At 41.5% G+C, this 65,635-nt stretch overlaps 1 protein-coding gene across 1 annotated transcript; it reads left to right on the top strand.

Moving 5' to 3' along the window:
* Positions 1 to 6,078: 6,078 nt before the first annotated feature.
* On the top strand, positions 6,079 to 64,696 carry IGF2R (insulin like growth factor 2 receptor). The gene is made up of 48 exons (XM_064446955.1): positions 6,079 to 6,319; positions 14,120 to 14,253; positions 20,356 to 20,480; positions 22,161 to 22,259; positions 22,655 to 22,784; positions 23,902 to 24,022; positions 25,993 to 26,107; positions 27,635 to 27,797; positions 27,953 to 28,133; positions 28,809 to 28,912; positions 29,336 to 29,500; positions 29,816 to 29,956; positions 30,372 to 30,518; positions 31,419 to 31,550; positions 31,964 to 32,111; positions 33,294 to 33,471; positions 34,060 to 34,175; positions 34,594 to 34,756; positions 36,256 to 36,435; positions 37,241 to 37,342; positions 38,015 to 38,116; positions 38,772 to 38,946; positions 39,141 to 39,308; positions 39,913 to 40,056; positions 40,768 to 40,946; positions 41,308 to 41,395; positions 42,937 to 43,143; positions 43,521 to 43,651; positions 44,368 to 44,465; positions 45,305 to 45,441; positions 46,063 to 46,253; positions 46,908 to 47,034; positions 47,417 to 47,539; positions 48,574 to 48,836; positions 50,509 to 50,721; positions 51,656 to 51,805; positions 52,870 to 53,031; positions 53,611 to 53,818; positions 54,219 to 54,365; positions 54,811 to 55,045; positions 56,008 to 56,144; positions 57,156 to 57,270; positions 58,188 to 58,334; positions 59,773 to 59,957; positions 60,455 to 60,641; positions 61,724 to 61,888; positions 62,496 to 62,565; positions 63,009 to 64,696. The coding sequence occupies exons 1-48, from the start codon at positions 6,105 to 6,107 to the stop codon at positions 63,408 to 63,410; spliced, it is 7,515 nt and encodes a 2,504-aa protein (XP_064303025.1). The 5' UTR covers positions 6,079 to 6,104; the 3' UTR covers positions 63,411 to 64,696.
* The last annotated feature ends 939 nt before the right edge of the window (positions 64,697 to 65,635 follow it).

Here is a 65,635-nt window from a genome sequence, read left to right as displayed (position 1 = left end):
GTAATGGAAATAGAATGCATATCTAGAAGACATTTAATATTGACCTAAACATATTTATGAATGTGGCTATGAAAACAAATGTGTATACATGGGCAGAATATATAAATATATTCTAGCAAGACAGTGTGAAAGAAGAATCAACTGAATAATTTATACCACATATTTTAGTCCTCCATAAATAGCACATTATGCAAGAATTGTCTTGCATAGCTTCTGTCCCTGAGAGGAATATGAAGAAAGAAAATGTAGGCTGAGCCTTGATCCTTTAAACAAAACTGATTTGGTCATTGCTGTGCTTGAAGTTTGTTCATTTTTGAGTGTGATGCTGAGGAGGCCATTTTCATTTTAATGTCCTTCAGTTACAAGGGAAAGAAGTCACACTACACAGAGCCAGGAAAAATGAAGCAAACCAGAAATTTATCAGCGACCTTGTGACAATCAAGATGGAACAGATGACAAATTATTGCCCTACATAGTACTAATGAAGTAGGTGAAATAACTCCTGAATTATAAAACATAAAGTTGCTTATTGTCTCAGAACAAAAATACAACATGGTGGGGCAGTGAGTCTTCTGGATATAAGAAGTTTCATTTATTCACTTCAGGTCCACAAGAGATACCTGTAGGTTTTTGCCATGGCAAGTGGTCTTTATGTATCTTGTACTAGCTTGCACTTCCCACAGCAGAGGAACCACAGCTGTTTTCAGCTACATTAGGTGAGGGAGCAGGAGGTTATCTTTTCCCATCACCACATCCTTCCATGCTGAGTTGCAACTTACATTGAGATAATTATGTTACAGATGAGGTCCCAGATGCAGGAAAGAGAAACATTTCATCTCCAGAAGTTAAAAAGTGATTGGAAAAACCAAGTTATGCAGAGTAAAACATGACAGATCATCATATTTGAAAGAGATGGTGGTATTTTTGGAGTACATGGTTAATGACAACAGGTAATAGCCTGACAAATATAAGTTAGGAGGGGGATAGAGGGAACTGTCAGAAAGTAATTCTGAAATAACAAATACCTTTGGGGACACTTTCATTTCCAAAGCCTGCCTTGCAAAGTGGGGTTTGTGTTTGCTACCACCACACTTACATCTGCTCACCTAACAGAATGCTCTCTGGAAACACAGCGAGGTCAGCAAGAACAGGTTTGTGTTGCATGCCCGTCCGGTATCGGCATAGGCCACAGAACCAAAGGACGGTGGCTAGCTCAGAGATGGCTGTCAGCAAGAGAACATGGACACGAAGGCTCCTGGGAGAAGAACAAACCAAAGTGCGAAGAATGACGCTGAAGTAAAAGCGCCCAGGACTGGGTAACAAGGTTTAAAGCCCTGAAGCGTCTTTCACTCTACATTTACTGCCTTTGTAATGTGCTTTGAGGTTAAATTGTTTGTGACAGATTTCTGGTAGGTACTTCAAATGAAACAGGATTAGCTGAGAAATCAAATCATATTCCGCTGACATAAAAACTTGTGCTAGTGAAATTGCATTGGCTGCCAATGAAAGTACCACTGGTTTACTCTGGTGAAGTGGTTTGTATTTTATGGTTCTTGCTCTACTCAGTGCAAGTCCACCAAGTAACCTAGGCCCTCGCTGGTGAATCAGATCCTTCATTATTACAAAATATTGAGTTCTGACCCAAGCATAAATAGCCAAGAGTCATATTCCTTGAAAGCTAGACCAGAGGTGTGAAAAGAGATGGAGGAATACAGAAAAGCTGCTATAGACTTGCTCAGGCAATGACTCAACAACGGCCTTGACTAGGGCTGTCTTCTAATCTCCTAAGCCACAGCACAAAACAGTGCCCTTTTCAGAGTACAGCATGTAAGGACTTTCCCAACAAGACAAAGATTTCAACTAAAGTCAGTGTGTTTAGAAACAGTTGATACTCTTTCACAGTTTCATTGAACAATATCAGCTAGATCAGGAAATGTCATTAGTTATGTCTCTAACCGTATGGGGAAGCCTAAACCTAAGTCTGCGAACCAAGGTCGTCAGGCACTGTCTTCCTCAACAGTCTTATTTTAAGTTGTTATAAAACCAGATAACTCATTGGAACAAATCAGGAGGTAACTCTTACCAAGAGCTTGCCTTTGAAAAATGCTAGAAAGAAACAGGGAAGAGTAGAAGTGGAACAGAAAAGGAAGGAAAGGGAGTAGAAAGAATTAGAGAAACGGTGAAAAGACTGAACGAGCAGCAAAAAGAACAAGGAGCATTCAGAAGTAATAGCAATGGGTGTAAGATTAGGAAGACTAAAGTTTAGGTGTAGCAAGAAAAAGGGAAAGAAGTGGGAACAGCCGCGTAAGTGGTGCCTCTCTGCTTTCTGAAGAACAGCCGGCTCCATGGAAAAGCCTTACAAAATCTTCACAAAGTATAAAAATAATTATTTTGTTATAGTCTAGCTTACAGACAGCTAGAAATAAACTGTCCAAACCTCTCTGGAGAAAATTTCCCACAATCAAATGTAAAACCAGCTCTGGATTCTGAAAGAGTTTTTGTTCCTATTTATTGAGAAGACAGAGATCAGATATGAGTGTTAACGGGAACTGAGCCAGTAACAGTAGAAACGAGCTGCCTCTCAGTCAGCCGTACTGCACAGCTGATACTGGCCACATGAGCAACACTGTGAATCAGAAGAACATGAAACGATGTGACATTTGACACCTGGCAAGCTGCAAGGAAGAATCCTAGAGGACCCACGTATTCATCACCTATTCATGACACCCTGCCTACTGAAAACCATCCGTAACTTGGGAATTTCAGCATCAGTTTCAGGTATACTGGGATTTACTGCAACGTAACTAGCAGTCATAGTGCTGAGCGTCTCCCGAGGAAAAGGAAAAGGTAAGATTATGAGATTGCATTTCAGAATATTTTAACACTGTCCCACGGTATCCAGTTAGCTGAGATGCCGATATCATTAAACATGGGGGGTAAATATTTAATTATTGATGAACGATATTTAGAATGAAACATTCCTGCCCATTTGCAAAACATAGGTTAGGACACAAAAATGACTGACACACGGCTCCTGCCAATTTTTATGTGTGTACTTAGCTTTAAACATGGGAGAAATTCCATGGATCTTGGAAGAACCACCAGATCCCCCACATTATAAAAGTTAAGGAAAATATATAGGAAATGGAAACGGTCACAGGATTGTTATCTGCAAAGTTTTACTTTATAATTTTATTTTAAAGCTATTTGTATTTACAAGGACTATTTCTGCATTTAAGCAGCTCCATAGCTATCCTTGCTGTGTTGCAACTTTGATTCATTGTTAGGTTGATGCATATGTATTAGTACTGCAGATCAAAGTAGAATTTCTGGTTTTTTACTTTCTAACTGGGGCTTTTTTTCTGATGTTTCAACTTCTCTCCTTGTTAGGAAGGTGTTCATGTACTTTTCCCTGTATGCAAAGAAACTTCTCTGAAGTCTCTGAGCCTTGTGCAAATACAGGGGCCTACGCATACAAAGCAGGACGCTGAATGAAGAATGAACAACTTCATTCTTTTGTCAGTTAAACAACTTTGAATTAGCTCTTATCAGATAACTGAAATTAACTGTTTATACACTGCCAGGCCCCGACCACTGCAGATCTTTCTATGCATTCTTTGTATTAGCAAGGTGAGCAGTCACATTGTCTTCAGCGGAGTCATTCACATGCTTAAACGTACAGAGATAATTTCAGGAATAAAGCTCTATTTGCAGAAACTCAGGCAGCTAGCAAGATCAGAAGCTACAGTATGTCTGCCTGCACTGCCGTCTGCAGTGAATTACCTGGTCAATGCATTTTCAACTCAACTTGGTAAGCGGAGACAGAATTTACCAGTAACTCATGTATTTGCCCTGCTCTGTCTAGAGTGAGTGATGCCAGTACTGCTGGTAGAGGAGGAGAGTTTAAAGCAAACACAACCACAGAAATAATAAACTTGGTACTCCTTTAGTCCGCTCTTTTATCTTCTTCTGAGCCTCTGAGTTCATGCCATCGTGCTTGTTTTTAAACTATACAGGCTAGAGTGTTAAAAGCAGACAACTGGGATTCTTGGGTAATCAGATTTGGAGCATTAAGGAATCCACTGAAGGCTGAAACAAAAGAGCTAGAGTTGCCAATAATCTATCACATAGTAATAGAAAACTGCCAAGGATAACAGCATTTACCCAGTCCTTTTCATTAATTTTCCTTCTTAGGTTCTGAGAAAAGTTAGATTGATTACTGTTTCATGTCACAACTCTCTTTCCAGAATAAAGATTGAAGGTCTTCCTCTCTTCATCAGCTGAGGGCATTGTTAAGGTTAGCCTGTGATAACTCTAAAAGCTAAGATGCCACCACAGCTGAGGACATGAACCGATGCAGTCCTCTTTCTGCTTTACCCCTTCCTCTTGCTCCTCTGCCCTCATACCAGGATCCATCACCTCACTAAGCTGCTACTGCTCCTGAGCCAGCAGAACACTGTTCCTTTTTTTCAGCAGGTGACTTTTTTCTGTTGGACTAATGAGTTGAATTGAGTGCCTTTACACAAGTACCAGCACATCGTGTGCAAGCAGAGAGGCAGAGGGGGCCAGGGGCTGAGGCCACGTGTGACAGTGGGGAGACATCGGCTTGACTTGAGCTGTTAACTTCTGGCTTCTCTGGCTGGGTGAAATTTCACAGCAATTAAAGCTGATCTTACCCAGGGCCTCCTCCCACATAGCACCAGCTACGCTTTCCTGCCCCCCCTTCTCGAGACGGTGTCAGTGTTTGTGCAGATAGGCAGTGAGCCAAGTTAGTCAGGCAACTCATACAGCTGAAAACCTACCTAGAGCAATCAAAACAGCATGTCAGTTTTCAGCCAGACCAGCGTCTATAACTGGCTGACTGCCCCACCGCAGAAGAACTAACGCTACTTTAAAGGGGGGAAGTGGAATATGTAACCAAGAGAGAGAAGGAATAAAGCAGTAGATCACAGCAGCCTTGAATCAGGTTAAACTGCCATAGAGGCAGGTCTTCAGTGCTGTCCCATTCCTTTGGATGTCAGGGAACGGGGTAGGAAAACCAAACTATTTCAGTGGTAGGATTTTTGCATTTCTGTGTGCAAATTACTTTTGGAAAGCATTCATAATTAGTGAACAGAATTTCTTCACACCTGTAAGACAGCTGTCTGTTTAATGAGTGCAATTTTTCTTTCACTCTCCCCACCCTCAAAGGCGCTTTGCTTCTTAACCGCAGTTTCATAAAAGTTAAATGCCAAGCCCATCTTTTGAATCTTAAGCACCCCAGTTAAAAATCGCTAAATCATGGAAATATCTACTGTACAAGCCCTGGGCCAGCTGGCTCTTCTCAGCAGTCTGGGAGGCGGAGGTGGTAGGAGAGTCTCTTCCACTCCTCTCCGGCGAGGGTGCCGCTTTGGGCAAGCCTCCTCTCCTGCCCGCCGCTTCAAGCTTCAAACGGGGGAGAATTTCCATACCACGCCAGCTTCGCCTGCTGTAGCAGCAATTCTTGCTATACAACCACGCAGGCTCCTGCCGTTGCCTCCTCCGTCTCCATCCCTAACGGGTTTGGTTTTCTCGTCTCTCCCAAGGCTTCACCGCACATTCTGAGTAACTTGTTTAAAGCCCCGTTTAACTTTTTCCCAGCTGCCTCTCTCCTACGCGGCCACCGTGCGTTGCACGGGGCGAGCTTCTGCGCACCTGAGCCCGCCCAAAGCCCGGCCAGCGGCCGGCACAGCGCACGGCCGCCGTCCTCCCTCCCGGCCGCCGGGCGGGCGGGGGCAGGCCGCCCCACGCGGCAGGCCCGCCCGGCGCCCCACGTACCGGCCCGGGGGACGCGGGGGCCGCCAGTCCCGGCCGCGCGTTTCCCGTGGGCGGGCAGCGTGTACGAGACCGACCGGCCAGCGAGGCCGCGCCTCAGCCCTGAAGCCGCCCAACGGCCAGCCCGCCCCCCGCGCGCCCGGGCGGGGTGGTGGCACGCGGTCTCAATGCCCTCAGGGCCGGGAGGCGGGCGCGGCGGGAGGCCCCACCCACCCACGGCGCAGCAGAAGGGGCGCATCACGTGAGCTCCGCGCCCGCACATGACGGCCGTCACATGACCGGGGAATGGGCGGACGGGGGGGGGGTGTCACATGACGTGCTGGTCGCCGGCGCCGCCTGACCTCGCCTCCCGGGGCACCCACGGCACGGCGCCCCCCGCGCCCCACGGCACCCGCATGGCGCCGCCCCAGCCCCGCACTGCCGCGCTCGCCCCGCTCCTCCTCGTCCTCCTGTCGCTGCCTCTCGGGCCGGAGCGGGGTGGCGGGGCCGCCGCGGCCCTGAGCGACGCCTATCGGGACCTGTGCAGGTGGGTGGGGGGCGTCCCGCCGCGAAGTGCTGTGGCGCGGGGGGCCTCCCGCCGCCCGTGCTTGCTCCGGCTCTCCGCCGGGCCGGCTGTGAGCGAGCGGGAGGTGCGGGGGCTCGGCGGGGCGTGCAGGTGTTCTCGGGCACAACCGGGGCGAGACCGGTGGGTAGCGGGGGCGCCGGGAGGTTTAGGAAGCGGCAGGAGTCTCTGCAGAGGGCGGGCTGTGGGGCGTCAGGTGGCTGGCGGCGTGGGGCAGCCCCCGTGGGAGCTCCCCCGGTGGCTTTCTGCGGCTAGAGGAAGCTCGCAGGTGAGAAGGTGGGGAGGCTTGCTCTGTGCAAGTCGCCCGTGGCCAGGACTGCTAGTTTATGTCACTGTATCCGTTCTAGTCTGAAAAAAACCCAGAGTGACTTGGAAGCGGTGTCGGTTGGTCGTCTTTTTACTAAGGGTAGTGACAGTTTCCATTAAGTTACTCACAGGGGAGCTGAGTTAAAGCTTTGAGGAGTGAGAACTGCTATGTAGTAATGGCACTGTTCTTCATGTTTTGGTATGTTCGTACCCCGAATTCAGCCATGAATTCAGTCTGGCAACGATATCTTGCTAGTCTTCCACTTTTTCATCACCTGCCAGCATACACAGTGGTACTCACAGGAATATGTGGCCTCAGTGAATGGCACTGGGCAGGCACCGATGTAACACAGAATGTAGCACTGAGGGCAGAGGTTGGTCGCTGGAGGGAATGGGCTCTCCTACTGGTGGAGGCTGGGGTATGATACTGTTAAATGATGAAAAAGGGGAAAAATTAGGCTTGCTTGCAAGATTAACCCATGAGGGTTGCAAGAAATGGTTTGACAGATGAGCACCCTAATTGTAGAATTGAGACAGAAATGAGAAACTATTGTGTGGCTTCTTGAGGAAATTTAACTCCTCTGACTCGAATGATTTTTAAAAAAAGAACAAACCCTACCCTAAATGGCTTGATTCTCAAGCAGTTCCTATTCTGAGAATAGTGTTAAGTCCTGTCAATGTCTGTGTTGATTCTGTTGCATGTCTGTAACTAGAGGAACACTTGGGAGTGCCATTGAGAGACGTGCAGTCTCTTTTTTCGATGCAAATTACTTAAGCTAGTTTCCTTTTGTTGCTGGCAAGTGAGAAATAAATTGTGAATAGATAGCATAATCGACAGTTTTCCCTGCTTCAAAAACGTGCCCTTGCTGTTGTGCCATGGTGGGAGAAACTGCTTTGACAGACTTGGGCGTAGTAATCTAGAGTGGGTAAAGGAAGAAGCAAGAACTTGCAGCCCGTCGGGTGGGAAGACCTGGTGGAGAGTGGTGGTGAAGTGTCATCTCAGGCACAGTTACCGAAAATCTACCAAGTAAGGGTTAATGCAGTCAGGTGTCGCAAATGTGCATGCTACTACTGGCTGACGTCTAAGCCAAAAGATACAACATGGGTGTGCAGGATGAGTCCCGACCAACCTATTTTTGCACTGCCTTAAGACAAGGTTTCGATTTGTTTTACTACCGTTGAGAAAAGAGCGTCCTGACTTTTATGTGGCGTAATGGGGCTGGTGAAGCTGTACCAGCCTCTGTCTTGGTGTGTGAATGTCAAAAGGTGGCCAAGGAATGTGAATGTTGGGTATTAGAAGAGGCAGCGATTCTGCTTTAAATAGGAGTAAAGTGATAACTGGGTTAGGAAGGCTGTCTTGCAGGGAGGAGGAGGGGTGTCAAATCTGTTCTGTACAAGAACTACTTAAACTTGAGTTAGTGGTTTTCTGTGCTTGCTTTGTGTATCCTTGCTGCTGGTGTGCTTGGACAGTCTGGGGAAAGAAGAAAAGCTTTCATTCTCTGAAACTTTGTCAAAAGTCATGGCTTGTAGTCACTGGTTTTGCCATGCTTCCTTCTTTGTTCTTGTGTGCTCTGACAGCTGACTGCTGTCATGTGACTTGCGGTTGGAATTATCTTTTTATCTTCCAAGTAGAGGTGTCTCTAGGATTGCTGCAGTATGAGCACCTGGGAAAGAAGACAGGGAACTGGTTGGATGTAGGTAGTTACTAGCCAGTTTGGTCTCTTTCCCTGTTTTTCCTTCTTCCCCTTCCATCTTTCATGTGACAACACAGGAGAAAAAAAATTCTGGAGGTAGAGTTAATTTTGTGAACTGTTCTTTAAGTCCATCTACTTTAAAAACAAAAGAAAGATTGACGGTTTGGGTTCACCTTCTGTGTAACATTGGGGAAGTTACTGTAAAACTTTCCTTCCCCTCTAAAAAATTGCAGGAAACGTTTCAAGTGCGATGGCAGAGTGGCAAATACAAACTGCCTCCTCTGCCCGCTGTTTTGCGTGATGATCTACCCCAGATGAGAGATCATTTGATGACAGGTGATGTTTTTCTCTGCTGTGCAAGGATAGGAGTTGATGCATAACTTCTGTAACTTTTTAGACTCCTGTGTGGAAGGAAAACTGCTGTACATCACAGGGTTGCTATTATGCAGAATTTCCAATTTTGGGGTTGTAAGGCAAGTCTTCTTTACATTTAATATTGTAGTTTTTAATAAGACAACTCCTACAGTTGACTGTACATACCATTTTTTTTCATTCCAACAAGGTCTTTTCAGCCTTTGTCGTGAAACCACAACTGTGCCCTTGTGTGCTGCTGGAAACCCTGGGTTTAGTGTTCAGTTTAACCTCAGTGAAGAAGCATGTGCTGAGTACAGAGAGGTGACCTTTAGGTGAACTTGTTCAGCTCTATTAAGTGCTTTGACATATTTAAGTGGGAGATGTCATAAATAAGTCACTACTGGACTTATTTGCATATGTGCATAGTTGCTTCACATGCCTGGGAAGCTGCCATTATAATGGCTTAAAAGTGATTTCTCAGCACATGAGCTTCCTATAGGTCTTGCATACTTGAACTTCAAATTGCTATTCCTTTTCTCATGTGTTCTGTAAGATGATGTAGTAGATGTGGTTTACAGTGTAGTGTGAAAGACCAAGGGTCTTTTGGGTGGAGAAAGCTGAACAGCTTGTGGTGTAACTGCAAGGCTGTTACGCATGATGCATATGCAAGAAAACTTGCCTGAAGACATGCACTCTGTGTGATGGTTGGAAAAAGTGACAGGTAAGCTACAGCAGAGCTAAGCATGAGTAGGGCATTAAAAAGCTCTTGAAGCATAGTGATAGCTTTGTACCTTGTGCCATTCAAGCTCTCATTTTCTGTAAGGAGAATTTGCTTTGATACAGAAGTTTCTCTACCATACATATTTGTGCTAAAATGTTAGCCACACCTAATAGTGATTTTTGTGGCAACTAGTGGATACGAGCTGCCAGCTTTGAATTTGAAGTGGTCATCCCAGAAATTGTTCCTGAGCTTGTCTACCTGTGATCATGCTGGTTGAACCTGCTCATAAAGACCTTTGGGTATTATTTGCATCTCTGCAAGAACATCTGCAAGTGTCCTGATAGCTGAGGAGCTCCTGGGCACAAAATTGTGTGGATGCATAATCACATACGGATCCACTTTCTAACTTTGTGGTTGTAGGTTCCTTTGTCTCTGTACTGGGTTGTCTGTGTAGCACCCCTTCAGCAAAATGAGCCAGTTCAGTGCATTCCCCAGAAAGCAAATGCATGTTTCTTTGTCACTACGCTTTACAGCTGTTTGGAGCAGGGTGTACTCTTCTTCCTAGCAGTCATCCCTTGGGTAAGAGTTTGAGAACCAAAAACTTAAGCATGGTTATGAGAATGGTAGCGATAGCCTTTCTGGTGCTCTGTTGCATTTGAAGTGGTTCACTAGTGCTCAAAGTGGCTCTGGTGTGGGGATGCACGTGCTGTGACAGACGTTGGCCATCTGCACCTTGTCTGACTTCAGTGCCTGAGCTACTGATTCACAAGGTAAACTAGACTTGTGAATGCTCATACCCCTTTTCCCTTTCCCATGTTGTTTTTTCCCATGAGTTGCTGCTTTGTTTTGTCAAAAAAAAAAAAAAAGCAGAACTCTCTTTTGATCTTATACCTTGCTGAAAGTAGCTTAATTTTCTTTTTCATGCTGTTGGTTCAATGTCTTGAAAACAAAGCTAGGTAGCTGGCAAGGCTGACCTGCAGGCAAGGTTATTCCCAGTAACTCGTTTGTACCTTGCTTGCACAACTGCTTTCAGCAGTAGCCTGGGTTGGCGCTGCCCCCAACAGGGGATCCTCCCTGCCTGCTGCCACTGGTGCATGGCCAGAAACCACTGTGAGCCAGACAGGGGACTGAGCCTGGCCAGTTCCTGCTCCACACACATGCACATGCACCTGTTGTTTTTGCTGAGTTAATTTTGAGAGAGGGCAGTCCCTGGGTCTAGCCTGTGGCAGGCACTGGGGCCAGCAACAAACGGGATGAGAAGGGGAGGGGAGAGGAGGAGAGCCTGCCCTGGGGTGTTGATGTGGGTGTGTGTTTCAGGCCTCTCACTGTGGGATGGTCCATGGTTGCGTTTATCTGGAAACCAGCATCATGTTGTGATTTCAGCAAAAATAACTGCTTGACAGTTTTTTCAATCAAGGCAGATGCCACGTTTGAGCCCAGATCTTGAACTGCCCCAGAAATGGCTGCTTGAATGGTGCCATCTGTGAGGAGGAACTGTATTGAACCCCCTAGACAGAGGGTGCATCACACCCCACCTCATGACCAAGGCTGTTGCTTTTTAAAGCTGTTGGTGTTACAGCTCCCTAAACTAGTTCAGCTGCATTGAATTGGGGATAGCTTAAGCCCTTCAAACAAGATAACTTCAGCTGGCCCTGGTGAGGGGGTAATTACATGAGGCATCACCGCTGGTGGAGGTGAGTGCTGAGCAGCTGGAAGAAGCTGGTGTGTGTATCTCAGCCATGTTCAGGATGGGTGATATGATTGTCAGCAGACTCTTTCCATTATGGGATGCAGTGGAGAGGTCAGTGTGTATCTTACTGGAAAGCAGAGCACCTGCAACTTGAAGCTGCTATTCCCAGGCACTGATTTAATGCCAGGAGTCTTATCTGTGAGAGAAACAATTCTTGCTTGTACTGTGAAAGTGTATTTTGCATCTCTGATGAGAACAGCTGCTTAGGCTACATCCAGCCTGCTGTTACTCCCAATGAATAAATCCTGCCCTCCTCCTCCCACCCATGAAAAAAAAAAAAGTCCCTTGAACCTCCTTGAAAGTAATACTACTCTGAAATTGTATTAGGCTTTCATGTGCTACTGAAGGCGTGGTTTGGAACATGATTAAACATGGGATTTCTTGTTGCCTTTCTGTGGACTGTTTTGAAGGACTCCTCAGCCTTCCCTGTCCAGGGGCCTGTGAAGGGGCGGAGGGAAGGGCTGGCTTCAGTGACTGCTTTGCTTCTGTTCTCTAAGCTGTTCATCTTGTTTCTCTCTTGCTTCTGGCATGTGGGTGAACTGACTTGAAAATGTTGACTTCCTCTGTTTCATAACATGGAACTGGGAAAGCAAAACCCTTAATCTCTCAGAGAGAGATCACAAAAACAGATCTTATCTTGCAAGTTCTCTTTAAAAAAAAACCCAAACCCCACACTGAAGAACAGCCTAGCTTGACAAAAAGCTTTCTGCTTTAATATTACAAATTAACTTTTTGTCATCTTCCAAAACCAGTCAAAAAAGAGTACTGGAGCCCTTGGCAGCTTTTCAGTGAAATGCTAAATTTCTGGGGCTTCATTATGAAAAAACTGTATTTTGATTGAAATGCATTTTCTCCCGAAGGTAAAACCAGTTCGTCTTAATCTCTTGCTGTTTTCAGAGCCCTTGAAGGTAGAGTCAGGTTCTTCTAACTTTGTGTGTGTTGTCAAGCTTTCTTCCATTGCTGAACTTTGGTTATTCTGTACTGTAGCTTAATTCTCATCATCATCCTGCATCGTGATTTTCTTTATCCACTTCAGAGATGCAAGAAACTAGCTCAGAGAAGTAGTCAGTGTGATTGTAAAGCATCAGCTCTGCCTGATTATGAGGAAAGAATAATGGCAAATATTTGTGTAGGATTGAGACACAGTCCTTGAATCTGATTAAAAAGTAGCTTTATTGATGTGTTGGGTATGAATCAGTACCTGGTATGTTGTTTTTTTGAGGCTTATGCTTGAGCCTTTATATCCCAATATAATTAGGATATAAAGATTTTTTTTTTCCAGTTCAGAGAGAGCTCTCTTGTAGTTGTCCCTAACTTGTTCCAGCCATTGGCAGACTGAAATTAATATGGCTGCTGTAGTCAGTAATTAAATGGAAAAGTATGTGTTATCTTACTGCTGTCTCTCTGATTAGAGATGAGATGCACTGGATTTGAGAGGAGTTCTCAGAGTATTCAAAATCTAGAGTAAAGTAGCTGAACTGCTGTTGCCTCTTCCTTGCCTGAGGATTGGGCATCAGAGTGGAACAGGAACGGGTTCTCCTCCTGGGAGATCTGGGGTATGATAATACCAAGTCATGCAACACTATGAGCTAGAGATTAATGCAAACAAGCCTTATGGGTGAAGCTTCTGGTCAACTTCTAATTTCTTGATAGTTGAGAGGAGGAAGTTGAGCTTCCTCGCTGGATTTGGTACAAATCTGTAGATTAAGACAAGTGCTTCTATGGGTCAGATAGGTGCATTAAACCCTGTGTGAGCTGTAAATGGGAATACCTAATAAGTCATTGTGCTGTCCTCAGTTTCCTGATGTGATGACTCTGTACTAAATCCCACTGAGGTTTTCACTAGGATAGAAGGGAAGCTGGAATCAATGCCATCCAGAGGATACAGGCTGCTGCCAGCACCAGACGAGGCATAGCTGAGCCAGGCTGATGGCAGATGTTTACTGAGCTGTGCCTTTTCAACAGAGCTTGGCCACAGCACTGTGCTAGTAAGCCAGGCTGTCTAAAGAGCTCTGGACTCCAAAGTAGCTGGCCTGGGCCTGCCTTGAAACTGGGAGGTGCTGTGTCATGCGCTGACCACATCTCACCACAGTCTTAGCACTTGCTATGAGGGAAACTAATCCTTGCTCTACCTCTGAACTACACTGCATTTATTTTTTTTTTTTCTACTGTTACTCTGATTTATTCCCCATTGTGTTTAACCTAAGCTTCATGTTCCTTTATCAGTTTTTAGACAGTTGACTTTCTGATATGGCTGTAGCTAGCTAGTGTGATTTTCATTAAGTTGCTAATAGATAGCTCTGTTTGCTTTCCAGCTTCTGACATCATCCTTCAGGATGATCCTTTCAATATGGAGCTAGACATAGATAAATATATATATATAAAAATAAAATGCATAAAGGTGCAGCTAGGCTCTGATAAACATTATTGGCATCTTTCAGTCGGAATGCTGTGAGAATCTCAACCCCGTTTTGACCCTGAAAGTAGGTGGCTTTGCTGCTGGCATACAGGATGTGGCTGGCTGTTCTATACTGCTTAGACTTAGCACTTCTGTCACTGTTATTGGGTATTGATCAAGTGCAGCCTGCCAAAGATGTTTGAGAAGTTTATCAGGCTGTCAAGAAAAAAGGTTCACCACCTGTGATATACCTAGTCAGAGTGGCCTTCACAGAGATTTGAAAGGCAAGAATGGGTGGTTGGGTGTTCAGGAAAGGCGAAAGTGGACCTGATATACTTCCCTCAAGTGGTTAAACCTGTTTTGTTCTTGGCCCTGACACAGTAATAATTATTTCTGGCATTTATGGGTATAGAACACAAATATGAAACTGGAGTTAGTGGTGCTCTTAGGTTTCTAACTTGGTTATTCCAGGGATTGTTGTCTAGAGTATTGCAGTGCAGACAATATGAATATCAACTGACAGGCTTTTTTTTCTTTTCAGTTACACATGGGAAACAATTGATGCAGAGAAACATGTGCTTTATAAAATAAACTTCTGTTCTGCTGTTCAAGAGTGTGGAAAATCAAGTGCAGTCTGTGCATATGACATCAATAAGAAGACCTATCTGTCCGTAGGTAAGTAAACAAGTGTCCTTCCTCAAAAGTAGTTCAGAGTCATGGTAATGGATGGTCTTATAACTATTGCCAACTTTGACATGTTAGCAAAGATTTTTTTTTTCCTTCTCAGAACAGGGTAAAACTTTTTTCTTTTATTCTTCTGTTGTAGATTTACTGGGGAGATTTGGGAAAACATGATCTGATTGCAGATAATCACAGGACAGTGAAACTTACCTTATGGTCTAGTTAACTGTACTCTAATGTGAAACTACAAGGCTATCTCAAGTAGAAATAAGTGCATCTACCTGTGTCAGGATGGGCACTGTGCACAGCCTTGTTTGAAGCTTGATACTGAACACAGGATAAAGCTTGACTTATAGCTCTAAACTATACCACAACCTACCCTGATGTTACATCAGCTCTTTGCATTACAGAGAGTAACCTGACTCTGAACAATCTTGGAGTATTGCTAAATTCTGGACTGTCATATTTGTTACACACAGAAAGGAACGAAATTATGTGAAGTCCTCTGTTTTCAGTTACGCTTGTCAAATCTGGTGGCTGCTTTCACAGATGTCCTTGATATTCTGACAAGCAGTGGACTTCTGCATGCTGATCTAAATATGAAACTGGCATATTGCTATACACGTGCTTGCACATGGTTTTATCAGTCAGAAGCAGCTTGTGCTCTGAACAGTATTTGTGTACTTATTTTCATGGATACTTGTTGCTTTCAAGGTTGCTTCTGTGCCTCAGGTAATGAAACAATATACGAATACTGATTAAGAGATTTTCTGATAGTTGACTCTTACTTCTAATAGAAAAAAGCAATAGCTTTCTGAAGAGTAATATTTCTTCAGGCTGCCTCTTTAGTCCTGCAGATCTGAAGTCTGAATCTAACATGTTTGCCAATCTTGCTTTCTGTTGGCAGACAGCTCTTATGAGAACCTGAGTCTTCAGTAAAAGTGTTTGAACTTGAACTGCTGGAAGATGATGAGGGGGAAGATGATTCTCACCTGTATGCAGATGCACAGCAGCTAGTTAGCCTCCATTCTCCCCACCCCTCTCCATTAACTGTAGAGATACATTGGCTTCATGCTGTGGTTAATCAGTGCTTTCCAAACTACTAGTGTTGTGACCCAGGGTTATAAAATCATTGTGTGCATGGATAGAAGTATATCTCAGTTCATGGCTGTGTAGTTTTTTATATGTAGTGCAAGCTCCAGAGTTTTCTGGGATGGCTGAGTTCAAACTGCAGTTGCATGTAGTAGCATCTACTCTGAGGAGCATGACATGTCAGTAGACCACTTGATGCTGTTAATGTTTTTAATTCCTAAAATGTACAGCAAGAATTTTGTTTCCTGCTGATGTGGGTCACAACTCATAAGCAGTTGAGGCTTCAGTTGCCTGTGGATTACAAACGGAAGCAGCACCTGGGCATCTGTTTTAACATGTTTTTTTGAGTGAGACTGGAATGTGGCAGGTTGAGGAAGATATTCTCCCCAGGGAAGTGTGAGACCTAGAGGCTTGTGTAGGTTTTGTTCCATGCTTCTTGTGGAAAGAGGAAGGGAGAACACAGCTGGATGACAACCGTGAGCAGTATCAAGTATTCTGCTATATGCAGACCTTGAGTGTATTATTGCCTGACTCCTACTGGGTGGAAGAGGATTTAGCAACAATCAAAACTTGGTCTTGCAGAGGCTGATTTTTGAGGGTTAAGTCACAAATTGTGTTCAAGCAAGATATGTTTTTAACCACCCTGCAATAAAGAATTCAAGGCATTGTAGTTAACATCAACGTTGAATTTTCTTTGTTTTACTGGTCAACTTGTCTATGTCTTGTTCTTGTTCCTGGTAAGGCTGAGGCTTATTAGTGACACCTGCCATCCTTCATTGTACTGCCTCTAGTTGCATTGGAGCTTCAGCACCATCACACTGGGTTGAGATTATGCTAATGGCTTATCAAGCCTCTTGTTCCTAAATAAATAAAAAAAGTCACTCTGACCTGAGAAGTGAGGAATCTCCTTAAACCACATCTATGCAGGCGTAGACTTCCAGCATAGATTCCAGTTATCTGGAAGCTGTCACATACCTGTCTTCAAGCAATCCAGCTGCTACGAGATTACTTGTATGCCAAAGCTGAGTGTATCTGAAGTGCTTTGATTTGAGGGAAGAAAGGCAATTTGCCAGCTGATGAACTTCGCTAAGTTGTAAGAGTTCTTCAAATATGGGTTTAATCAGATCTCTTCTTCTTTCTTTGAGAAAGAAGCTTTCACTGCCAACAGTAGTTTTGCTTTTACGTGTCAGCTACTCAAGAGGTAATAGCTGTAGAGCTGGTTCTGTTTGTTGATCCCAGCTTTGATAGGGGATAAGGCTGTATGCTCTGTGACTGTGATCGGTCAGTATCCAAGGGAAGCCTTGTGGCTAATGTTAACTTTGTGTCAGTGTGGGGTACCAGTGTTGGCGTTGAGACCCCAAAGGCCTCTCCTAGAAAAAGCTCTTCAGCATCATTGATTGACCTTAGAAGTTTTCAAGGTGTCGTCAAATGCTTAGTCCTTGAATGTCAGTGAGGATGGAAATGCCGTGGTACTTATTTAACTTAGTGTGGCACCTAGTGACTCGTGTGCTATTTAGCTGAACTACTACTGAAATTAAAAGCAGAAATGTTACTGTAACTGTTTAACCTCAGTGGTGAAACATATGCTTTGTCCAGCTGCAGTAGGAGGACTGGACATGAAATGATAGCTGCCACCTAAATGCCCCCTTCTGGAGAACTGGTTGGATGTCTTCCATGATTTTCTCCTTGCAAACAGCTGAACAGGTGAAGGAGTCGATAAGCAAAAGGTGTTGTGGATTGTACCTTTGATACCAATTTAGCACAACTGTGTAATATAAAGTATCTGGTGTTAATTTTTGTGAGCTGTACTAGCTGATTTTTAGCGTGTTACTTTGTGGAAGTAATGCATTTCTAAAGTCATGAAAAAACATGAGTGATCACTGAGGAGAACTTGATGTTATGGAAGAGGTTGTTGCAGAACTGGTGGTCTGGAAGGAAGCTCCCAGGAAGCTGATGGTTTGAGGGGATGGTTCATGAGACTACTTGTTCTGTGAGCAGGGATGAGAGGATTCATGTGCTAAAGAGATTCTTGCTAAAACTTTCAGCAAGTTCCCAAACAAGTTTTGAGCATGCAGGGGGAAGGAAAGCATGCAAATTGGCCTGTAGTAAACAAGGTGTACTGGCTTAACTTGATTTTTCTTGAATATCCCTTTAACTGAGGAAATTGGCTTACATGGCTTTTAGACCAATGTAGTGTGTCCTCAGAGTCGAGAGAAAACTAATACTGACAGAGCATTGAGGTAAGTCCTCAGGTGGTGCTGCCATAAGTTCTCTCCTAAGTTGGGGCTTAAAACTGTGCACATTTATAACCAGAGAGTTTTTAATTGTGTGTGTGTATTGTTACTGTACGTAGCTCTTTTGACTAGAAAGTTGCGTTGGCTTCCTTCTGCTAATCTAGGGAAGAAAAGTGGACACTTTGCCAGCATCTTCTAAGCAATGAAGTGATAAGCAGAAATCTTGCTCTCAATGTAGCATGTAGCTCTTAGGTTTAAAAGGGCTGCATGGCACCTCTGTCAGCACCAGTGCTGGAAGTCTTAAAACCTTAAGATAGCCTTTTGATAACAGGAGTGCCAGGAAATATAAAAGGCATGAACCGCTGACAGCCTCCAGGTGCCTGGAAGGTGGCACTGAAGTTCACCGCAGTGATGATAACATGCTCCACTGTTCTCAGCCTGTGCACATACATGCGTGTACAGGTTTGGTCTGCTCTGCCATTCTTCTGGGCTGGCACATCTCTGCTTTTACCTTCCCTTGAGAAGGCAGAGGGTTATTGAACGGTCTGTCATACTTGTTGTACTGGTTATACAGGGAGTGCTGTGAATGGCTGCTTAGGTAGGAGCATCTTAATGTGCCTTCTTGTAACGCAGTTAGCATAAACATATGCAGCATGAATAGGAGAGCCCTGAGCTACTGAGGGGGTGCCATGTGGGTTAGCATCAAGTTTCTGTTCTGACTGCTGCTATTTCAGCTTTACCTGCAAATTTGGTGGCTATAGCCGCTTTCTCTCTGCTACAGTTCAACACAACCGATGATCATCAAACAGTCACGAATGGATCTCTTCCTAGTTCCTTTGTAGGAATGGATTATAAAATAGTGCTGGGGAACTTTTTGGAAGGATGCCAAACTGTGCCCATCACTGAGAGAAGCACTGGCAGCTGGTGACAGCCTTGAGTGTAGGTGCCTGAATGGTTTTTCTGCAGAATATTTCCTTGGCTGTATTTTTGAGCTTCTTGTGCCCTCTTCCTGCCCAGTTTGCTTGCTTCTGCTCCTTTTGCTCTCAAGACTGTATTACTTGGGTGTAGCCTAGTTTTGCTTGTCTTGAGTGAGGAGATAACAGGCTGGGCAAAGTTCCAGCGAGTGTGGTTTTAAAGTTGAAACAACATCTGGCCTAGGTGCACAGCTGCTGCCTGCTCTGATTACTGGTTTGACTTGCTTTCTCCCTAGTGTAGACATCAACAAAAATGGAAAGGGGGAAGCCAGTCAATACTCGCATTTCATAGCATTTTCTATAGTTCAACCCAAACTCTTTGCAGGATTAAAATCTACGTATCAAAAATGGACAGGGTCGAGTTGGCATTCTAGATCTGAAAGGGCTTGGTAGTCAGCGCTAACCAAAATAGGTTTGAGGAGGAACATTTCAGTGGCCTGAGCTCGTGCTCATCATGACTTGAAATGTACTCCACCTTTCCCCTTCATGTCAGGTGCTGGGGAGGAGAGGGATGTGCAGTGACTCAGCGGTGACCCAACCTTCATGTAGCATGCAAGCTGTGCTAAAGGGGGTGGAAGCTGCAGGGGGACATGCAATGAAGCGATGGATCTGGATTGGGTTTGTCTGCAGGCAATGCCAGCACAGTGGTTGTGCCCAGGCACTAATGGGTTCTTCATTAAGTAAACAAGATTAAGGTGTAGGTAGAGCCGTCAGTGTGCATGTGCAGCCCAGAAAGCCAACCTTATTCTGGGCTGCATAAAAAGAAGGGTGACCAGCAGGTCAAGGGAGGTGAATCTGCCCCTCTACTCTGCTCTGATAAGACCCCACCTGGAGTACTTCATCTGGCTCTGGGGTCCCCAGTACAAGACAGACATGGACCTGTTGGAGTGAACCCAGAGGAGGGCCACAAAGGTGATCAGGGGGATGGAACACCTCTCCTGTGAGGAAAGTCTGAGAGAGTTGGGGTTCTTCAGCCTGGGGAAGAGAAGGCTGTGGGGAGACCTTGCTGCAGCCTTTCAGTACTTAAAGGGGGCTTATAAGAAAGATGGGGACAGACTTTTAAAGTAAGGTTTGTTGCAATAGGATGAGGGATGATGGTTTTAAACTAAAGGAGGGTAGAATCAGACTAGATATAAGGAAGAAATGTTTTCACTGAGGGTGGTGAGACACTGGAACCAGTTGCCCAGAGGGGTGGTAGATACCTCATCCCTGGAAATATTTGAGGTCAGGTTGGATGGGGCTTTGAGCAACCTGATGTAGTGGAAGATATCCCTGCTTATTGCAGGGGCCTTGGATGAGATGACCTTTGAGGATACCTTCTAACCCAAGCCATTCTATGATTCTGATAGACTCTGTCTCATATTGTGCTGAAGCTATTTGTATAAATGGCTTAAAGGCTAAAAAGCTGATAAATAGAAGCTGGTAGGAGGGAATGAATGTGGTATTTGAAACTAGTTGGTAACAGTTTTCTGATGGAGTCCCTTGTTCCTAAGGCAGTGAATAGTTTGTAGTGGCACCTGCTGTCGGGCTTCTTAACATTCAAAGTGTTTGTGAAAAACCTTGGAGAAAGTAGAAGTGTGATTTGAGATACCAAACACTATCTTAACTTGGGTCTAATCTTCCAAACTGAGAGAACCACAGGGAAGGTCTTCAGTTGTACTCTGTTCAAAGACTTTCTTCAAGTGTACTGATATGTCTTATGGGGCCCAGTGCTTGAAATTAGAGCCTGTCTGTTGAGCTTCTGTGAAGGTGCTGTGTTACGATAACCTCAGGTTTGGTTTTTTTTTAAACCCTAGGTGACTTGGGCTTGCAAAAAGTTTCTGACACTCTTGTGGAATTCAACAGCACAACTAACTGCTTGCAGCAAGGCAGTCGGCACAAAATTCAAAGCAGCATTAACTTCCTGTGTGGGAAAACACTGGTAAGTTTAAGTTGTGTTCTTATCTTCAATGGAAATGGCAAGTACTTCTGGCATGCTTTTTAAGGAGACTTGCTGTACTTATGGTTGTACTAATTACTGAGCTTCATAGCTTAAGGAAGGAGAGCCAGTTATGTTTTAGTACCAAATTAAGGTCATTATCTACTGTGGCTTTCAAAATTCAGTCTCAGTAGAAAATAACTGTAGATTTGCATCATAGCTCTGATCACTGGCTCTTCTGGGACTTTAATGTTTTTACAGGGATTGCACTGTAGTAATTTAATAGCGTAATATGGAGGAATGAGTCAACAGTGTACAGGGTGCTGCAACAATGAGAGCTATTGTTTAAATGCTGGCTGTGTCCAAGCTGTGGACCTAGCATGGCTGTTTAGTAGAATAGCGTTGAAGAAAATGACTGACCTGTTATTGGTCAGCGTAGATGACAACTCCAGGTGTTAGGTTTTGTCTGCATATAGTTGAGCTAACAGTGCTTACACATCCAGCTGGGTCTTCTGGGGGAGTGGCTGTTAGTGAGAACCTGCTTAAAGTGTGAACGGAGATCCCAGAAAAGTTCCTGGGGGTGTGTGTATGCAGTTCACCTTCATGTGCCTTTGGAGTTACACCTTCCACACACTTAACTCATACCACAGCTTGGTATTCTGTACAGACTGTGATCAGTTTACATATTTGTGTATCAGAGATAAGTACTTATTAGTGCTGCTATTGGCACTGATGATGCTGTTGTACACCCCCTCTTGGAAATCTAGTCAATTCAGATAAAGTCCCAGTGCAGCAGAGACATAAATCCTTCCTGTTGTTTCAGCAGATGACACTTTAAACTAAATAAAAAGTTATTGCTTAACTGTAACACCAGATCATAACAATCTTCAAACTTCTGGTCAGCGTAGTTCTAATGCATATTCTTCATGTGACCTAGTAAAACAATTTCATAACGGTGTCTGGAACAACTTGTTTCCAGCACTTTTATGGCAGAGTTAAGCAGAAGGAATCCATTTAAATATGCTAAAGTGCTTCTTTATGCTGAGGTGATGGAGGGAGAATGGAAAGATCTGAGTGTTGTCTTTCTCAAAGTAGAGACGTTCAGCTGAGCATCCAGCCCTGAACTGTGGTAGAACGACCATCTTGAAATAAAGAGAAATGTGTATAATATGAGCCTGTAAGAATAAATTGCTGAGATCAGAGGTATTCTTTCTGTGTAGCAGAAGAGATTGCTTATCAGTCTTTGTACGATAAAAGACAGGGAACCAATAAACCATGCATTGCCTTACTGTCATCTATTTATACACATTTGTATTGTTGTTTTTCCTTTTTAGTAACTAGATGTGACTGGTACTTCTGCCAATATCAGTTGGCATAGTGAGCGCTCCTTAAAGATGTAGTACGATTACTGCATATTAGGGCTGGCACATGTTAATTTGAGAATTGGTGCATGTGCAGACTGGGAAGGATTTGGCACCCGGCATCTTCCCAAGCTTACCAACAGAGCTGTTAAATATAACAAACTTGCTGTTAACAAGTGCTACTAAGAAACCGTATGTCCTTGCTCTGTGACATGCTGTATTCTGTTTTCCTTAATCTCTTGAATGAACTTCTTGCTGTCTATAGATGTAAAATAAAACTGAAGTCTGTTTTTCAAAGAATTATTTTTCCTCCTTTAAATAGGGTACCCCTGAATTTGTAACAGCAACAGAATGTGTGCACTATTTTGAATGGAGGACCTTCGTGGCTTGCAAAAAAGACTTGTTTAAACCTGTGAAAGAGGTAATTTATGTACTATCCACGCAGAAGTTACTCTTCACACATCTGGCAATTTTACTCTTACCCACCTGCCCCCACCCTAAACAAATCCCAACAACCTCCATAGACCTAACTTTTTCATAAGTATATAAAGCATCTGTTGGAAGTGGGTGGAGCTGAGGGTTTAAACAGCCCTGCAACCTTCTTTGTCATCTGGATGGTAAAACTCTTCTAAAGGCTAGAGCAGAACAGCTGAACTTCAGATGCCTCATTTTAGTCAGCATATCTGGCTTTATGCCAGATTTGAGCTTGCAGAAGTAAAAACTTTTTCCACTTATTAACTTGGCTTTATATATGCCTGTTCATAACTTCTCCCTATTTGTGTAGCATGAATTGCATGTAGTTTTTTGTTGTTCTAGGTCCCTTGCTATGTGTTTGATGAAGATTTGAAGAAACATGACCTGAGTCCTCTCATCCAAGTTTCAGGACACTACTTGGTGGATGATTCTGATGATGATTCCTTGTTCATAAATGTCTGCAGGGACTTAGGTGTGAATGCTTGCTTGTTTCACCTGTTGGTGTATAAATTTCTAGCAGTGTGGTTCTTTTCCAGTGCCTTAGCTGAGGTTGTCCTATGACCAAAGATCAGTATTTTAGGACTTGCACTGTTGTTTCAAGCTACTTTTGATGATTTGAAGGCAGCTTTCTGTGAAGCTAAGTCTTACTCTCCAACTGTTGAGGTGTTCAGAGATAAGCCCCTTCTGGATGGGCAAGTACTGTTAGAAGAGTTGACTTCAGCTGGACTGAGTGGAAGACCTCAGCTTGTCTTGTAGCTGCTGCTGTTTGCTGCCAAACAGGACCGAGATGGTTCATAGCATTTCATGTGCTCTAAATGTATTACTTTGGGCTCCAGTTCAGGCTGTTGCTTAGTTCCAAGCGAATGCCCTGAGATGCATCTAAAATAGTGTTTAGGTGCTTGGGTAAGTAATGGTGCATGGCTAGCACTTTCATGTCAGTTGGGAGCTACATATGTAAGGAATTAAACTGGCAAAATCACTCACTTGAAACTTGCTGAAAAGGCTAGTTTAGCTGTATACTCCTACTGTGTTTTTTTTTACTGTGCAGTTAAATATGTATTTTGTACTCCTGTTAAGGGTTTAATACATCTAGTTTTAGTGGCAGGTCTGTTCTTTTAAAAATTCCGTTAGTCTGAAACATTTGCTGACAGCTTTGAATAATTTGGTTTATAAGAAACAAAGGAGGGGAAAATGACCTTGCCTGTGAGAAGGGGTTACCCATTACTTGATAACATTTTGGTGTTGTGAAAAAAAAACAACCAAAACGTTGCACGCTTGTAGAAATTCTCAAAGCCCTATGCATCCAGCAGCTGTACTAGCAACTGGAAACTAGCTGCAGCAATTTCAGCAGGAAGGATAAATTTGCTATCCAAAATGAGGTCAACATGAACTTCCCCCTGTACCTCTCAAGCACTTCAGGTTTTCTTTTGTCAGTTTTACATTTTAATGTAACCCATTTCAAAGGTGTTTTTAGAACAGTGTAAAGCAATGCATGTTAAGTGAGCCTGCAGATAAAATGGCAAGATACTTCAGGTAGAGCAGGGCTTAGAAACTGAGTCCTGTATTCTGACTCCTCTATTCTATAACAGGAAGTTCAAGTGGAGAGACCAGATACTGCCCTGATGGCAGTGCTGCTTGCTTGTTACATGATGGTCAGGTGTATGACGTCGGCCATCCACAGGAACAGCTGAAGCTTCATGACAAAGACAGGTATGTAATTTTTGAGGTGATACTTTTGTGAATACTTCCCAGTCATCTAGGCTGGAAAAAGCAGTCTTGTTAACAAATAGGTCTTCTAAAACTTGACATCAATACCACTTCAAATTTGAAGCATTGGCAGAAGAAAATTCTTCAAATACTGGCAGGCCAGAGTCTTTTTGAGGCATCCTGTTGTACTGCCATAACAGATCAAATGTTCTTCTTCATTGTGAGAGACTCCTTTTTACAAAATTGCAAAACTCTCAGAACCAAGGGGTGATTGCTGCTCTCTGCCCACAAGCAGAAGAGTGAGATTTGACCTCATCTGCCTACTGTCTGAGGGCCCACAGGGTAAGTTCACTTGGCTCTCTATGGGTTTACTCACTGTTTTTGGTTCACTCTACTGCCCAGGAGTACTTTAAAAGCTGATGGATGTTGCCTTTCTGTATTTTTGCGTTAATAAATTCTTAATAGAAGAAATAGATAAGCAATGCAAGGCTTATTGTTCCTGGTTGTGGCAGAGCTGGGACTAGGAGAAACTGTTTCCTTGATGCTGTTTCCTCTGTTCTGTTTGCTGCGTTTTGTGCTGGAAGTGTAACTTGAAAAAAAACCACCACCACAACCAACAAAACACACCCTGCCAACCCCCCCCAAAAAAACCAAACCGAAAAACAAACCCCCAAAACCTCACAAAACCCCCCAAAAATGCCAAACCAAAGAAACTCCCCAAAACAGCAACAAAAAGCCCACACCAATAAACCACCCAAACAACCCTGTGTGGCTCAAGGGCCTTACTTAACATGCTGTTCTTTCTGAGCTTCAAGTCATCTGAGCCTGCTTACCTTGTCTGTAGGGTCAATAGTACCTTGTTGACTTCTGCCATCCTCTTTTTATCTTGGATGCAAGCTGAATTAAACAAGCAGAATAAACTAGGTTAATAACGGGGTTATTTCAGTGACAGGGTTGTGGATTTTCTTTTGGTTTATTGTTAGTCCTTCATTGCAGGGCTTTCCCCCCCAGCGTGAAACAAGTGGCTGAGGTGTTTTGCCTTGGTACAGAAGCTCACATCTGAGGAAGCGCAAGCTTGTTCGCATATTGAAGTGCAGCTAGTACTCTATAAAAGTGCTTGGTGAGAAAGCTTTATCTTATCCCTGCTAGGATTGAATTGCTCTTCATTGCTTGAGGAAAATTCATTTTATATGCTCAATCAGATTAGGGTGGCCTGGGAAGAGAGCAAGATGACTGTATATCTGTGTCCTAAGGTACAGAGAGGTCAGTTAGAGGTGTGACTAACCTGAAGCCAGGCAGTCAACCCTCCACAAGATGTTGTCTTCTGCCTGTTAGATTGTAAAGAACAGTAATGCTTAGTTGGGAAGTTGTGTTGGTCTCCTTGTTTTCTCATCCAAGTCATCTTGCCATTTGTCTCTCCCTGTCAGGTAGTTGCCGTGTATCATTCTCCTACTTCTGCCATATTTGATCTGTCCCAGTTGCCTTGCACATGTCAATTTGCTATCAAAAGTTCATCTTGCTTTTAATTCTGGAGTTAGAATGGAAAGAGATTATACACACAGAGGTGGTAAAGTATAGGAATGTGGTAAAATGTGAGTGGTTATTGCTTCCAAAAGTTGCAAGATTTTTTTATTGCATCTGCTCTCCAGCAGTTTGAGAGCAAAGCTAGAGTGTTCTTGTGACTAGCAGCTAAGCTCCTGCTACAATATGGGTTACAAGGCATTGAGCATAGTCTTAACTGGGGTGCAAGAGGATGCTGTATTAAGTACTTTAGCTGGGACTGTCTTAATCTTTATTTTGGTAAGATTAAAGGAATAAAGACCTCCATAAAAGTATCTTTCAGGAGCAGGGCTACTTTAGTATATCCTGCCTGGGTATCTAGCAAAGGGCGGACGTTCTTTCAAAAATATCCATCTTCTGTACAGCACATAGTGTTTTCATTGTATTTTTTGTTTGCCATTTTCTGTTTCTAGGCTGGTATTGAGTTATGAGAGAACATACAGTGATGAAGAAAAGCTGGACTTCTGCCTAGGCCATAACCCAGCAGTGACGATCACTTTTGTGTGCCCATCAAAAAGGGGAGAAGAGGTAACTTGGCTGTTTCAGTTTGTGTTAAACAGTTGGTCTTTTAACTTCTGTGCGCATTATCTTTTTGTTTTTACTGAAGGCTGAAGGGAACAGAAATCCTTCTCCTTTGCAGCTTGTGAAGAGTGTAGGAATCGAAATAAATTCTAGATGACTTTTGGAAGAGTTTAAGAGAGAAACAAGAACTTGAATAAAATTTTCCAAGGGGTGTGTTCTTTCTTGCTTTGGTGAATTTGGTTGCCCTTTTCTGGGCTCAAAGCTTTCCTCTGAGAATAGGACACAGTACAGTGTTAACTCCTGCTGCAGAGCTGATGAGTGTTCTTCCATTATCAGTCCACCTGGGCATGCTTACAACTGTTGTCCGTAACTTGTTTCATTATTAATCTGGCCTTCCTCAGAGAAAAAAAAATAGCTAGCAAGTGTCATTGTATGGCAACAGTCTGTAATTTACTAAGCAGGCTCACAAACTCCTTTTACCTTCAAGTAAAATCTGTAGCGTTAACCACAGTTTTTGCAGGACAGAGTTTTAGCCTAGCTTCAATGCAGTATGATGATCACTTTGTGATGCCAGATAACCTCAGCCACCCATGCTCCTTAAAGAGGGTCAGAGTGGCAATTGCTAATGCTCTGTCGTTTCATATCATGATGCTTTTGGTTGCAGGTTAGTGAAGGAAGAACTCTGGTCTGGTTAACTTTTGGTTTAATGTTTTGTGTCTCATCTGACCTAGACAGGTACCATACTTCGTCCTCCTCATTGCTGCAGAAACAAACCATAGGACTTTCTCTACTGTCACTTTGCATAGCTGTAGCGAGGTGTTACACACATGTAGTATGAATAGTATTGCTAACGTTACTTGTGCCTGTAACTTACCTGGTACTTTACGTGTGTATCTGCCTGTTGTTTTAGTGGGTGTCAGAAGTACAGTTTTTTATGAAACAAGGTGAGCTTCTAAATATTTCACTTGAAAGTGAAGGAGAGACAAGACTACCCCTTCTCCCAGAGGTGCAAAAATATTTCACTACAGAAAATGCATCTGATAAAAGTGTTGGCTAAAGAGTTCTCAAATGTTTTTCAGTCTCAATTTGGAGTGAGGGAATCAAAGTTGCTAAAACACCAGTGTCTAAGAGGCTGTTTTGGCTTTGGAAACACTTGATCTCTGCTCCCTTCTTTGAGGACTTCTCTGAGGCAAACAATCCAAGCTGTGCTTAGCAATTTGGGCTCATGTAGCTCTGCTTTTGACAACACATTTAGGAAAAGTGCTTTTTAATGTACTGTTACTGTTGCTGACCTGCTAATGCCTGATACTTTACCTCTGTTTAGACTTCTAGTTTGCCACATCATTAATAAGACCTGTTTTACTTTTTTCTCAACACCTATTTCTGAGAGGCCAGAGACAATGTTTGCATCTGTTAAGCAATTTACAGGTGTAGTCATTACTGACCCTAAATGAATGTGATTCTGTTGCCTTAAAGATTATATTTCAAGTAAGTCTCTACTCATAATTTAAATTCTGTTCACTTTTGTATCAGAGTGCAGGTCCCAAGCTCACAGCAAAAACCAATTGCCGGTACGAAATTGAGTGGGTTACTGAGTATGCCTGTCATAGGGATTACTTGGAGAGTAAGAGCTGTCTTCTGACTAATGAGCAACATGATATCTCCATTGATTTAAGACCACTTACTCAACTTCCAGGTAAGCTCACTTTTTTTCTTCTGTGGTGTGATTAGCCAGTTTTCCAGTTCCATGTTTAGAGATGGGAAAAATGTCCTGTATAGATACTTGGTTTTTGGTTGTTTTTTAATATATTCTGCTGTGTTTTAGAAGACTTTTTTCTTTTTCATATTCAGATTATGTCACACCATATTTAGCCAAAGATGACAAAGAGGAGTATTACTATTACTTGAACATATGTGGGAAAACCACTGCAGGTAACTGCAAGGACAGCACAGGATACACTTCATCTTGCCAAGTAAAATCTTCAAATAACCAGCAAAAAGTGGCAGGAAGATTTGAGAACCAAACCCTAAGGTGTGTAAAAGCTTTTTAGCCCTGTTAACGTGTCTGAATGACTGATCTTTGTTTCCTAATTTGATGCCCTTATTTGTCACATAAACAATATTTGATGCAAAATGCGAGTATCTCTGCTCAGTTTTGTATAGAAAAACGAGGATAGTGTTAGCAAACAAAGGAGCAGATCGGGTTGCCAGGGAGGTTTAGTCGGGATGTTAGGAAGCATTTCTTTACCAAGAGGGGGTCAAACACTGGAACAGGCTTCCTAGAGAGGTGATTGATGCCCCAAGCCTCTCAGTGCTTAAGAGGCATTTAGACATTGCCCTTAATAACATGCTTTAACTTTTGGTCAGCCCTGAATTGGTCAGGCAGTTGGACTTAGATGATTGATGTAGGTCCCTTCCAACTGAAATAGTCTATTCTAACTGAAAGCACAGATATTCTATTCAAAGCTGGAATAGCATTAGAGCATTCTTTAAACTTAATACAAATTCATGAAAAGTAACCAGAAGAATCGGTGGATGCAAGCCTCTGTTGCAGTAGAAATGTCAGTGTTAATGTTGAACAAGCAGTTGTTTTCCCTTTGAGTGAGACAATTATTAAATAGAAAAGAGCGTGGCTTCTGTTATGTGAAGAACACTGCGTGATTGTGTCTAGTTGCATGTTTCTATCTAAAACTGACTTTTTACTCAGATATTCTGATGGGGATCTCACTTTAATTTATCCGAATGGGGATGCATGTAGTTCCGGCTTTCAGAGAATGACTGTCATAAACTTTGAGTGCAATCAAACAGCAGGTGAGTTTAATAAGGTATGATGACTCTGCTCTCTTCAAAGGAATGCATGCTTTGAACCACAGCTAACAAAAAGAATAAGCACTAATTTCTGTGGCTGGCAGGATTGCTTTGTGCTGCGTAGTAGCACTGCTATCCTAAAGTTACACCAATGACCAAGAATATTGAGGTGTAAAAGAGCCTTGTTTCTTAGCCAACAGTTAACAAAAAGCAAAAAAAACCCAAATCAGAAACCCAAACAACTCCCCCTCCCCCCAAAAAAAACCCAAACAAAACAAACCCCAAAAACCCAAACCACAAACACAAGTCCCATGCAGCAAAAGGATTTTTATCTTCCTTGCTCATTGCTAGTCCTCAAGTCTCCTTGCTTTTCTCCCCTTCCCCCACTGGAAACCTAACATCTGTTTATCTGTCTTCAATGTTAAGGTAATGATGGGAGAGGTACCCCAGTGTTTGCTGGTGAAGTGGACTGCACGTATTTTTTTACTTGGGATACAAAATATGCATGTGTTAAAGAGAAAGAAGATCTTCTTTGCAGAGTTGCTGATAAGAAAAAACACTATGACTTGTCACCTCTGATCCGCAGCTCAGGTACGGCAATGAAAATTAGCTTTCAGTGACTTTTGTCCTGAGTTTACATGCCATCTCTAGTGCAATTCTTTAGCTGAGCATTAATCAGCTTTTGCTTTTTCCTGGTGAATTTCTGGGGTACTAGCATTCACTTCCCTCATCCCAAAAGGAGTGAGTGTCTTATGAAAGTAGCCATATCCGTGATTGCCTTTGTTGCTATCATCTTAAGTGGTTTTAAATGTGGGTCTTTTTTTTTGTGATAAAAGGCATTTTGGCATGGAGAGGCTAAAACAATTAAGCCAGGTGACTTGTTATTAACAACCCCCTATATTTCAGAGTTAGCCCAGAACTGGGAAGCTGTGGACAGTAGCTTTTCGGAGGTAGGGAGGAAGCATTATTACATCAATGTCTGCCATAAAGTGCTGAAGAGAGGAGGAGCTTCTGGCTGCCCAGATACTGCTGCTATTTGCTCTGTAGGTGAGTCTTTTTGGTTGGTTGTTGTTGTCGTGGGGATTTTTTGTTGGTTTGTGAGTTTGGTGGTTTGTTGTTGTTTTTTTTTTTTTTTTTAAAAGACTCTTAAGGCTTGTCACTTCTGCAGACGGAGTTGGCTGCTGTGAGTGCCTTCAGTTATTTGAACAAACAGAAGTAAGGAGCATCTTTCTTTTGTGCTCCCAAAGACCCTAGAGGAAACAATGCAAGTAGCCTTTTCTAACTAAAGAATGGTATTACACTCTCCTCTAGGATTTGTAGCATGGTTTTGATGAGGTTAAAAGCAAACTCCTAACCATATGCTTTCTTAAGACTTTCCATTTGGCCGGTTACTATTCTCTCAATAGTGTAAACTTCACTTCTTTCCATGGAAACCAAAGTGATGTATTTACTATCTTCACAGATAAACAAAGCAAGACTAAGAATCTTGGAACATTTATGTCTCCCCCTAAAAAGGTTGGAGAAAGTATTCAACTTATCTATTCAAATGGAGACAGCTGTGGTGTTAACAAAAAAATCAAAACTGTCATCACTCTATTGTGCAGACCAGGTGAGAATATCCACACGCTATTCTCTGATGCAGTTAAAAACTGGATGTCATTTAATATGTGTAGGCATGAGTGCTAAATATTAGCATGTGCATCTGTCTTATTTCCTTCTATGCAAAAGCTGAAGCATTGTGGTTTGTTTACTAGGATGATAGCGATGTAATTGGAGGTATTTAGCTCTGTTCACCTTTTATGCAGGCACCCTTCGAAGACCCTTGAGTAAGTCTCTTGAACTAAGGATCTCTCAAACATAATGAAAGTACATTTAAGAGTTTAAAGCTCCACAAATACCTGGAAACTATACAAAGCACTTCCCATCAAGACATTCTAGGGATAGGAAAGACTGGTTCTGAACTGCAGTCAGATTCTTTAACCTTCTTTTCCAATAAGTATGTTTTATGTCTAAACTGCTTGTAGATCATGAGAAGCAGAAGCATTTGCAGAAGTTAATGTTGTTCATCTCCATGTAATAGCCCGCTAATTTAACCATCTTCCAGGGAAATAGAAAACCTGCATTCCTCAATCTCAGCCTGAGGAAACTGAATCCTCCAACTGTGCTGGATGTTAGGATCAGGTTATGTGCTACTTGCTACAAAGCAACAGTTTTACTAGGAAAACACCAGGTTTGTGTATCAAAGCAAACTTTTTCTTTGAAGGGTGTGGCAGTACTCAGCTACAAACTGAGCAGTGCATCTTCATCTCTGGGCTAAACTTTTATTCTGGGAGGAGGATGCAAGGAATTTTTGGCTCTGTTTAGCCCTCATTTTCAGAGGAGAGGTACCTGTAACAGTTACTCTTGGTCTGCTCTTGTGGAGGAGTTAGAGTTCCTAGGCTTATATTCGTAGTTAATTTTTGGTGGCCTGACTGTCTGTATGTGTAATGCATTGCTCTTGTGATACCAGGTGATCTAGAAAGTGCTCCAATCTTGATGTCTGAGGGTGTATGTTCATATGCATTTGACTGGTATACTGCTGCTGCGTGTGTCCTGTCTAAAACTGAAGGAGATAACTGTCAAGTCTCTGATCCTCAGGCAGGTATGTATGTATGTTCAGCAAATTGAAAGGTTGTGAGGAATAGAGCTTGTGTCACAACACTGAGTCCTTTTCACATGCAACAACAAAGCAAGTTCAGTCTAAGTCTAAGCACCCGCAACATTTGAACGCAGTAGTTTTAAGCACATGTGTATAGAGGATCAGAACAGCACAAGCTTAACCTTTGCCCAGTGTTTGTGGAAGAAAATAGATGGAATGTGCATTTTACGGTAGTAAATATCTCTGTATAAGAAAACATGCTTTTAGTATGTCCATCCAAATCGTTTCTGGAACAATAACTACATGGAAGGAGACTTATTTGGGGGAAAGTGAACTAGCTGTGTGACTAGTAGAATCAAAACCTGTGAGATGGCAGGAAAAAATTAAACTGGTGAACTTTATTCTTTCCCGATCAGGCTTCTCTTTCGATTTATCACCTTTGGCCAAGAAAAATGGGCACTATATAGTTAATACTACTGAATACTTGTTTTACATAAACATCTGTGGCAGTGTGCCGGAGGAGTTGTGTCACACAAAATCAGCAGCATGCCAAGTAACACAAAGGTGAGACACTAGTTCTGTAGTCTGTAATAGAAGATCTCTTGCTGCATGATGTGTTGTCTGTATGTAACAGTGAACAATTTGCATGTAAAATAATTACTGTGCTGACTGTTACAGATTCAGGTAATTTGCTTAAAATATTATTTGGTAGTGCACTAATTATGCTGCCAGCTGTTTCAAGCAAAGCGCACACACGTGCGATCTTGCTTAAACTAGCTTTTGAGATCTAGTGTGTCCATTGCTCCCCCTTACGTTTTCCCATAGGGACTGTAAGCTGTAGATTAACTGCTGCAGCTGCATTAAGCCAACCCACAATTTGGATTCAGAGTCAGCTGGATACAAGAGTTGGCCTAAAGAAGCACTGCTGCACTTGGGATGAGTGCTGGCTGCCTTGTGCAGAGGTGGAGCCCAGAGCTTGGGTGTTGCACCATATTTCTATTGCTAAAAGCTCTGCACGGGCACAGTCCGGTGTGTACTGCTACTCTTAACAGCATCATTGCTGTTGATTTCTACAAGCTGTGTCTGAGGTAGTACCTGTACACTTCAGGTTCCAGGTCAACCTGTTGCCAGAGTTGTGGCACAGTGTAAACACATGCAGCTGTACCTGAGCTGACTTTGAGTTACTCTCCAGCAGAAGAGTGTTCACTGCAGACACTAGAAACAGTGGTCAAGCTAGGTCTGACAGAGCCAGTGTTAAGTTAAAGAAACCTCCCTGAACCACAACTGGTCCCAAGCTAACAGCATGTGAAGGCAGTTTTCTTCCCTGAGTGAGAAGACTTGCTGTTGTGCAGTGCTAGGTCTTTGTCCACGTGTATTTGTGTGGAACCAGTTTGAGTCCAGCCTTAGGGTGTCTGCAGTTTGAATTCTACTCTGGAGAATGGGAACCTGATATTTCTGTCACTCCTCTAGAGAAGGGAGTGTTAAAGTTTTCTAGAAATCTAAGCAAGGTACAGCTTCCTTTCCTTTCCAGAGAAGGACACCTGGTCATGTTTTAAGTTTTTCCTTTATGGCAGCATTCTGTTTATCCTAGCTCACTTATATCTAGTCAACCTTGCATAATTCTTTTGCCTTATTACAGTGTATTCTATAAACTTCCCTGTATGCTTACTACTTGTAAGGCTTCTCTTAAAGAGAGAATTAATTTCGCATTCTGTTCAGTATCAAAGCCCACTTCTTCTTTTCTAGTAAGGATCAGTTTTGGAGTCTTGGACTGCCCAGTTCCAGACTTTCATATTATGATGGTCTGATTCAGTTGACCTACAGAAATGGTACAGCATACAATGATGAGAAGAAAACACAGAGATCTACCCATATAACTTTCCTGTGTGACCGTCAGGCTGGAACAGGTCAGCCTGAATACCAGGTAAGAAGTTCTATATGAAGAAGCAAAAGATCTCCATCCCAGAATCCTGACAATAATTAATTGCTGCTAGGCCAGTGCAGGGGTTCATGGACGGAAATATCCAGTATCTATAATGCAGACAAAGAGAAATAGCTATTTTTCTTGGTGTTTTTGCCTCTTGTTGCAGCCATAAAGCTTGTCTTGACCACTGAACAGTAAGCTGTTCACCTGGATCCAGGTTCTTACTCCACTCTTCTGTAGTCTCTCAGCCACATAATTACAAGGGGATCAAAAGCACTAATATTTCTACCTGAAAAAAAAACCCAAACTGGCTGAGAACTAACAATTAGTAGGACTGTGTGTCCTGTAACACAGCAGACAGCAGTTACATTGCTCCAGTTGCTCTGGTTCTGTTATTTTTTGGAAAGACTATTTTTGGTGATGCAGCAAATGACAAGATCTATAACAAAATAGACCTACAAAAATCAGTCTGAGAAGGTATATCCCAAAACCAAGGGGGAATAAAAAGCTTAACATATAAAGGAGTAGCTGCGAGTCAAAGTATTCTGTGTGAAAAGCCTCACTGACCTATTCTGCTGTTTTTTTTAGATAGAAGATAACTATACCTACAACTTCAGGTGGTACACTGAATATGCTTGTCCTGAAATGCCACTGGAATGTGTTGTGACTGATCCCAGCACCATGGACCAGTATGACTTATCAAGGTAGGGAAGTAACATATACAGCATAACTTGGCTATTCTAGTTTAGTGTTCTGGCTGATAGCTTAGCACTGGATGAGGTTGGCTTCCTGTGTAGACAGCACTAGAAGCTTAATCTTTTGTGACAGTCCTAACTGCAAGTATCTTGAAATGAAGACAGTATTTCCCTCTAGTATATTGACTTGCCTCCTAAGATGTAAGTTCACTTTTTAGGACTGTTCTGTTTACTTAAAAACTTTATTACTTTGTCAACTGTGCTGTACTTCCTAGGAGTACTCTTTTTAATTATAACACTTAAAAATGAGGGGGAAAAGTTTATTCTGAAATGCCTTATGGTTGCTCTGTTTCTTGACTGACAGAGAAAGCTAGACAGAATCTATGAAGAATGTGTTCTTAGCGTAGAACTTTCTCTTCCTGCTCAGCTTAGCAAAATCTGAGAAGAGAGGTGAAAACTGGTATGCTATGGATAATTCAAAACCAAGTGAGCGGAAGAAGTACTACATAAATGTGTGTCGACCACTGGTTGCTGTACGAGGATGTGACCGGCGAGCTTCTGTCTGTCAGATGGAATACGGGCGTGATCATGTGAGTAGCCTTTCCATCCCAGCTCAGAGCTGGTTTGTCAAGTGAGTGAAATCAAGGGCTATGCAAGATAGGCACGTGAATTCTGGCTTCTTTGTGCAAAATACAGTGGTATTCTGTGTAGCCATCATTGCAGAATGGTAGACCTCCTGTCCACCTCTTCAAAGACCAAAGCTTTAATTTTTACAAGTGTTCCTACGTCGTGTTTGACATGGTTCTTTGTCCTCTGTTGCAGAGGCATCTGCATCTTTTCTGTGTAAATTGCTGTGGTCTCAGATTGCTAGCATTGCTTAAGGAAGAGGCTGCTCTCCTGGATATTCTGTCTTGCTTCTGGCTTGTTTTAGATTGAGCTGAGGGAGAAATGCATTTAAAGAATCCTTGTCACCCCCCTCTGAGCTCTCTTTGGCTTTGAGACGTAGAATAGGCAGAAGTTGCCAAGCTTAAAAAAAAAAAAAAAAAAAGAAAAAGGTGGTAGTGGTGGTTATGGGCTTCGATTTCTGTATTTCCCTGAAGTGTAACAGTTTATCATGGGACTGTTTGTGCTGACATGCTGGATGGACACTTCCCCCAAGGCCTGGCTTCAATGCTACTCAGAGCTGTAGGGAAAGATGAACTAGAGGTTCACCAACCTGCCCTAATTCCTCCTGTAAAACGGAGAGAACACTTTCTCTCTGTACTGTTGAAAAGGATGTTTGACTGAATCTATACATCACCATCATGGCACTTGAGCTAAATATTACTAGTTCCCTGTGCTTCCATTAGTCCTTGTTATGTAAGACCACATACTTACATGTGCAGACACTTTAGGACTTCCTTGCTGAAGGCACTAGAGTAAAAAGTGAGCACATTAGGTCAACCTAGATGTGGAGGTTTTTTTAGAAGAAAAACAAAGGAGGGAGAGCTGCTTTGGGGGTGTATTATTCTGTTTGTTTTTGTCTCTAACTTAAAATAGTTCCTTAAAAATGGGAAACACCAGTTATCTTGCAGAAGTAAAGATTAATTTGGACCTTGGTAGTAGCACCTACTGTTGTTCTAATTCTCAGTTTCTGCTAGTGCTTTTTAGGTTTTGCTAAGCCTGGCAGATCCCTAAGGTCAATTCTAAGAATGCCTGGAGGCTTCTACAAACTGTGTTTTAAAGAGCTGTACAAATTAAATCCTACTTACTACACATGAGGCGTAGGCCTCCCTAAAATCCTAAGCTGTGTAGCTGGTGAGATGAGGACGGCTGTTGGAAGGCACTAAAGGCACCTTATTATACTAAAAATAGAAAAAACAAAAAACCAAACCATGCCTGTTTGTGGAGCTTGCCTGTTAAACATGTGAAACTTAAGTACAGAATGGGGGAGAAATGTAGGGGGATCTCTACACACCTTTATCTTCAAAACTCTCAAGATAACCTTCTGTATACAGGATGGTTGTGGTGGCTATTGTCTTCTTTTTGACTGTATCTAAAACTTTTCAGTTGAGTTTAGAGTTGCTGACATGCTTTTCTTTATTTCTAGGATTCGTACCTCGAAGTCACCTCTATTAGTAATCTCGGTGTTGCCAGCAAAGAACTAGTAGTTGAAAGACCTGGACACATTTCTCTAACCTACGCAAATGGCTCTCTGTGCATTGATGCTGATGGAAAGAAAATGACTTATACCACCACCATCCACTTCATCTGTTCCAAAAGCACTCTTGTAAGGACAAATGATCTTTCAGTTGTTGCTTCATTGTAGTAGGTTTTTCCATTATATAACGTGAAGCCACGTGAAGATGTATAGCGTATAGCAGATTCATGACAAGGGAGACTTGAGGACTTAAAATAGAGAAAGCTCTTGAGGCTGTAGCTTATTGATTCTAGAGGAGTTCTTAAATCTATAAAGCTTTTGCTGATAGCACTCCACATACTGAAGTTTAGACTGAGGAGATAGACTGGAGCTTGCCTAGACTTGTTCTTGCTGGTTTGTGAATGCAGATCTTACTCCCCTCACTCACATGATCTTCAGCCCAAGAGGTATGTTGAAAATCTGTGACTTGGAGCAGTTATGAACTGCTTTGCTTTTGCCTGAAAACAGTGAAATGAAGTGTGTATAATGAATGCTCCTGTTACCTTGTTACCTCAGCTAACAGTTCTGCATTGCTTGATTTATTATTTTTTTTAATAGCAGACTATGCATTTTACCCCAAAACTCTTCAAAGCTTAGACTGAGACAAGGCCTGGTTATGCATGTCTAGATTCAGTACTGAATTTAATCTGAATATTTGGATGTCAGATTCAGTTCTTTGCTAAAGCTTAATAACATGCTAAGTGTTTAGCTAGACAAAGTTTTGAGCATTGACCTTCAAAATAAATAGGGGAGAGGGAAGGGGGTGAGAATTGTGTGCATTTGCAGTGAAGTATTTTAAAAGAACCAGACAGTTTCTTATACAGTGGAATCTCAAACATGAGAAGGTGTTGGCTGTTACACTTATTCTGGTCTTCTCTCTGCAATCTGTTTCCAGAGTAGCAGCCCACGATTTATAGCTATTCAGGAATGTATGGCCACGTTCTTATGGGAAACTGAGGCTGCTTGTCCAATCAAGGAAACAAAAGATGATTCTCAGGTGAGAAAGGGAGACATAATTGTACTCAGTGTACCCTTGGAGAAAACTAAGTACAGTGAAGTCTCAAGTTGATCACGATTGAGTCTTGTGATATCTTACTGCTTTCTTCTTGAAGTGTTCCTGAAATGTGTAACTTCTGACTAAAGTATTCCAGTGCTGTCTCTCAAGAACAGATTACTTGCTGTGGCACTGAAAGTTTCATTCCCTCACAAGGTTGTTAATAAAACTGAGTTTATAAAACTGAGTTTATATGTGAGGATATATATTGTACTTGTTTGTGTACAGATCATCAAATGAGGCTTTTTTTTTTAAATGAGCTACTCAGTTGCTTCTACTGTACAGGTCTCAAGATAAACACATTAGTGTGAAAACAACCCTCAGTTAAAATTTCCTTGCTCTTTGCTAACCTGATAGAAGTTATCTGTTAAATTGCACTTTGATATGTTGGTATGTTGCTGATGTCGATGGACAACTGTGCAAGAGAATTGAATGGGGTCTTGCTGCGGCCAGTGCTGTATTCTGGTTATCCAGATTAAGTTGCTAATTGTTATGCAGGCTAGGAATATGTGTAAATCACTACTTTGGCTCTTTAAACAGGGTAGAGATAAAACTTAAAATAGAAGAAACACAGAAGGAGAAAATAATGCTGTCTTTTTGTTTTTGTTTTTTTAGTCCTGCTCTGTGCGAGATCCAAACACTGGCTTTCTGTTCAATCTGCAGCCATTAGCTTCTGAGAAGGGCTATATGGCTACTGGCATTGGGAAGAAGTTCTTGGTAAGGTTTCTCACTATACAACCTGTTGCTTATGGATGCTGCTGTTGCATTTTTCCAGTCTTGCTTAGTGAGCAAGTGGAGTTTTGACTTGGTCCTCTTATGAAATTGGAGTTGGCAGGACAGTACTGTGCTTGAGGGGAGGAATGGAAGATAACGTGATTCATCTCAAATGGTCTTAAAAGCATCGAGCTTCAGGTTCTTAGCAGAGATAAGGTAGCCACACTTCCGAGGCTACACATGGTTTTCCAGTTATGGACTGTTGTGTAATAGCAGTTGATCTGCTGGTGCTGAAGAACTGGACAGTGGAAGCCTAGAAAGGGATCTAATCTGTCGGTATCAGTGTTCTTAATGCAATCTGCAGTGCTAGGCTGTCCGCAGATACTACTGTAGTGGTTTTTTTAGTCTAAGAATAAACTTGCTAAACCACATCCTGCACTTCTAGTGGGGAGAATTTGTGGACCCTGTAAGCTGAAGATTGGAGATATTTTTCCTGTATTACAGTGGTTATCTTGCAGTCTAGAAATGACAGACGGTGTCATGCTGCTTAAAATAGTTCTTGACAAGTGAGTTTTAGCGATGTAGCAAAGGCTATGTGGACCTAATTTTTCTGATGCAGTTAATACTGTGTACGCCCACATGTTTTCAAAACTTCTAGCTAAACATTTGTGGACCCATGCCAGATTGTGGGAAAATCAATGGCAAAACAGCTGCTGGATGTGAAGCAGAAAATCTGACATCAGTGAGGCTGGTGGAATTGGACAAAACCCTGTATCTGTCTGGTGAAGGGTTTCTAACTCTCACCTACAGAGGTCCTCTTCATGTGCAATCAGGTGAGTTCAGGAAATATGCAGTGAAGATGAATGCTTATTTATGTTGTGGTTTTTTTTTTTTTTTTTAAATACCTGCTTCCTTGAAGCAGTTAGTAATAAGAGACTGCCAGAAAATTTTCAAGTTAAGTGTTAGCTTGAACCTGAATTCAGATATTCCTGAGTGAAGCAGCAGCAGCAAAGTGTTTGTTTTACAGGAACATCAGACACGTTCACAGTGACTTTCATTTGTAATGATTCATATCCTGGAGAGCTTAAGTTTGTGCGTGAAGAGGTAAACAGCATGCTGAACATCCATGATACTTTTTTTGAGTTTCACACAGCTCTGGCCTGTGCTCCTGCTCCTGTAGACTGCCAGGTTACAGGTAAGTACCTGGAATTTCTGTGAGCTCTGTCTGACAAATATTGGAAGGATTAACTGAAGAGCAAGCTTCTGAGAGGAGGGCTTTAAGAATACCTGTTGTGTAGATAGTTTTAAGACCTGAAGTCTTCATAGAAGTTATAGAGAGGGAGAGGAGGTAAGTTGTCTGAAGCAGGCTTAAATTATGAAGACAGGCAAGAAGCTGATGTGGAACGTAGTGGTATACATGAGACCTGATAATCACTTTAAAAACCTGTAATCCTTATCATGACTGGATGCTGCTTTAGCCCAACTCCGAAGAAAACAAGTTAATTTAGTATTGGCCTCTGTAAAAATGCACCTGTGAATTGTGGAGTAGTACTTGTAGTAAGTACACTGACTTCCCTACTACCTGTGGGAAGTAACCATCAAGGGAACCATCTGTTCTACATTTGGTGTAGTGACATTTTTATGGCAACAGTACCTTCTCTCAACAGATATCTAATGTGATTCTGAAAATTACTTGCAGTTATGTGTATTCATCAGTGAAACTTGTTGCAAACCCAATACTGCTGCAAGTATCTAATAAGTTGCCTTTCAGCTTACTGTATGCACCACATCTCTTTCAGATGCTGCTGGCAATGAGTATGACTTAAGCGACTTGAGCAAAGAGGGTGAACCATGGGTTGCTATAGACACTTCAAAGGAAGCAAAGAAGCAAACATTTTTCTTGAATGTCTGCAAGCCTTTACCCTATGTGCCTGGATGCCCCGGTAAGCCAAGTGGCAAGCATTTCTTGACTTGTCACTTCTGATGCAAGACCCTATATGCAGAATGACATCCCCGGTTATTTTAGTAGGATTTCTTGAATCCTGCCTGTTCAGTTGCTGAACTTGCGTGGACCTGGGTGAGGTGTGTCAAGGGTTATAATAAACCTTGACTTTCTCAAACCCTTGACTTTCTCAAACTGACGGCAGTCTTAATGCTCATCAGGACTCTTGCATTGAGATGCATGGGAATGCATTTGGGAAAAATGCATTGAGGGCGGTATTTACCAGTATCCTTGCTTTTTTTAAAAATTTTTTTAAAGAAAGCAAAGTTAAATGTTGTTGAAGCCTCCTAACTGAATGAGGTGGGAATGAGAAGCTTCTGCCACATCTTACTGCACTTCTAGCCAGTTTGATTTATTTAACCTGTTGCTGTGTTCTTTTATCAGTCTGTCGGAGCAGATATGTTAGTGCAGTTTTAAAGATTTCAGTGAATGCAGGACAGTAACTTGTTCAATTCCTCAAAGGCTTTGGTCACGTAATGTCTCTGACTGTATTTATGAAAACACTTCTGTTGTTCTGCTTGAGGAGTTTGAGACAGTCTGCTACAATGCTCAAAGCTCTCTTAAAGCTACTCCATTATGGCTTTTACAATAAAGTTAACTCTAATCATCAAAGCTTTGAACTAAAATACAGGCTTTTTCTTTTTTCCTGTAGGTGGTGCTATAGGATCTTGTGTGAAATATGCTGATAAAAGCAAGAACCTTGGAGTCATCCAGATAAACCCACAGGCTGCTACTGATGGATCATTAAGCATTATCTACTTGAATGGTGACACGTGCAAAGATAAGCAGCGTTATTCTACACGTATAATCTTCGAGTGCGATCAAACAATGGTAACTTTCTGTGCCAATTGCTATTAATGAAGATTTTAGGGCTTGGACTTACTATAACAAAGTAGCCTATGTTTATTCCTCTTGGAATGGAGAGCCTGTTTCTATATAGTAGTATCCTGTATGCAGGCTTTACCCTTGTCTCTCCTTACACCTGCTTTCCTGAGCTCATAGAACACAACAGTAAACTGTATCGTGGAATCCTGTGAGCCACCAAAAGCAGATCTTTGCTGAAAATGAGTACTGAAATTTAATAATAGAGATCTTAGACTGTGCAACTACAAAAACAAAGATTCTGTATGTACATTTTGAGGCTTGCAATGCAATTGGTAGTAAGCCTCCTTCATACGGATCTTTTCTGTAGGGATCACCAATGTTTGAGCGAGAGGATGACTGTGAGTTCTTATTTGTTTGGAGAACCTTGGCAGCATGTCCTGTTCACAAAGCAGAAGGTAAGTGTAGTGATTTGAGCTTTAAAATATCAAACAAATGTGTAAAAAAAGTAAATAGGGAAGCTACATTTTGTTTCTTGCCCTGTGAATCTTTCTGTAAAAGGTGCTGGCTTGTGGAGGGGTGTCTCTTCTGAGCTTTAAGCCAATTAAGAGTCACACCTAGCATTAAAAGTACAATTTAGGATGACAGGCAAATGTAATTCCCTATCCAGGGAAAGAGATAAAGTAGTAATTGCTGTCTCTGACAAATCATAGTACTACCTTGTTAAATCACAGGCCGACTAGCTAGTGTCTTGTAAACCTTAAAAGCATCAGAGAGAGAACGCAGTTGATCCTATGCCTGGCAAGTCATTCCCTGTCCCCTACTGAAGACCAGAAGCTATACTGTAAACTTGACCCTTGTTAGACCATGGGGGACAGTATCAGGTATCAGAGTTCACAGTTGACTCCAGGACATGCAAGAAGGAATCACAGGTTCTAATTCTGGTGCTCAGTTAGCTCTTGGATGGGAAGTTGAGCGTGCAGGTATCTTCGTTGCCCTTGCAGGCTTTGTTTTGCAACTTGTAGATAATGCCTTATAAAAAATCCAGACTTACTGTAAAGGGTCTGTCACAGCAGTCCTAGGCATTATTGAAACTGCCAGTGATCTCATGTGGCATAAGAGAGAAGTTTGCAAGCTACTGCTCTGTAGTACACAATTACTGTGCAGGACACCATGGTGACAAGAGTTGTGGTTTTGAAGGGAGGGAAACGGATGTGATGTCTTTAACTTGGTACTAACTTGTTGGATGATTGAGCGGAGCATAATAATCTTATATCTGAGAATTGGATATTTGGATTCTGATAAAAATATCTGATAATCAATAAATATCTGAGTGATACAATCAGATATTTTTCTTAAAAGTTTCGGAATATTGAGCAAAGGGTTACTTTAAAACTGAGGACTTGATCAGCACCGAAGTTACTGATATATATCAGCTAATTAGATCCATGCAACTAGAATTTTCCCCAACCTTTTCTGTATACATCTTGGTAGACGTGTAAGCTGTAGCTAACACTTCCTATGATAAATTATTTCCTAACTTCAAACTTTATAGCTGTTAAAAAGATACAAAACTGACATCTAGGACAGCTTCTGCTTCGGCCTTGCGACCTTGCTGTTCTTTCCAGATAATTAACTAAATGCTGGACTTGGTGTCTCCTGGTTCTGTACTTAACCTTTGGCATGGCTGAAAGAACCACCTGTGAGGCCACTTTGAGGTAGTTTTTGAACTACAGTGTGAGTTCTGCATCTTGGTTTAGTGGCAATTATACAAGAAATGTTCCATTTGTAGCTTAGTCTCATAGTTCTAGGTATTGGTGACTTCCTGAAACAAGCTGCTTAACTGGACTAAAATGGTTCTTCAGTGTCACTGCCCTAAGGTGCCAACTATTCATTTTTGTGGCCTTATTTGTGCCAGTAAGCCTTAATTGTCCTAAGTATATTTAGCATGGCTCGCAGATAATTAAATCTATTTTAAATTCTTAACTTTTCTTTAAAGGAGAGGATTGCCAGGTGAAGGATCCAAAGTATGGTCATGTTTATAACCTCAAGCCACTTTCCAATAAAGACATAAAAGTGAGTACAGATGAATATGACTACTACTTCAGAGTTTGTGGAGAAATAACAGAACCTTGCAAACAAGAGGCTCACACTGTGTCATCGTGTCAAGTAAAGAAGACGGACCGTACTTTGAGAAAAGTAGCAGGTATAGCACTTGATTGGAAGGAATTTAGAGGATGGGAAGATTAACCAGGGTGTAATTGAAGCTGCCGTGTGATAGAGGGATTCTTGCTAATCTCATACATATTATGAGATAAAGCACCCTACCAATTTTGCTTCATGTGCAAATAAAATGTCATGTATATAGTCATCTTGACACACAATTAGGAATGAGTTAACCCTACTGTACTGGAGTACTCATTCAATAATTAGGTCACAAGTTTTAGAGGAAGATTGAGGTCTTTCTACTGGTACTTAATTGTGCATGTTACTGCTGTCTATATAACCCTGTTGCCAGAAGCATTACTGTAGTTGTGTTTTTATTGGATTAGCTGTTTATTTTTATCAACTCTTTGCTTCTAGGCTTACTTACAGAAAAACTGACTTTCAAAAATGGTTTAATAATGATTAATTACACCAGTGGAGAAAAATGTCATAAAATATACGAACGGTCAACTGCCATATTATTCTATTGTGACAAGACTACATCTGAGGTTAGTTTCTGAACATATTCTTCCTGTATGTACTGTCTTCCAGAGTTGCCCTCTTAACGTGTGGAAGGGTGAGGTGAAGAACATGAACTAGCTTCCTTCAAAGACTGCCTAATCATATACAGATTAGGCAGGAGATTGAAAGGTCCTGTGAGGTGTAATAAAAAATGAGGAATAGTTTGCACTCTCTATTTATGGAAGGTACTTCCATCATACCCCAGGAAAGTCAGGGCATGTTGTTCCTTTATGGGATGCCTGCCATTGGCAAAGCTCTTGGACGTGTTCAGAAGGGATGTTCTCCCAGAAATAACGGCCGTTTCTTTGTAAGAAATAAAAAGTAGGAGGATGAATCTGCAGGAAAGCAGGTGTTATGTGGCCAGACCAAAACAAGCTGGTTACTTGCTTTTAGTATCCCTCTCTGTGCTTGTGCTTTCCGTCCTGTTCTTCAACAATGGTGCCTAGAGTTACTTTTGCTCTTCTCCTAATTTCATGGAGGAGGCAGAAGCTCCTAACAACCACCCTCTTATCAGAAGTGTGTATGTGGATAAACTCAGGTTTGGGAGAAGCCATGCTTTCAGCTAGTCAGAGGCATAGTGTGGCTCTAAGGTAATACGTAAATACAAGTTCCTGGATCTTCTTGAAGCAACACTGAGACATTTTGGTAGCTTCATTGTGTCTAAACGGGAAAGTAAATTCCTTTTTGTATTTTGTTCTTTCAGCCTGTATTTTTGAAGGAAACTCCAGATTGTACCTACATGTTTGAATGGCATACTCAGTATGCTTGCCCACCTGTAAAATCTACTGAGTGCTCCTGCAAGTAAGTAGTTTCCAGAAACTTAAAGTGGATCTGTTTGACAGAAACAAATACAGCCTTATTGCAACTCAGCTCAGTACTTCCACTGTAGCTATTGTGTTTGGACTTAGTTAGCAATGAGCTAATGTGGCATTCAGTGTCAATGCAATGTATTTTAAGTGACTTCTGTACTTCCTAAAACTAATTTCACTGAAGAAAAATACTACTTTGAGCTTCTTCTGGGGAGTAAGCATAGTATCAAAGTGAACTGTTGGGAAGGCAGTTGATCGTGGTTGAACTCTGAGCACGTTAGGTGGTTGCAAGTGTCTAGTTATTATTTAACTATAGCTAATTTAAACAAGACTACAACTGCTGTCTGTTTGGAACTTCCACCAAACAAAGCTCCAGGAAAAATGTCATCTATTTCTGTCAACCAAGTATTAGCTCATTAAGATTTGATAAGTGGGGTCAAATGTGGCTAGTAATTGGCCCAGAGTTTTAACATCCAACACCATGATAGGTTTCTACCCGGAGGTAAAACAATCCACTATAACTGTGCGTTTGTGCTTGCCATGCACTGAAAGCCTGTACGCTTCAAGGAAAAGTCAGAATTACTCTTGCATTGGCTGATGGCTGTGTGTACATGGACAGTTACGGTGGGGATGGCTGGTGCAGTGGTATATCTCTGTACTGAATCTGAGGTTTGTAGGCAGCAATGGGTCTGCAGATTTCTCCTCCAGCATGATACTCTGCTTACAGAGTTGTTAGGTTAAAAGTTATTGTAGTAACTTAAGAATTATAACTTACAATTACTTAATTTTTTTAAAATGCCTCTTAATTTGAATCCTTTGTCTTACTTACAGGGATGATGAAGGAAACTTCTATGACTTTTCATCTCTGACACGGCACAGAGAGAATTGGGAGGCAATTGCTCTATCTGCTTCTACGCAGAAATACTATATTAATGTCTGCAAGCCTTTAGTACCATATGGTGCTGCACGTAAGAGCAAAATAAAAATATATTCTTGCTGTAGCTAGGGGAGGCAAGTAGTAGGACAGTACTGCTGGTTGTTCAGAGTGGAAAAAGTCGCAAAGCAAAGTATGTGGAGACAGTGTAACTTCAGCACCAGAGGGAAGGGTAGATTGCAGGCCTGATTACCATCTGCTTGGTGGATGAGATTCACTAGTAGCTCTTATCTTCTCTTGATAACTTCAGCACTCTAGCTCTTCCATCCTTATCCAAAGTCTGCTGTAGCTCTTAAAGATTAAAATAATCTTTTGGCACAAGATGTTAACTTCAGAATTCTCTACGCATCTTCTACCGACTCCACATTTTGTGCAGTGGAAGACCAGGTAACAGACTCTGGCCTTTTACTCTATGTAGTAGTCTACTTCCCCAGTAGTAGCTGCCACTGCTTTCTAAATGACCTTGAGTGAAGTGACACTGTTGCTGCTACTTGTGATTTTGGGTGGGAGAGGAACCAGTGAGTATGGTTTGGACAGTGGCTTGGAGATAGATCAGCCATGACATACCTGAAAGTAGAGTAGTGGAGTTTCATTCCAGGCAAGTAAGCCTTAATAACATTTGGAGTAGTAAAGCAGTTTTTCTTCATCTGTATAGGTTCCTGTCCTTCTGATGCTGCTGCCTCCCTCATGGAGGGTGCAAAATGTACAAGTCTTGGGGAAGTGGCTGATGGTCCCCGGTGGGAAAATAGTATTTCTATTTTGAAATATATTAACGGGGAGCAGTGTCCAGATAAAATTCGCAAGAAAACAACAATACTGCGCCTCAAGTGTGATGAAAGCAAAATTGTAAGTGGGCTTCTTTGTAAGTTGGGTTTTATGTTTTCATGAGTTGTTCATACCACTGTATGTGCATGGAGAATGGTGGGCAGTTCCTATCATTCCCTAATTGTCTGGAGCTGGATGGGAGACAGTCTTGTAAGCAGACTGGCTTATTGGTTACTTGAACATTAGATGCTGAGTAGTTTTTGAGATCTCTTTGTACAATCTGCTAGCACAGGTTTTATCATCTGAAATAGCTTCAAACTGTCTGTGTTTTGAAGATGAATGTATTGCAGGTTGGAAAGTGTTTCAGGTAGTAAATAATGCTATTGGCCGTGTAGGTCTTAACTGTTGCATATCTGTATGCCTTGCCTTTAAGTACTCTTCTGTTTGGCAAGATGTCTTACCCTCACCTTTTGGATTTTTCTGTCGATCTGCTAGGCTGCCTTTAGCTCTCCTCTCATCAATTTTATTGCTTCTGATAATGATTCTGTACTGTTGTGTATTTGAAATATTCAAATACTCTGTCATGGGGTTAATTCATTGGACCATGATGGTCTGTTAAGTCCTAGGACTGTCATTTGAATTGAACTCAGCTACAGGCTTCAGAGATAACCCTGTGGCATGGAATCTTACCGTATCACTGTAGAGATGTTGCTTTCTCCACTGTTTCATGTTTAGGAATCGAAGCCAGAACTTATAACGGCCATTGAAGATTGTGAATATACCTTCTTGTGGTTCACTGCTGCTGCGTGTCCTCTTAAAAGCAATGTGCAGAATGACTGCAGGGTAACTAATCCTGCAACAGGTGAGGAGAAGACCTCAGGATTTTGTATGTGGAAGGGGCTGTTCGAGGAGGAACTACTGCGTTAGTGTTCTTGAGGGACTTCAATAGCAAAGGGCAGGGTGATGCATCCTCTGGATAGTGACTACAAGCTTATTGGTTGGGTAGAAATGTCTTGTAAGGTATTGCAGTGTCCCTTGGAACATAAATAGTCTGTAGTTCTGAAACTAGTTTTACCTCTAATTATTAATATGAATTAGTAACTGTTTTCCTTTCTAAGCTAGCAGGCAAGTAGAGGATGGTTGACCTTCCTACTAATCAAGTTACTGAAAGCTTTTAATACAAAGAAATGTCTTGATTTTTAATCTGAATAAAAGATTAAATTTATTCCTTGATCTGCACACAGGCCACCTCTTTGATTTGACATCGCTAAAGCGAGAGTCTGGCTATACCATCAGTGATTCACACAACAGAAAAATTGAGTTGAACGTTTGTGCTGAAGCTAAAAGTTCATGTGCAAATGGAGCTGGTAAGCATATTATCCCCTCTGAGACTGTAATTGCTGACTATAGTGTACCCAAAGGAAATACTTACGCTCAAGTTTACAGTAAAATGTGAGGGGCAGGCTTTACTGCAAATGTGGGAGTAGTGAAGAGAACAGCTGTGTGGCTGAGTTGGCTAGGAACAGATCCTAAAGCTGTTTTAGGAAACTAAGCAATGTATTCTTATCAAATTCCATTCCTAAACTTACATGGGTGTGCTTCCAGTCCAATCCCTTTAGGTCTGAATAGTGGATATTCTTTTGGACCTGAGGGCAGGAGTGTAGATGCTTCTACTGCACTTCTTGGCTGTTGTGAAAAGGAAGAAGTTACAGGCTTTCAGCTAGAGTGAGCTGAGCACAAAAACTGCTCTGTGGTGATGTGTTGCTGTAATGCATCTGCACTGAGCCTTGTGTCCGCACTTCAAACCCTTGCCAACCCTCTTTCTAGCTTTCTGTTCTGTTTGGGTGCTTCTGAAACATCAGTAGAAGTTCACTTGTATTTTAAGCTGCTTAAGAGCAGGTTGAATTGCTAGCTCTTCTGTCAAACTGAATACGAGATGATATTTAAGCATCTTAAATGCTAAAATAGGAGTATTGCTTGTGAATTGAAAATTATTTTTGTGTAGTTAGAAGAAAATACCGGATTGACTTGGTTTTTTTAAGAGGCTTCTTAATAAAATAAAATAATATATAATCTGGCTGACATTTTATGTTAATCTCTTGGTTTTAAGGGAAGTGGTAACTAGACACTGTGCTTTGTGATTCCTTAAACATATATAGAGGCAGTACATTCTGCTGGTTAATGAAGTATTAAAGACAATATTTGGTCTTTTGTTTCAGCGCAGTTCAGCTCAGTTTAATGGCAGCTCCAGATGGTGAGACAAAGCCTGTCTTTTGTAGGAAAACAAAAGTGAGACCAAAATATTAAGTTTCCTGCTGTTCATGTTGTAAGGTGCAAGCAGTTTTTAAGGACAGTTACATCAGACATGATCCATTTTGTTAATTTTTCTTTTTCACTTCAGCTGTCTGCATCACTGGTGGTCCAAAATCAATTAATGCTGGAAAACTGAATAAAACTTTAACTTATGAAGATCAGGTGTTAAAGCTTGTCTATGAAGATGGAGATACTTGCCCTGCAGACCCTGAACTGAAGCATAAAAGCTATTTTAGCTTTGTGTGCAAGTCTGATGTTGGAGATGACAGTCGGCCTGTTTTTCTGTCTTTTGACGAGCAGACATGCACTAGTTATTTCTCTTGGCATACTTCCTTGGCGTGTGAGGAAGAGGTAAGAATTACTTCTGTGGAAAACACTTGTGAGACTAAATTTGGGGTGGTGGGGTTAGGCACAGTAGCAGTGTATGTTTTAAATCGCTTGATGGAAAGGTCTCTTCTTGTAGTAGAGAACCCAAATTCATGTAGAAGTTCTCAAATATTTTTCTTACTGACTTTTTCAGCAGGGATGAACAATACTTGGCAAACTTCTGGTCTGCGTGATGAGCCAAGTTAAAACTTTAATGCGTCAGAATAGTCCCTCTGTGGAACCTATTTAGCTGCTTCCCTGTAAAGCCCTGTATCTTCTATTTGAGCACCTACTTGGGAATTGATGATTAAGATTCTCCAGTGCAATAGGCCAACAGAGCTTAGGTTGAGTTGAGGATAGACAGCATCTCTGGGCATGGGGGTAGTCTTTTTTTTCTAAGCGACTAGAGGCCAGGCAAGTGTATGATCAGTTTCTTCAGTGCAAAAACTGTTAAACCGTGATAGCATGAACTGAGGATTCACCTCTGCTATAAAACACATGCTGTAATAACGTGCTTTGGTCAACTCTAGATGAACTGGTGTTCCAGACAATACTATGAGCTAGTCTTACTTTAGTTAATTTTAGCTAGTTAAATTGTTACCAGTAGTGGGTGCACAGAATAAAAGCAGCAATAGGAACAGAAAGCTAAACGAGTTATAGGGTGAATTCAGATCTTAACACCTGAACAGTCCCTTTTGTGAATCTGCCTAATCATTCTTTCCTGCCTTGATTACTTCTAGTGTGGCGAGCATTTTCTGTGACAAGTTGTTTTTCTTCCTCATCATTGTCTCAATACTACCATAGCTCTCACTTCCATTTAGAAAAAACATAATCCAGTTTTCCTTTCCCCAGCAGGAATTATCATGTGTGCCATCCTTCTTTTGTAAGAGTTCTACTACACATAGCTTTGGTTTCCTCTTCAGTAATATGTACCATCTTGCAGTACACACCAACAGTGCCTAAAAACATTGTGTTTTCTAGCCTGTTAACTCTGTTCAGTGATCATTTGTGCATTGCTGATCACTTCTCACAGTGTAGCCACAGTGACTATCACTAGCTATTTCAGTGTAGTGATAGCTAGGTAGCAATTCTGATGATTTGTTCTGAAATTAAATGGTAATTTCGTTAGTTGCTCCTTATCTAATATCTAAGCAAAAACAGACTTCCCAAATTCCAGGTAGGCTGCCAGTAAGCTTATGCACTTTAAGAATGCATGAAGTCAGTTCGGAGGAAACCTAGTGCTCAAACCATCAACTTGCAATACAATAACTTTACATTGTTATAACCAGGCTTGTTTGCTGGAGATGGCCTAGTGGTGTGCGGGAGATGGGGAGAGGAAGGAACTGTAGAATCTACTGGTCTTACGAAGACATAATGACCATGTATGCTGGAGTATGCATGCCAGAGCTTTATGTCTTGGTGGTGTTCTGATATGGTCTCTATTCCATGTTTAAATGACTGAGGTTTTTCATGCACAGCTTGTAGGTGTTTAGTATCTATAGACAAACAGAAATTGTAAGAAACGCTGCTTTACTTAAATCAAATTTGAAACTTTTAAAGGCAGCTACACTTCTGGCCCTGTGAAGGGCAGGATGTTTGTCAATAAATCAAAGCAAGTAATAAAAGAATAAAAGCAATAAAATGCGTTCACTTGTAGGTGAAGTGCTCAGTATTGAACGGCAGTTCCGTTATTGACCTGTCTTCTCTGATCCATCGCACTGGGTATTATGAGGCATTTGTGGATGAAGATATAACAGATGTTTCTCCAGACTTCTACATTAACATCTGTGAACCTCTCAATCCTATCAAAGGTGTCAGTTGCCCACCTGGAGCGGCTGTTTGCATGGTTCCTGTTAATGGACCACCAGTCGTAAGTACTATGCCTGGAATCACTGAAACAGGCGTTTCCCTCCTAGTCTAAAACAGTATCCCTGCCTAGAGACCTGATTTGAACCACAGGCTCGACAATGGGTTAAAGAAATGGAATACAAAATTAAAATCTATCCTGCAAAATTCCCTTTCATTGCTTTTCCCCACGAAGAAGCATTTTCCTATCCTGAACCCCAGTAATTTGTTTTGGTGTCAAAAAATTCCATGCTGTGACAAATATGGAAAATTACTACAGAGATTTTTTCATGTAGTGCTGTGTGCTAAATATGGAGACTGGGAAGCAGAATGCCTCTTAGTCTGCCATACTGTGGCACAGAAATGGCGTGCTTGATCCCATGACAGCCTGTTGCAATAGGAAGCAGGATATGTCCTAGCATGCTCCAAAATGCATTTAGTGCTTTCATGTAAGAACTTGACAGCTGCATGAGTAGCAAGCCTGTCACAGAATGTCGGTCAGCTTGTCCGTGTTATTGCCTTGAGAGATGGAGGTTCTTACCTTTTGAGGTCTTGTTTGTGAGCTGTAGAAGATGCACATAAAAAGTTGAGGTTGTTTTCCATGAACTTCCACATTGATCTATGGACCTTACTCCGTTGTTAATACTACATATTTTTAAATGATGTGTTGGTATTTTGGCACAATGATTTAAAGAAGAATCTACCTGTGAGATGCAGAACCTCCCTGGCATTTGTTAAGCTTAATCAAAGAGTGTGTGTTTTGCGCTGCTCAACTTGTGTTTTGTTAGGATTGAAATAAAACTGTTATTCTTTGAGTGTAGAATGCATTTTTCAAAAATGCGATAGTTTTGCTCCCATATAAACCAAACAGATGAATCTGAATTGATCTGAATCTCTGGGCTGATCTGAAATCTAGGTGTGTCCTGTATGTGTCTTAATACATATTTTTGCTTGTGTAGGATATTGGTCGTGTTACTGAACCTCCCAAGATAAATGAGGCAGTAAATGAAGTTTACATCACTTACAACAGCACTACTCCTTGTCAGATAAACAACAAATTGAACTATACTTCTCTTATTGTATTTCACTGCAGCCAAGGAACTAGTCTGGTAAGACATCTCTTAAACTTCTGTTGATATTGGAGTGCAATTGGAAGTGGGTAGTAACCAGTGTTAGGTTTGTTTAAAACTGAATCAAGGATTTGTTCCTAGCATGTTTCAACAAGGAATATACTTAATATTTTTATTCTTAACCAGGCAAAAGTTCACAGAGTGCATGAACTTCAGGCTTAAGAGTAGCAGTTTCTGATGGTTTCAAGGATCAGATTCCACTGAACTAATGTAGCAATAACTTACTGCTGGCGTTAAACTTGATGCTGCATTGCACCTTGTCTAGGTCCAAAAGCTTGTAGTTGTACCACAAGCTAACACAAGAACCACTGTAACTGTAAAGCTATTACTGTGAAAAGTTTTCCCTGTGTTGTAGCCCTTTCCATAATCCTACACAGCTTTAAAAAATTGCACTTAGCTACTTACATTTTTTATTTTGTGTTGACACCTGAACACTAAATTGAAGTTGTGTGGTGGTGTGAATCTAACATGATGGTGTGAATTTTTTGAATGCTTTAACAAACTGTAGTGAAGCACTAAGGTATGGTGTTTGACAAACTAGAGCTTGTTGAAGATACTCAGTGGAACCATTTTCCATCAACATGGGACATGAGCTTGAAACTCTAGGCAGCTCTGACTATTACATAGGCTATACTACTATTTTTATTTAAAATATGACAAAGGAAACAGCATTCTTTCTAAACCTTAACTCAGTGAACTTTCTTAATGTTCTCTACCATGGAGACACGCAGCGCGCTCACACTTTTATTGCTGCTAGCAACTAAGCTGAACATTGAAATCTTAACCCTAATTAATAAGAAAGCTTGTGCACTTCAGTTACTGCTTTAATTGCTTTCTGGAATTAGGTAGAATGTACTTCACTTGTAGCTTGCTTTTTTTGGTAATGGTTGTAATATGAAGGGATGGTGTTTGTCCTTCAGTCAGCAAAGTCTAGCCTTGGTAATAACTGAGGTTAACTGTTGGGGTGGTGGGGGGGAATGCAGAAAGAACAACACACTCCAAAAATTAAACCTAATGTATTTTGCTGTGTTCTTTGGTAACAGGGCAAGCCAAAGATGATACAGAAACTTGACTGCAGTTTTGTGTTTGAGTGGGAAACTCCGGTTGTGTGTCCTGATAAAGTGAAGACTTTAGGTTGCTCTGTGACTGACGAACAGCTACACTATACTTTTAACTTGACCAGCCTTTCTAGAAGATCATTCGAGGTAATGCCTTCTGGTGGGTTATATTTTGGTGTTTGTTGGTTTGTTTTTAGTTAGGGCGGTTTTGTTTGCTTGGTGAGTGTTTTTTTTTGTGGTGATTTTTTTTTTTTAAATTGCCTGATGCTATCAACATTTTGGAACTGCAGCAGGGGTTTCTTTTAAGCATCCTGGGATGTGAGAGGAGACTGAAGCATGTGCTGCAGCTGTGGTCAGTGTTGATATGTTTGGCCTCTGACAGAGCAAACAATATTAGAGGGAATAACATTAGGGTTTTTAGTGGTTTTGAGAAGGAAATTCATGGGTGTACTGATGGGGAAAGGAAAAAATCTTCACCTGTAGTAGAATCCTGAAGATGAAAACAAGTCTGCTGAACAGACTATATCCTTGATCCTGTAGGTGTACTTTTTCTGCAGCTTTCCCATAGTAAAGAAGGCCAGACTTGCAAAATTATCTTGTTTTCCTCCTGCATTATGCAAGTACTGCATGAGGCTTGGCTTATAAAGCATTTGGGTGGTTCTGTGTAGGTATTGACTGTAGGCTCTGAGGCAGCCTTGTTTATGATGCTTCTGGATGTCCACACAGGTATTTTCTGGACCCAACAGTTACCATGTGGGTGTATGCAGTCAGGCAGCAGACTTGCCCCAGGGAAAATGCAAAGATGGAGCAGTGTGCCTGACATCTGAAAGTGGAGTGTCATCTTTTGGAAATGTAAAAGAAATGAAAATGGACTATAGCCACCAGGATGAAACTGTTATCTTGCAGTACACAGGAGGTGATCGGTGCCCCCCAGGTGAGATTGAAGCAGACCCATTTTTAATGTAAAAACTCTTCAGCTGTTTTTACCCGTAAAATATGAAGTTTTGTTGCAGTAGGAGGGAAGCAACATGGATTTTCCATATGTTTAATGGAAACGTGTAGTTTGGTTAAATCACATGCACCACACTAATCTGCAGCATCAATATGTACTTCCTAGAAGAGAGAGTGCAACTTTTCTGTAGGGATGATCCTAGTTAATTGTACACTACATCCTAGTTTTCTTATTGGATTTAGACTAAATGTTTCAGTATTTTTGGTTTCTGCCTATGACTTTACTTCAATACTAAAGAACAGGCTTTGGATATGCCCCTGGATATCCAAATGGATATGGATTCTACTGCATGTTATTAAGAGGATCTACCTTTCCTTCTTAGTGACTGAAAAGGGAGAGCTTTGTGTGTTCCCCTTCAAGTACAAAGGGAAGACCTATAAGGAATGTATTACAGAAGACAAGAATAGGCCATGGTGTGCTACAACTGAAAACTACCAGGGAGACGGAAAGTGGGGATTTTGTGGTAATGGTAAGGACTTCCTATGCTTCGTGTGCGAGGATCTGAGCTAACAGGAGTTAGCCATTATCAGGCTGGGCAAAAGACCTCTGGCGCAATACAGTGGAAGTAAAGGGTGGGCAAGACAAGGAATCTATGGGACAAACCTGACTTAAGTGAGTGAGCAAAATACTTTTGAAATAAAAACTTCACGCTGTTAGATCGTGAGTGTTTAAGTCATAAGTGATGACTCTGTTTTGATGGAGATCTGTTGTTTTGGAAGGAACACTGCTTTCTAAAAAGCATGAAAGCTAACCTAGGGAATAAAATTGCTAGGTAAAGCATTTGTGCCTCTTTGCTATCTGAAACAATCCCCGATTAAAATTTTTGTTGATACCACAAAATTGCTATACTAAAATCCGTATGTGCCTGAAGGCCTCTTGCAAAGTATTTTTTCGCTTGTTTTTCCCCCTTATAGCAACTGCAAGAAGGGAATCTACCATTATCTTCACATGTGATGAAAATGCTGGTGTTGGGAGACCGTATCTTCTGAGTGAGACACTTGGCTGTGCTGTGACATTTGAATGGAAGACTCAGGCTGTTTGTCCTCCCAAGAAGATGGAGTGCAAGTTTGTCCAAAAACACAGAACTTACGACTTGAGAATGCTCTCTTCCCTGACAGGATCATGGATCTTTTCCCACAATGGGAACTCGTGAGTAGTGAGCAACTCCCAGGGAGCAGCCTGCTAATCAATACCGTTGACACTGTAATGTGGCATAGTACTTATGTTTGGTCCCTGTTCAGAGTCGGTTTAAATTGCTGACCGTGTCCTAAAACTGTCAGTGCTTAACACTGCATATAGACAAAAAAGCAGAAAGGAACCCATTTTATCTGAAGAGGATGGATGAATACTGTCTTCACCCTCACTCCTTCCCTCTGTTGCTAACCCTTTTTAAAGGCTTTCTACTGAAATTGTGAACATACCAAAGTCATTTTGTACTTCAAATGCAATTTTTTTTGATTGTTAATCATGTTGAACAAAAATCTTAATGACTTAGTTGCTGTCTTTTGACTCAAGCAGGTAACTATTTGTTTAAAGTTTAAGTAGGGCTTTTTTCCCCCCATTTCTCTAAGAATCAACCTAGAGGAAAATATGAATGGCTGGAAGTCATCAGCCTCTCCAGCCTTCTCCTTCCAGTTAGAAAATAGAAATGAACTGGCAAGGCTGAGAGTGTCTAATTCTAAGCTTATGATGAACTGTGGGGTAACGAAATTGTTTCATTCACAGTCTTTGTACTAGTTCCACTGTTCTAATAAAACTTATCCAGTGTAGCTCTGAAGAGGTGCTGAATTTAGGATAGTACTATCACTTTTATAGCTGAATAAACTTTTGTGCATTTCTTGACCGAGTTCCAATTTCTAGTTTTGACCCAGGTCAAAATTAACTAGTGAACTAATCTGGTAAATGATCAATTATTTTTTGCATAGTCATTTACTTGGAAGCGATAGTTAAAAGTAATCTGCTAAACCTTAGTACATGCTTTATTATATTAGCTAATTAGAGTATTTAATTTCTTTCAGCCTGGCTAGCTTCCCATGAGGATTCTAAAGTTCACTTTTTCAGTTTAGCTTAAGCTAATTTTAAATAAGTTTTCTCTACTGTGTTCTCTATAGGTACTATGTGAATCTCTGTCAGAGGATACATGAGGGACCCACAGGCTGCCCTGAAAGAGCCAGTATTTGCAGGAAAAGCAATAATGGAGATGTTCAAGTTCTTGGACTTGTTCATACACAGAAGCTGAATGTGACAGGTAGAGTTACCTTTGTTCCTCTAGAGAGCTGGAGATGGTTAAATCTTATAACTTAGCTATAATGGTTCCTAAATTATGGTGAGGATTTTATTTTGAAATATCTTTACCAGTGAATCTTCTGTTTAAGAACAAAACCATTAAACACTACTGCTCAAACTTAAAAGTTTGAGCAAATAAAGTGTTGTCATTAACACTGTAAGAAATGAATTGTCCATCTGAACATGAAGAAACACTTTTAATAGTGAGGGTGACATAGCACTGGCACAGGTTGCCCTAAGAGGTTGTGGAGTCTCCTACCTTGGAGGTATTCAAAAGCTGTCTGGGCATGGTCCTGGGCAGCTGGCTCCAGGTGTCCCTACTTGAGCAAGGGGGTTGGATGAGATGGCCTCCAGAGGTCCCTTCCAACCTCAGCCAGTCTGATTCTATAATTGTGGGAAAGGTAACTATTTTGCTTCATCCAGCTTTGAAAGTCTTGTTCCATGTCCACTAACTTCTTCAATTAAAGCAGCATGTGAAAGATGACTAACTGGCTTCACTCTTAAGAAAAGGGGTGAAAAATAATCTCAATCTTACCCAAGATTTCAGTTTAAAGAATATTTTGTAAATTGCTGCTGAGTTTGTGAAATTGAGGGAAATTTTCCACCCAGCTACAAAAACAATGGGACATATTGCATGTGTTTATTGCCTGAGTTAATTTATAAATTAGTATCTTCATTTACTCTTAGGTTTAAAAAATGACATCTTAAATGTAAACAATCATTATGGCCATACTGGTGACCTGAACACATGGTGCGATGTAAATACACAGGTGTTTGAGGCATGATTTTTAAATGATCATCAGCATGAAGACCTCAAGTTAATGAAGTTCTGTAATTGATATATGGTCTATGCAGGGGGAAAAAAAAGAAATCCTAGACGTTAATCTAAAGTAATGAAGTCTGGAGAATGAGCAAAGGGAACTTCTGCCAGCTGCTTGCAGAAACCCTGAGTGTCACCATTTTTCCTTTCCAGGTGATACAGTGTATATTAGTTATTCCAGTGGGCAGGAATGTAAGAAAAACAAGAAAGTAACGACAGTTATAGAACTGAAGTGTGCAAAAACAGTTGGCAAGCCCATGCTGCAGAGGTGAGTAACAAGTTAACACACCACGATCTTCATGGTTTGTTCCTTTGTACCTCTCTAGTAAACTCTGTCTCAGGATTGTCTGTTCTGTTGGACTGTCCCTAAAATAATCCTTGGTCTGTACTTGTAAGACATGAATCTTGTGGAGGTTCTGCACTTGTTCACTTCCATAAAAAATTGTATTCTGTATTTATCTTAAAATTTCTGGGCAAAAATTTAAGCATTCTACTTCCAAATTAGATCTGACAGTGGCTGGGATGCTGTTGTTTTCAATGTCAGTTGTAATACAACCACTCTTAACTTTGCTCAAATCTGTTCAGTAGAGAACACTTACTGTATATAAGTGATTGAGCTAATAAAACATGGTTTATTGTTGCCTCGATACAGATTATTTCACTAGAAGCTGTTCAAAGTGAGGTATATATGCATGATCACAAATACTAAGAAAGCTTGATGGCTTTTTGCTCAGTCTTGTTTTGGTTAACTGTATATTGTTCATAGAATTGGGAAACTGAGCAAGATGCTCTGCATGAGTCAGAACTAGGCAGCAAAATCTGACTGCTTACACTCTTTGTCCTAGTTAAATAAGGTTAAACCTACCAAGAGCAGCCTGATGGGTTTGTTAGCTCAAATACTTTGATAAAACCCTCTCGTACACTGTGCGATTTCTGGAACTTTTGAAGTAGGAAATTCAAGTACAACCAGGTCTTTTTAGGTCTTGGAACTGCAGAAAAGTACAGTGCGACTCTTCAAGTAGCTTTTTTCTGAGTGCTACTTGGCTATTTTAGCTTGCTCTTCGCATGATGCTTAGGCAGGACGTTGCCATATATGGCTTAGCAGCCGTGTGTCTTCCCTTTATCAAGACACTAAGCACTTTTTCCTGTTTCCTGGAATCATGAGTTGTGTCTGTTATTTGGTAGGGTTGATGAAGAAAACTGTGCTTACTACATCACTTGGAACACACGTGCAGCTTGTGCTGTGAAGCAGCAGGAGGTGGAGGTGGTGAACGGGACAGTTATTAATCCTGCAACTGGGAAAAACTTCTCTTTAGGGGATGTTTATTACAAGTAAGTAAAAAAAGACCCAACAACAAAACAAAGAAAAAACCCACACCAAGCACCACCCTATTCCCCTCCACCCCCAAAACCTCAAAAACCACACCTTAGTCCTGTAGAACTGTACTGCAAGAAAAGAATGTTTGGTGTGAATATTCTATGTTGTCTTAACAGTTCTTAGCTGTCAAGTGGAAATAGCACTGAATTCACCTTGTACCACTGACTGACTTAAAGGCCTGATTAATAGTGCAGCTCATAGTTGGCCTTATAGATTTGAGCATGTCCAGGTGTACTTAATACTGGTCTAAAACCTTGCATGTACCATGATGTTAGATGTCTTTTATTGTGAGTTATTGCTCTCTCCCATCGTGTGTAGACATTAGTTCAGTGCCAGAGAACTTGATTTTTTTGTTCACCTAGAGGACTCCTTGGCTTTTTACATAGCACCTTTTTTGCTGCTCAGGCAATCCATATGGAAGTAGGAACCCATGCTTCAGAAGCCTTAAAAGTGAGGAAGGACAGCTCTGGAGGAATGGTCATGCATGGCTGAAGACCAGCAGTTACAGTGACTGTACTACACATTGCGCATAGCTGGTCCAGAATCTTTAACTACCATGTTTAACATCAGTGCTAGCATTATGGAAGGGAATCTGCTGGTACTAGTGTTATGGGAAGATCAAACTCTGCTTGCAGGGCACAAAGCATTGGTGTGCAGGATTGGAGTAACTGAGCAGAAGTGTTGTGAATAAACCTGCTGTTCAAACCTGGTGACAGCATTACAAGCATAGAGAAAAAACAAAAACAACAAAACAAAAGGCCTGCATGAAGGGAGAGAGGAAGTCAGGACAAAAATAAAACTTGGTGTAATGTACGATTAAAGGCAAGTCATATCTGAGTGAGGTCAGCCTTCAAGCAGGTGGCTAGAACAAATAGTTATGAATCTCAGAGCATTCTCAATCTGACCAGCAGTGCAAAAGGATGCAACTGTAAATAGTACTTAGGTAATACTTATGATAGAACTAGTTACCCTTCTGGAGAAGACGGCTAAGCTATGCTATTTATAATGGCTCCAGAGCAAACAATATGGTTCTTATGGTCAGTAGGCTAGCTTGTGTGTGAGCTGCTGAATCATGCTTTTGTCTCCAGTTTATCTTTAAACCTTTGGGGAGGTATTTACAGGTTCATACACCCATTGAGGGCAATATAGCTAGAAAAGTTTACTTTGTGTGCTTTCTTAGAAAGATTATATTTATGCTAAATATAATCCTCATTTGTAATGTTCAGGGAGGAAACCTGAGTCCTGCATCTTTTCTGGGTGCTGAGTCAGCCACTCCAACTCGCTCTGGAAGCAACCAGTGGTAGCAGCTACCACTGTTGCCAGTCTTATCTTGGGAATAACCTAAATCTGTGAGTTTAGACTTAAGGATAGACCTGCCTTCTATTTCCTTAGGTTGTACATGGCTTCTGGTGATGTACGGACAAATGGCGATAAATACGTATATGAAATTCAACTTTCTGGTATAAGAAACTCAAGTGTCCCAGAATGCTCTGGAGCAAACATCTGCCAGGTTAAAACTAATGAACATCGCTTTCGGAGAATTGGTTCTGCCACAAAAGCTAAATATTATGTTGAGGGTAAGTACTTGCTCACTAGCCAGAATTGTCTGATACTCTGTCTGAATTGCTTCATCAGAAAATGGTTCTTGTTTCACATCATCTGTGCTAATCCATTTCTGTAAAGGTGTCCAGAGTCTGTCTAGAAGAATTCAGGTTGGTGTTTTTTTTATTTTGTAAGCTTAGTTGCAGATGTGGCCTTAATAGGGTTTGGGCTTGACACTTGTTGAAGGACTTTGGTCAAAACAATGCAAGATAGAAGACTTGGTCTCCTGTTCTCCTCTGTTCTTGTGCTGCATAAGCAATGATCTCCTTTAGCTACCTTTTTTCTTGTGAAGAGTTTAGCCCACTGTCCCATAGCAACTGATGGGATCAGCTATGTAAAAATATAAGCTCGCCTGTAGATACTGCAAAGTGTAAGCTGTTACTGCAGAACAAATACATAACTTTCCAGGGTCTAGTGTTAATAGAGTGTTCTCAAGGGAGCAGTAAACGCTAAGGTTTTCTTCTCGTTGTAGATGATGACCTGGATGTCATATTTTCATCAGACTCCAGATGCGGTAAAGATAAATCAAAGTTTGTGTCTTCAACCATTTTCTTGCACTGCAATACGCGTGTAAAGGAAGGCATCCCTGAATTCCTTCATGAGACGGCAGATTGCCAGTATTTATTTACCTGGTACACATCTGCTGTGTGTCCATTAATGTGAGTAGTTAACAATTTTCTGAAAGCAGCTCTTGTCAGCTCTTCTCAGCTAAAGGGTTTTTTGTATTTGTTCATCTTGGTGACTGTGAAAAATGGAAAGCTAAAAAAGCGGTATACTTGTGGGTAGATGGAATTGGTGTTCATGTATGTAGTGTTTGGCACGTGACCACTAATAAAAGCTTGTCAAGTTGATCTGGACCTAAAGCCACTTGTTTGCATGGGAAATGGAGAAGCATGGTGGAATTAATATTGTTGTTCTCACTAAGTAAAACCTACTGTAGCTAACAGAACATGCTGTTTCATGTTACTGAGAGGAGTAACCAGTATTTGGGTAAAGGTTTTTGTCCTCCTTGCCTTATTGTCTGGAAAACTTTTAAGCCACAGCAAAGGCTGGCCTTCCCCTCTATCTGCCTACTTCTTCAGGGTTGAGCGAACATCATTACAGGACTTAAAGGAATAATGAGATACTTCTGCAATTAATTATCAGCTTATCTACAGAACGAAAAAGGAGTAATGAGGTGACAGTGTTAAAAGCAGAGTGACCGTATCTAGGTGCTTACTGGCATTCTTGACTCATGGGCAGCCTCACTGCAAGGAATGGAGTGACTGCTAGGACTACTCTCTTTCTGGCTGCTAGTTTGAAAACACAGGGAGACTGTTTATCCTAGTTTAAACAGGCAATTAGCTATTGAGGTCTGTGTAGTGCCACAGTCAGCTGGAAGGTAAAGAATTGCTGTAGCTTTTGCAGCTTGCTCAGGTGCAGTTTGGTTCTAAAATAGCAGCCTTGTGTGGCTAGCTGCTGCTGTGTAAGCTCTAGGGTGCCCAATCATGCACTTCAGTCTTGACTATAATCAGTTTCATACATTGCTGGAAAGCATACCAGGATGTAGGCACAGTATGTACATTTTTTAAGGTTTTTTTTTACTTAGAATGAAATCCTCTGAATTCAGTTCTTTATAGCTGTTAGGCACAGCTGATGGTATGTTGTGGCATGTTTAATTTCTTTGAATCTGCTGTTTCTAACCCAGTTTGCAACTGGTCAACAGATCTTACTCGTCCTTTTCTTTGCAATTTGTTATTAGATCAACCAATGATCCAGGAAGCACTGAGCACCAGACCGACCATGAGGCCCAAGTACATAAAGGCCTTTCAAGGAGAAGTCAGGCTGTTGGAGCTGTGCTGAGTGTCCTCCTGGTTGTTCTTACTGCATGCCTAATAATCTTGCTGTTCTATAAAAAAGAGAGGAGGTAAGAAATGATTGGGAAGCTTTATAAGTTGTTTGGTAGAGCTTGATTTCCTCAGTGAAAGGGAAGCAGAGATTTAAGAGTTGGCAGTATCAACTGTCAAACCACTGTTTTTTTTCGAATTTCCCATTCCTGTCTGAAGGTCCATGTAAAGAGAGCACACAATTGAGGGTACACAAGTGAATTGGGCTAGTCTCTATTGTGGGCAACTGCTAATTAAGGAGGATAAAACAATGTGACAATACTGTTAGTATTCAATACCCTTCTTTTTATGGTGTCAGGCTGGAACCATACAACTGCAGCAAGAAACAAGTGCAAGCCCTGCTGATTTTTCTGCTTTCTAGACAGGTTTGGTCCCCCCCACCCCCCTTAGACATAAAGGCCGGAAGGGTTGCAGAACAGTGACCCTGAAGCTGTGGTAAGAGGGGAGATGTACATCATCATGAACTGAATTTTGTTAGAGTGGTTTCAGGGTCAACTGTCACTATGTGATAGCTTGCAGCTTGCTTTGTGAAATGCTTTCTGTTGATGGTAAAAATCCAGTGAAGAAAAGTGAGGGCTAATAAGGAGGATACAGTCTCCCTAATGCAGTATTCTTCCCCTTCTTTAGGGAAATTGTAATAAACAAGATAACGAACTGCTGCAGAAGAACATCCGGTGTTTCCTACAAATACACAAAGGTAATACAGTAATGCAGGTAATACAGGTTTTGTTTCTGGTCGAGTTCTCTTAATATGAAGCTTTTATTAATAAATAAGTAAACCCCCTTAATTCCTAGTTCCTTCAGTGCATGAAAACCATACTGTGTGGCTTCAGGAAAGCCACATAGCTGAGATATCTTCATTTATATTGTGAAATGGGAAAGGAAGATGGAGTTGAGGAAATGAACAGCAGTCCATAAATAGCCAAGTAACACATAAATGTACAGGAAGAGAAAGAAGTCCATTTCAGACATAGTAAAAAGCGATAGTAGCAGCATGCTATTGCAGTATTACTATCTTACAACTAAGTTAAACCCAAGGCCATGTGTGGTGTGGGGTCTGACAACCAGGGAGATCAGTGTATGGCAGAGTCTAGAGTGGTATATATGCATTCTCCTCATGCATTTTTTTTCTTCTTAAAGATAAGCAGTGAAGAAGAAGCTAATGAGAATGAAACAGAGTGGCTTATGGAGGAAGTTGCAGCACCAAATCAAAGAACAGCAAAAGGAGGGCAGGAGAATGGTCACATCACTACAAAGTCTGTTACATCTGAAGCCTTTACCTCTCTCCATGTGGATGACCTGGACAGTGAGGATGAAGTGTTAACCATTCCGGATGTAAAGATTCAGACAGGAAGAGGACTAGACAAGAGCAAGTACCCACAAAAGAAGCCACCTAGTCTTGGAAGCAATGACAAAGCTTATTTGCTGAATGGGGGAAAGGAAAGGAAAGCAAAATCCAAGCCAGGCCAGCAGCAGGCACAGAACTCTACAAATATAGTATCGTTTCATGATGATAGTGATGAGGACTTGTTGAATGTTTAATAACCCCTCTTGTGCCTAATCAAATATATAGAGAAAGATTATATATAACGGGACAACATTTCCAACCAAATATGAGGACTTCATCCTGAAAGATTTTTCTGAATTTTGCCTTTAACAAGAAACCATTGAAAAGGGAAGAAGAGAAAGATTTCTTGGTTGTTTACAATGATCTGTTCAGTATGACTGGATTTCTAACATCCAGTTGGCTGAGTTATGTTGACTCTCTCTAGCCAGGACACCTTTTTTTTTTTTTTTTTTTTAGCCTCAGCAGAGATATTGAATGCTGGCAGAGAAACCTTTGAAAGGAAAGGATTAAGGCTCAATGAAGCACCTGGCTCCTGAGACTCAAGTTATCTGACTACTAGCATTTTAACTCCTTGTATTTATTGATTCTCACTACTCAGGTTTGCTTAATAGCAACATGTTCTTCCTGCCGGCAGGGTATTATTCTATGGGTTCACCCATCGTAAGACAAGGAAAAATGTAACTTTTGTGTGTTGGGATGATTTGATGTAAATTTTGGAACTAGTCTAATTTATCCTGTAAGTTTTGAATATCCATTCTAATTTAAACAGATCATTGGTTCAAAGGTATTGACTGGAAGGTACAACTCTGTATAGCTTTAGCCTGAAATGGTTGCTGTTCTTTGCATGATATTTTTTTGGTACTGGTCATATGACTGACTTCATCAGTATTTGCCTAAGCAGCTGACAAACACCCAAAGATTTTTTTTTTTCCTTCTCCCTAGATTATGGCTGGACTAGGCTGACTGCACAGAGAACCAGAGTTTTCAAGGACACAGAGGCAGAATTCCTTTTAATACAATCTGCACTGCCCAGTTTGTCATTACCAACAAAAGCCCAACAACTAGAGGAGCCCTAGTCAGCACAATACTTCTCTGGTACTAATTATGAGAAAAAAAATTTGGGCCAATGTTTTCTGACTAAGTTCTAAGTCTTATGCGACGGTCCTGGCCACAGTCATTGATTTGATTTGAAACGTTGCTGGCAGTGAATGCAAGTCAAATTTACTCTAGCACTCTTGCTCTTCTCCAGGTGTTTCCTAAATTAAATTTGGGCAATGATAATGTTTCAGAGCATTGTACAAGTACACCCATTTGTCAGAATTTTTTGAAACTTTTCATTGTTCCTTTTGGCTGGCTTACTCAGTTTCAACAATGGTTTCTTTTTCTAAAAGCTCCATTTTGAATCAAAATAGTGTAATATAAAGTATTCAGCAATTTCAATAAAAGATATGAAGTGGGTATTCCAAATCCCACATCTCAAGTCTGGAATCTTTCTTAGACTAGTCTGTAGTGCTGCTCATCAGCCTGGTGATAGCTAATATCTTAATTGCATCACTGAAAATGAGAACCGTGTTCGATGACAAAGATCAGAATATATAGGTAAGCCTCAGTGATGTATTCTTTCTTTTATCAGGCTTGGGTTTCTTCCTTTTGTATTGTTAACAGTTAAACAGTGTTTAGCAGTTTGGCTAAAGTTGCATCTTGTCATACTTAAAAGCGTCATTTTTTGTATTTAGCATTAGGTTAATCTGGGGGAAAGAGGGACTTGACAGTGTGTTTTTAATGCTGTCAGTTACCATTGAAGCAGTTCTCTCACTGGGCATTGAAGAACGCTGCTTCCCTTCCCCAGGCCTTCAAGGCTGGCATCTTCGAGGAGTTTGATCCATGAAGTGCTGCATGAAATTACTTCCTATGTGTTCAGGCATAACACTGCATGTCTCTTTGTAGTGACTGTGATAACAAGTTTTAGGTAGAACAGAGGTACTCTGCCTGGGGGTGCTTATCTGAGCAATATCAATGATATATTTTTAATACGTGGCTAACAGCGGTGAGTGACTTCAGTGCGTAGTCTTGGAACTATTGCCCACTTTTTATCTAAGTGTTTGTAGGTAGGTAGGCTGACTGTTCAGCTGACTTTTTCAGAGCTGGATGCATGACTTGCTTCACCAGGCTATTTTTCCAGTAGAATACCCTGCTTAACCATAGGGAGGGAATGGTTATGAGAATAGCGGGGACCAGAGGAGCATGTACAAATGGCTGGGCAAGAAGTAGAAACCTTGCCAGTCAACAGCATGACACCCTGGGAAATTAGCCTTTAAGGCACTGTTGTGGTTTAATCCTAGCTGGTAACTGAGCACCATTGATGGTGGTGCCAGCTGTGGCATACCACTTGGCTGCCTTTGACTGCAGTTCGTATTGA

The sequence above is a fragment of the Phalacrocorax carbo genome, chromosome 3, assembly GCF_963921805.1.
Source record: "Phalacrocorax carbo chromosome 3, bPhaCar2.1, whole genome shotgun sequence".
Taxonomy (NCBI): Eukaryota; Metazoa; Chordata; class Aves; order Suliformes; family Phalacrocoracidae; genus Phalacrocorax; species Phalacrocorax carbo.
Note: the sequence above shows the minus strand (reverse complement) of the source record. Positions and strands in the feature narration are given on the sequence as shown.

Bases quoted from the DNA above. Each gene is read 5' to 3' on its own strand.
- IGF2R (XM_064446955.1), top strand. From the start codon at position 6,105: ATGACGTGCTGGTCGCCGGCGCCGCCTGACCTCGCCTCCCGGGGCACC. The intron at 45,442-46,062 runs GTAAGAGCAAAA...TCATCTGTATAG, and splicing joins AGTACCATATGGTGCTGCAC to GTTCCTGTCCTTCTGATGCT. The intron at 62,566-63,008 runs GTAATACAGTAA...TTCTTCTTAAAG, and splicing joins TTTCCTACAAATACACAAAG to ATAAGCAGTGAAGAAGAAGC.